The sequence below is a fragment of the Lactuca virosa genome, chromosome 1 (assembly GCF_052849685.1).
Source record: "Lactuca virosa cultivar CGN04683 chromosome 1, Lactuca_virosa_CGN04683_v6, whole genome shotgun sequence".
NCBI classification, from domain to species: Eukaryota; Viridiplantae; Streptophyta; class Magnoliopsida; order Asterales; family Asteraceae; genus Lactuca; species Lactuca virosa.
The window spans coordinates 292,243,762-292,315,850 of NC_136426.1; the positions used below are offsets into that span (position 1 = coordinate 292,243,762).

Genomic DNA, 72,089 nt, shown 5'->3' on the forward strand with positions numbered 1-72,089 from the left:
TTATAAAATTTAAGTTATTTTATAAAATATCTAAATTTTATATAAAATGTGCACTAAAATCAAGTTTTTATTCATGAAACCTTGATTTTTGACTTATAAATTAAGGATGAATGTTAATGACTTAAATTTTTATTTTCCTTGATTATATTTCCCTGAATTTAATTGTTTTAAGATAATATTATAAGTTTCATAACTATTTTTATAGAATTCTTGATGTCAAATATTATAAAATTTAGGTTTTAGGGCTTTTAGGGTTTTGAGATTTAATAAATCTGTAGATATCAAAATCAATAGAATCTTTGAGACTTCAATTTATCTTATGGTATTATAACTCTTTTATAGTTATAAATAATATTTGTAGCTTATTTTATCTGTTTATTGGCATTCTATGTAGTGGTTTCGAGATTCAAGCGAAATTGAGGAATCAAGTATACTAGTCCTAGTTTTCAACTTTGACTCAAGTTTCTATGAGATTATGACCTAATTTCTATTACTAGGTCAAGTGCAAGATGGGTGTATATGATTCATGAAATGGTGTTCAAGTCAAGGAATGACTCGAATGTGGATAGTCACTAAAGTTAAGTAGATGTAGAATTCACATGACCATGTGAAATCTAAGTACACTATCATTCGATTCTACTTGTTTCCAAGTTTCTAGTAGGTTATAACTTAGCTTCTAGTTACTAAATCTAGTATGTGTCGTGCCTATACGTGCAACTAAGTTTAGTCAAATCTAGAACCGACTCGAATTTTGGCGGTTGTCACAGTATCCCTTGTTTGTTCAGGATAGCCGAGGTCTCCTGACACAGTGTGGCCGGGTGTGGGTACCGATGACTGGAGGAGTGAGACAGAAGATATTGGAGGAGGCACACAAGTCCAAGTTCTCTATAAATCCGGGGGCTACGAAAATGTATAGAGATCTAAGACTGAGCTATTGGTGGCCCTGTATGAATCGGGAGATCACCTGGTTCATGGAGCGGTGCTTGACCTGTAGGAAGGTCAAGGCCGAATATCAGCGGCCGCATGGCAAGGTTCAGCCGCTACCCATTCCCATGTGGAAGTGGGAAGATATCACTATGGACTTCATCACGAACTTACCAAGGACAACGAGGGGTGTAGATGTCATATGGGTGATTGTGGACAGGTTGACGAAGAGTGTCCACTTTATTTCGATCTCTGAGAGTATATCCGCTGAGAAGTTGGCGGATATTTATGTGCAAGAGGTGGTGGATAGACACGGGGTGCCAGTTTCGGTAGTCTTTAACAGAGATGTTCGATTTATATCTAGATTCTGGAAGAAATTCCACAAGGAACTGGGCACTCAGTTGAATTTTAGCACGGCGTACCACCCCCAGAAAGATGGCCAGAGTGAGAGGACGATCCAGACACTTAAGGATATGCTTCGGGCATGCGTGTTGGATTTTGGAGGGAGCTGGGATACATACCTCCCACTAGCAGACAGTGGCGGAGAGAATAGGGGGGCTGCCGGATGCTTTGCCCCCCTTGATCTCTTTGAAAGTTCTGATATATTATATATAAAATGAGCCCATATCTATTACTTATTAATAATGAGCCCCTCCCAATTATTAAAAAGTAAATGATTATCATATATAAATAAAATTGACGGTGAGAATTGTACACGTCTGACTTAAAGATCATTGCCTCCACCCTTATTTCTTATATTTTAATTGGTCAGTGATTATATGCCTATTTATTCATTATATGCCTATTTATCTTATTTCGTCACTATCATTTGTTTGCAAATAGATATTATAATTGACGATTAACCAAGATTGTCCAACATTATGTTTTAAGAAACTGTTCTTAGATTCACAGCTACATCTACAAGATTTCAATACTTTAAATAAATTTTAATTCTTATTACATATATTATTTTTTGTAACTTGTAAATAATAATTTAATTATTATTGATAATTTGGTTTATTATAATTATAGGGTAAATAATGAATAAAAAACAAGCATCCCATCGATTCTTTTGTATTACACACAATTGTATCCGATTAGTGATACTAATAAAAATCGATACGTTCCTATATATATCTAGACGATTTTTTTCTTATTAATTTCTTTGTGAATTTTACAAGCTCTATTATGATATTTTGATATAAAAAATATTTTAAATTTTTATTAAGATATAAGCCCCCGTTATCCCAAAATCCTAGCTCCGCCCCTGCTAGCAGAGTTTTCATATAACAATAGTTATCATGCTAGTATCGATCGACCACCGTTCAAGATGTAGTATGGATGGAGGTGTAGGACCCCTGTTTGTTGGGGTGAGGTAGGGCACCGAGTCATGGGGAGCACCGAAGTGGTTATCAAGACTACCGAGTTGATTCAGCAGGTGCGCGACAGGCTGCGAGTCGCACAGAGCCGTCAGAAAAGCTATGTTGACCGGCGTCGATCGGATCTTGAGTTCCAAGTGGGAGACTTTGTCTTGCTGAAGGTATCACCATGGAAGGGTGTTATTCGGTTCTGGAAGAGGGGCAAGTTAGGGCCCCGGTATATTGGACCGTTCAGGATTTCAGCCCAGGTAGGCAAGGTGGCCTACCGATTAGATCTACCGAATGAGCTCAGCCAGATACATAACACCTTCGGTGTGTCTCAGCTTCGAAAGTGTGTCACAAACGAAGCCGCGATTATTTCCTTGGACGACATTCAGGTGGAAGAGAGCCTGAACTACATTGAGAGACCCATTGCGGTTTTGGATAGGAAGACTAAGGTTCTTCATAAAAAGGAGGTGAATCTGGTGAATGTGCAATGGCAGCACCGAAGAGGCTCCGAATGGACATGGGAGTCGGAGGACGAGATCACTACTAGAAAAACAGTCTTTTACGACGCGCAATGCGTGTCGTAAAACGCTCAGACGACGTGAAAATGCATGTCAAGGAAGGCCCTGTCATAACGAGAGACGACGCGCTTTTCCGCGTCGTCTATTTACGACGCGCATTTACGACGCGCATTTATGACACGCATTTACGACGCGCAGTTATGACACGCAATGCGTATCAAGGAAGGCCCTGTCATAAAGGAAGACAACACGCATTTGCGTGTCGTAACCTTACGACGCGCGTGTTTATGACACGCAATGCGTATCAAGGAAGCCCCTGTCATAAAGGAAGACGACACGCATTTTTGCGTGTCATAATTTTAAATGGTTTTAAAATTATATATTTTTGATAGATTTACTAATTTTCAAATTAAATAACACATTAAAAGTCTCATAATACAAAATAAAATACCATAAACAATAAAGATAATTCATTGCACTAATATGTCAAATACAAATAATCATTCCAATAGTAAGTAAATGTAACACATTGCTAATATTGCATAATATTTATTACAGAAAACAAAACATGTACAACATTAAAAGAAACCCATGACTAAATTCTCCTTTGACAATTTCCTTTCTAAGAGAATAACTTGAATGCAGGAACTTTGAGAGGCTGCAGGGCATGGAAGGAGGTTGCTAGAGCTGTCAGAACCTGCACAGGGCAAATCGGTAACTTAACATGCAATACAATACAAGATGATATGATAGAGAAAAGAGAAAAGTGATACCCACCTGAAAGTTTGCACCTTCAAAAACCGGATCAAGGGTACTAAGGTCAAGCAGCCAATCAATCAATAACTTGAAATACGGTTTGGGGTTGAATGATGTACATCACGAACCAACACAACACAACAGATATGATAGTTACCTTGAATTGCAAAGTGCTGTTAACGGCATCACTTATAAGCTCCAAGTTTGGACCCATATCATGAACCAACACAACAAGTGCCTGAGGAGACAACACAAATTTTATAAACAACACTTATTTCTCAACAAATATAATACATAAAAATTTAGTGAAAAAAAGTTTGACCTGGTCTTCAAATAACGACCATGGACTTCCTTACCCTGGCGGCCCAACAGGGGTCTGCAGAGTTGACTTATCAATTAATCCATACTGAAATACAATAGGAATTTAGAGTTGACTTTGTGATGCTTGTTCCGCCACCACCGTGTTCTGGTTGGGCTGTATAAAGAAATCAAAACATTGATAAAAGGGTATTTTAGTCTTTTCACAAAAATATATTTATATATATAAGGAATGAACTTCGTTCCCTCAGTTTGGCCAACCAAACCTGCAATGGAATGGAATCTCAAATTCCAATTCCGTTGGAACTCACCCGAATCATATGCATAGCCTCACGTGATCTCAACATGGAGTTTCCTTGAGCAGGTGTTGGTGTACTGGAAGTCAACAAACCAGTAGTGGAATTCATGATGGAGGAAGAGGGGGGTCTTGCCATCTTGATGCCTCTAGTCATCCCACACATAACACCCATACCGCTTCCAGCTGGCAACATGCGTACACCTATAAAATGTAATTTACAATATTTTAAGCTCAAGTCCAAAACAAATAAATAAACTTACTTACAAATAAGATTAGTTTCAATTCATCACATAACTAACATCACACCAGATGATTCATCATTAAACATAAATTTATAGAAAAGAAAACAATAAAAAAACACATAGCACAAATATAAATGACTTGATTTACCTTAGGTCCCTTTACAGCCATATCACTTTCACGCATCTCTCTGAAGTGGTGGGACATCCTACCTTGTGGATACATCTACATTTACACATCACAATATGATGATTTATATAAAAACACAAAATGCATATATAACATAAATGATAAGTGTAAACAAATTTGTATAATATATTATGTACCTTAATAACAAGCTCAAAATATCCAACATCAGAATCCAAAGTGGTTGGGGTGTATGGTTTAATAACCTCTTCACCTTGTCCATCTGTACCCCTAAAGGATCAAATACAAAACAAGCAAATTGATTAGTAAAAAAAACATTCCTTTATGTATATGCATTTTGAGATCAAAATTTATATGTTTACATGCAAAAAAGAGCAATGTACTATCATTGATTTGTTTATTATAGCATCATACTTTCGTTCTTTCCTATTTCAGCATTATACTATGAAAACTCTACCCAATTATAAGAATGCCAAATTTCACTAATAGATTTGGGTAGATTTTCAAAGCAAAATGCCTAGACAAGAAAAAAAACACTTCTGTAATAGAAAGAAATAAAAGTTATAAAACACAATTAAACAAAAGTACATTGTGTTTCTTGCATTCAGCCTTAATGTATATGTATTTGTTATCAATTAAAACCAAGACTTTTCCCATGTACCACAATTAATTTCTCGAGAGTTGTAGAATTTCATGTCAATTTTGGTGAAAATTTGAAATGGATAAACCAGTTTGCTATCAATACCTGCAACTAATATGCTATCCAATAGGAAGTCCCAAGACTGAAGTAGGTGTAGGAAGAGCAAATATGAACTTGGTCACATTATGGCTAAGTTGTGTGCGCTTAACAAGCTTGAATTGCTTAAAATTTTCAGGATCTATGGACCCTGTTTGTTCACAACAACACATAAACTTATGATTTAGTCTTTCAGATAAACCAGATGGAACCCATGAGCCAAAATGGAACTTGGAATAAAAATAATAAAATAAAGTGAGTTTATGGAGTATGATGAACCTTTGGTTTTCTTGGAGGAGAAAAGGATGAAAGCAACAAGGGTAACAATGACAACAGCAAAACCAATGCCAATTTGGATCTCAGGCGCTTGCAAGAACTCCATTGCTCAGCAAATAGGCAAACAGCCTAATTGAGGATCAGTTTTAAAAATTATATCACCAATAGATGCTATTTGTAATAGCTTCAGATTTTCAAATTTCTTTGATAAAACCAAAAGCATATTGTCTATCATTAGTTCTCCACAAATGCAATGTGCTTATCGTTATGCATTTTTTTACAAGTTTCTTTGTATGATAACATGACAATAAATCAATTTTATGTCATAAACACACCATCAAGTTGGAATGATGTTTATAGAAAAAGTTGTGTATGTAAAGAATGAAAGAGAACATCAAGATTTGATATAATATAGCAGTTAATGAAGGATTTAAACTTGGATATTAACTTGGTGCAAAAAGAAGGATTTAAAAGAGACTTTGATCTAATCATATGGTATGTTTTAGTTAGTGCATTACTCAGCCTGGAGAGGTTGAGATGGAAATTAAACTAAACTTTATTCAACACAACCCTGGCTAACAAAATCCCAAATACAACAAACAGAATCTCAAATCTCAAATTCTGAATAGGAGGTTTTGAATTTAAATTTGGAATAGCATATCTGATTCATATCCCAAAGCTTCAAGATGAGCAACCATCGCCTTGTTCATTGGTGGTGGTCCACATCGTAAAATATGTTCACACAACAAACACATAATATGTATTTTAGACTTTTTTTTACCACTGTTGAATAAATATTTGAAAACATGTTTGAATGAAAGGAGTAGAATTAGAATAAGATACCTTGATATCAAATGAAGGTGCAGGTAAATGGTCTTGGATCATTTCTTTTGATACAAACCCAACGCCACCTTTCCATCCCTCCGGTGGCTTCACAAATACAAAACCAGGCCCTTTATTTTAATTTATATTTTATAATAAACCCAAAAGTTATTAGGTTTAATTCAATGAAACAAACAACAACCTACTTTCATTGATTTGTTTATCATAGGTTTTTTGTTACTAAGAATAATACCTACCTGATTCAATACATAGTAAACTTTGAAGCGATCAGGGTAATTAGAAGTAAGTCCCTCCAGTTCTTCCTATAAGTGTAATTAATCCCTCATCAAATTATTTAAATTATCCTTAATTAAATACTTATAAGAAACTAAAAAAGTGTATATATAATTAATTAATTAATTACTTGCCTTAAGAAGGATGTCATCAGATGTGACATTAGCATAGATGAGATGCACCTTTGTCTTGTCTGAAGGGTTTTCAAGACCAGCTCTAGTAACCTAACACAGAATATAAATTACCATCTTATTTTATTTTATTTATAAAAAAAATAAGGTTTGAAATAAATAAATAAACACCTGAAACATCGGAGTGATGCCAGATCCACCAGCTATCATTCCAAAGGCTCTAACCTGACCTGGTTGATACCTAAAATGCCCCTGTAAATGTAATTTAAAATATTTAAAGCTCAAGTTCATTCACCTCCGAATAGAAGAATGTAATTAGTTGGATTACTAAAGGTAATGATGCAGAAAACTGCTTTGATTCTGAATTAATATCCTAAATGTGCACATAGATCATGAGGCTTTTTCGTAACAACTTCTGAATCAAAATCAACTTTCTTAAGCGTTAATACATCAAATCCAGCGTTGATACATCAAATCAAGAAATTGGATATCCAAAAAACATTTGGTAGACTCAATTGAATGTATGGAACATCAATTCCATCAATTGAGGAAGAATTACAAGATGCGATGCAAAACAGTGCGATTGGAAAAGAAAAAAGTCAAAATAAGTCAAAATTAGACTAAAAATCAAGGCGTATGTTTCTGAAATTGGATATCCAAACAACATCTGGTAGACTCAATCAAATGTATGGAACATCAATTTCATCAATTGAGGAAGAATTGCAAGATGCGATGCAGACCAGGTGTTGGAAAAGAAAAAAGTCAAAATAAGTCAAAATTAGACTAAAAAATCAAGGCGTACGTTTCTGAAGAACGCACCGCCTCTACCGATTCATCTACGCTTCACCTGGACGAAGCATACGTCTCAAATCCAACCACAGAGGCGGCGCCTCTAGTTCGGCCATGGTCCGCTTCGCCTTAAGGCGCGCCTCAAGGCCTACGCTTCTGACGAGTTTTAAAACGATGGCATTACCTCAAATTTCTCCACCATTTAGTGATCCACAACCTGAAAGTAAACAAAAACAATAATAAGTTTTGTAACAGATCTGCGAAGAATCAGAACATGTGGAAGAAGGACATAACATACCAGAAGATGTGAGAATGAAGTGGGGAAGAAAGAAGCCACAAATAGAGTAGATGATGAATCCAAAGGGTCAAAGATGGGGGGTTTTGGAGGCAAACTCGAATGATTTGCGTTTCTTGCAGACAACATTTGATTGTACCGATAACGACCCCGCTCTAGGGATCCCGTATCTTCCCTCCCTTTACATACATTAAAATAAATAAATCAGAATTTGAAACAAAAAACAAGTCATTGAAAGAAAGTTATTTACAGAATTACCTGACAGCTGGATTAAGAGGGGAAGAAGCAGAGGGAAGATTAGTTCCATGAACGGAATTGGAAGAACCAGGAGCTGAAGGAGCGGGACCGGGACCAGATCCAGGAAGCATAGGTGGTCCAGTACTGTGATTCAGAACTGGTAACCCACTCGGACCTTGAAAAATCTGGGTTCGATGAGATTGGTTCGGATAGTTCTAGAGGTCCTATTTCTCTTCCGAACATGAAGCCATACCTAAGAAGGGGATGATTATGAAGAAAAACAACGGGAAAGTCGGTGTGGGTTGGAGGTAGTTGAGGTGGGTATCAGGCGAGGTTTTAGGGTTTGTTTTGATCGATGAAGATTTTAGGAACTTCAAGTATGAAATTATCGATGTTTTACACACAATGCTTTTAGGGTTTCTTTTGATTGAAGAGGATTTTACATACGAAGAAGAAGAAGAAGGACGAGAGTATAGCGGTGGTATTTTTTATATTTTGGATTTCATTCCCCACTTGGCAATTAAAAAATTTGAGAAAGCGCGTTCATAATGAAAAATATAAAGCGACAGTTTTAGACGACACGCTTTTTTATGATAGGTGCCCTCCGTATTTTTAATTTTTTTGTTGGACACTATTTTTAGGACACGCACAAATGCGCGTCCTCTATCCTTCAAATTTTGCAAAACCGACATTATTTTTTAGGGCACGCACAAATGTGCGTCCTCTATCAGCGAGTGTCATTGTTTGCGCGTCGTTAAAGGGTTGTTTTCTAGTAGTGGATGTGGGAGCATTACCCCGATCTATTTGCGTCTACGGACTTCGAGGACGAATTCTAGTCCAAGTGCGGGAGAGTTGTAACACTCCAATTCAGGTATTACCCTTTAGACCCTTGAAAAGGAAAAGATGGCATAAAAGGTACCTTAGTACGTGAGGCGTACTCCAGGAATACGCTTAGCGTACTAAGGATGCATGATCGCGGAAGGTAGCTGCGTACGCAGGGCGTACGTATAGGTACGCGGGGCGTACGCGACAGAGGGCCAAAACCCTAATTCTTTGTGACAACTGTCAAAATTCGAGTCGGTTCTAGATTTGACTAAACTTAGTTGCACGTATAGGCACGACACATACTAGACTTAGTAACTAGAAGCTAAGTTATAACCTAGTAGAAACTTGGAAACAGGTAGAAACAATGGATAGTGTACTTAGATTTCACATTGATATGTGAATTCTATAACTACTTAACTGCAGTGACTATCCATATTCGGGTCACTCTTTGACTTGAACACCTTTTCATGAATCATATACACACACTATTCATTTGACCTAGTGGTATAAATTAGGACCGAGTCTCGTAGGAACTTAAGTCAAAGTTGAAAACTGGGACTAGTATACTTGATTCCTCAATTTCGCTTGAATCTCGGAATCACTACATAGAATGCCAATAAACCGATAAAATAAGTTACAAACATTATTTATAACTATAAAAGAGTTATAGTACCATAAGATAAATTGAAGTCTCAAAGATTCTATTGATTTTGATATCCAAAGATTTATTAAATCTCAAAACCCTAAAAGCCCTAAAACCTAAATTTTATAAACTTTAACATCAAGAATTCTATAAAAATAGTTATGAAACTTATAATATTATCTTAAAATAATTAAATTCAAGGAAATATAATCAAGGAAAATAAAAATTTTAAGTCATTAATATTTACCCTTAATTTATAAATCAAAAATCAATATTTTATGAGTAAAAACTATATTAAGGTGCATATTTTATAAAATAGGTGCTTTTATAAAATAATTGGAATTTTATAAAAATGAAAGAGTGAGGGAACCTCTCTCCTCTTCAAAATTCGTCCCCCCTCTTTCCTAGGCACCCTCTTCCCAAAAATTTCAATCATTCACTTCACCCTCACACTCCATCTTCTCCTCTTCACTCTCTCTCACACTCCAACACCTACTCTACTCATTTCTCTCAAATATCTCTCTAAACTCACGAAAATTATACAGCCAATAACACTTCTCAAGCACAAAATCTTCATCATTTGATGTTATTCTTAAAGGTAGACACGAAAATCCTTTACTTTCCTTCACTTTTCTTTCAAGATTTACAAAGTTTGCTACATTTTCTCCATCTTCTACTCCATTCTAATGAAAGATCATGAACACATAAAAAGACACACACAAACTCACGGTTTTGATGATGATGGTGGTAGGATTTCACCCAAAAACAACATGCATGTTGTAAATGGTGAAATCCAAGGACCAAAACCTAAGTCAAAATCAACATAATGCACTTTTCTACAAGTTTTGGGTGAAAATCACCACATGCACCCTATGTTTTCTATCAAAAACGATTTTTTTAACATTTCAAACTCATGATTGGTCTTCAAACCAACATGCATGTGATGATCTTCAAGCTTAGAAGCTTGATGATCAAAGTTTGTTGTTAAAAAGCTTTCAAATAGGTTTATAAAGGATTTATTCCCAAATAAATATATAAATCAACTTTTCTGATCAAATCCGATTGTTCCCTGTATTCCACCAACAATATGAGATGTTCTACAAATTTTCAGAAAATAATTCATTTTTCTCGAATTATTATAATTATTGCAATAAAATAGGGAAATAAATCATATAAAATATTTTCTGAGGTCTATAAATCCTAGGTAAATTCGTGGATGACTCCTATGCTAAGTAATGACTTCTCATTTAATTTCATCGATTTTTGTTACTGTTTAATGTGGTTTTGTATTTTCTTTTTGTTTAGCCCCAATAAATCATAAAACCACTTTAGAGAATAAGAAAAGGGTATCTAATAATTTTCATAGATCCTACCCTATCTGTAAGCCTCAGAAAAATATTTTCAGAATTGTTCATAATGCATTTCTATTTTTCCCCGATTTTTGTATTTATAATGGACTAAAAACAGGAAAAATAGTTCTACTTATCCAAAATTCATGAAAATTTACCAGAAGACCTTATAATGTATTAGAACTCTAAATAAAAATTGTGATAATTTTTCTATTCAGTATACTATTTTTCCCTTATTTTCTAAGATTAAATACACTTAAATCCACAAAATCGGATTACACTATATTAAAATCACCATTGGTATTTTTCCCAGATTATGTACACTGTAAATGGAGTTTACAAAAATTTTGGTAATTTACTTTAACTATGTACACTATCTTCTATTTATTTTCATTTTTGTTAGAATAAATGCATAAAAATCATAAAATCGGGATAAGGCGTGTTTGGCACGGAGCTTTTGGAAGCGTTTGAGAGCTTCTAGCTTTTAGTTTTTGACAAAACGCTCTAGTTTAAACAAAAAGCTTCGTTTGGCAGTACGAGCGTTTAGCTTTTAATTTAAACAAAACGCTCTCATTCTAAAAGCTACTTCATGTAGCGTTTAACAAAACGCTACTGAGCTTTTGAAATCAATTTCCATAATTACCCTAAAAATATATATTTATATATTTATTTACTTTTAATCAATTGTTCTTTTATGTAATTTTATATATTTCAAAAGCTTCCAGCTACTTTTGCCAAACATTCATATAACAAATAAAAGCTACAGCTTCCCGCTACCAGCTACCCGCTACACGCTACCAGCTAACCGCTACCCGCTTCCAGCTAACAGCTACTTTTTCCAAACATGCCCATAAACTGTTTAGAAACCTATTTTTACATTTTTCCTAGCTTAAGTATGTTTAGTGGCAGTAATATAAAAAGTTTTAGAATTTTTATTATCAGGATACTATTTTTCACGAATTTACATTGATATGAAGGCTTAAAATTTTGGAAAAATAGTTAATCACATCAAAAATTCAAGAGAAAATTTTTGGAAGACATCTACTGTATTTGGAACAAAAATGTAAAATTTGATGAATTTTGGAAACTGTTTGATAATATTTTTGGATTTTTAGGAGTTTAAAACACCTTTAAATGTATTGAAATACCCTCAATTAATATTACAAAATTATGGAAAATAATATCCAAAATTATCTTAATCACATGAGTTATAAAATTTCACAATTTCAGAAAAATGTTTGTAACTTACCAATATTAAATTTTGACATAATATTGGCATAATTCTATAGTAGTAGTAAGTATACTAGTGTTAGATTTCGATTAGAGACTCACTAGCGAATACCATTATTGTAGGAATCGATAGTGGTACGAGTGGAGCGTAGTCAAGGCACCATTTGCATCATCTCAATGCATTGTGACTATTCACGACTTCCCCTATTTTCGGTTTTAAATGTTTTGGGGTAGAAAAGCATGTCCAAAAACTATTTTTTGTTTGTTGTACTTAAATTGATTTGTATCAAACTTGATTGCTATATTTTGCTATTTATGTTTATGCAACTTGAAACATGAGGCCTTATCGTCTTAAGTCCCTTCCATTTACACTTTACTCCAACTATTAACTCTTTGAGCCAATGGTCATTATAGATAGCGCTATTAGGAATTCACAACTCCTCACTCGCCCGATTGCTTGAGTGCATGATACCATATTAATCTATGGAACGATAAGCATAGATCTTGATAGGGCATCAGTCATAGGCTTGGTTGTGAACTCATTGTTTGCTCATACACATACAAAAATTGTTATTAATTATGGCAATGAACTTGTTTATTAGTTATAGCAATGAACTTTGTTTCTCATTATAGCAATGAACTTTGTTTCGCATTACAACATCGAAATTTTATTATTGGAAACTTATATACATGTTTTAGCAATGAAATTGTTTGCTCCTTGCAGCAATGAACTTGATTACTCATTTTAACAATATATTTTCATTTATGGAAACTTTTATCAAAACTTGATTTCGATTCATGAAACCAATTTTTTTTTTATTTGTGAGTACTCACCAACTATTTTTATAGTTGACGCTCGTTTTATATGCTTTTTCAAGAATCATCGAGTAAGTGGCACTTAGGGACACATCACTTTTAGGAGCATTCGCATGTGTTGTATTTCAATTTTCATTGTAATTTCTTTTAAAAGTTGTTCAACCCCATTGTAAATTTGTAATGATTTTTAATACTATGGTTGGTGTTGTCTTTTAACTTTTGCTATGAAACCCTTTATACTGCCACGCCTCGTGTTTCCGCTTTAGCGGGGTGTGACATTCTTGGACTTGACACCTATTTAAACACTCTTAAGCCTCTTAGACCAAACCCTAGTCACCCTCCATAGTCTTATTTTGCCCTTCTACACCAGAGATACCTTGTGAGAGTGTTTTTGAGCTTAAGGAGTGTATTTATGGCCATTTTAGTGTCCATTCAAGAAGAAGGAGTTGCTAAGCAAGCTTGGAGTGGCATTGGGCTTCAAGAATCTGCATCTAGTTCACCTTGAAGAGCTTCTGGAGGTATAAAGCTTTGATCTTGCCATCTTATTCATTAGATCTAGCTAGGGTTTTCTATTTAGTCCCTTTAGTTGGTTTTGGACCACCTCTTGAAAGTTTGAGCAACTCCAGAGATTAGGGAGGATAGATCTGAAGTCCTTTGGTCCATTCATAGCATAAAAATGGAGTCTTGATGGGTGTTTTGACCTCATGCATGGATTAAGACTCTTGGAAAGGTCTTAATGGGTTGTTGGGAACATATGGGACATGCAAAGGCATAAAGTTGCCAACTTTATACCTTAGGACGTCTTAATGAAATCAAATCTAAAGTTTGGACGTTAGAACATCGAGTATTAAGCACTTAATGGAAAATGTGATTAATCTGTTTGTACGTTGGGCGTAACTTAGAGTACGCAGCGCGTACGGCTCAGGGACTCAGTACGGTACGTGTACCAGGGTGGTACGCAAGGTGTACGCACATCAGATGGACTCGGACTTGTTTTGGGCTTGTAAACTTTTGGGCCTTAATTAGTCATTGGGCCTGGTCACGTTTTGAGTTAGTGGGCCAGTTTATCTGTTTTGGGCCATGGATACTATGATTAGGCTCTATTGGGCCATGAGGCCCATTAGTGATTTTGGACATGGATTTTGGGCCCATTAGCAAAGGATGACTTGTTGGGCCATTGTGAAAGGAATTGGGATTTGGGTTCTTCAATTGGATTGTGTTCAGTCCTAATCTTGGGTAATGGTATTATTATTCAGCACGGGTGGTTACGGACTGTTAGGAGTGCAGCTTTCGGATTCAGCAGACAGAGGTGAGTCTCCTCACCATACCAATGGGTCTAAGGCACCAAGGCCGGCCCATTATTTGTTATATGATATGCTAGTTGGTTATGGAATATGTGATATGCTAGTTATTTGTGATACTTGCATGAAAGACCTCGAGGGGTTCCCGAGGCACCTATGTGTAAGACCTTGGAGGGTTTCCAAGGCATCCTTAGTAAAGACCTCGGGGGGTTCCCGAGGCATTTGGGCTAAGACCTCAGGGGGTTCCTGAAGCACCCAGAGTAAGAACCTGGAGGGTTTCCAGGGCATCCTTGGGCTAAGACCTCGGGAGGTTCCCGAGGCACCCGGAGTAAGACCCTGGAGGGTTTCCAGGGCATCCATATATGTTGTATGCATGGCTTATGTGATATATGTAGCTTTTATAGCTAATATGATATGTGTGATGTGGATTGTGTGTGGAGTATACTCTGGGGAACTTATTACGCATTAGCTTACAGTTTTTGGATATGTTTTAGGTACATCCGAGCCTAAGGGCAAGGGCGAGGCTTGATGGCGCGACATGCACTCTCTCTCAGGCGTTTTTATGGGACACTCTGATGTTTTGAAATAAAATTGTAATTGATATGAATTTTGAAAACAATTGTATTTGGATTTCATGGTTTATGGAAAATTGTTTTGGCTAATCAAATATGAAAATTTTCTTTTGAAAATTTGGGTCGTTACAAGTTTCAGGTGGGAGATTTCGTCTTGCTGAAGTTGTCACCATGGAAGGGTGTCATTAGGTTTCGGAAGAGGAGCAAGCTAGGGCCCCGATATATTGGACCATTCAGGATTACTGCCCGGGTAGGAAAGGTGGCTTATCGCTTGGATCTATCGGACAAGCTTAGTCAGATACACAACATCTTCCATGTGTCTCAGGTTCGGAAGTGTGTCACAGACGAGGCCGCGGTTATTTCTCTGGACGACATTCAGGTAGATGAGAGCCTGAACTACATTGAGAGGCCCGTTGCGGTTATGGATAGGAAGACCAAGGTCCTTCGTAACAAGGAAGTGAAGCTAGTGAAGGTGCAATGGCAGCACCGAAGAGGCTCTGAATGAACATGGGAGCCAGAAGATGAGATGCGAGACCACTACCCGGATTTGTTTGCATCAGCAGACTTCGAGGACGAAGTCTAGTTCAAGTGGGGGAGATTTGTAACGCTTGTTCCAGGTATCATTTATTTCTTTAAACATTTAGGGTTTTGCATTGGGACTCGACGAGTTGGGGAGCTCCAACTCGTCGAGTAGGGATCATTATTGACGCGGGATGAAGGGTCTACTCGACGAGTAGACGCTGGAAAGGAAAACCCTAATTTTTAGGGTTTGTATCCTATATAAAGAACTTATGGCTCATTTGTGGGCTCCCTCATCGTCCTTACAGCCCTGAGAAACCCTAGTTCGAGCCTTATACCTTCTTGAGTGTGTGTGAGAGCTTTGGAGAGTGATTTTGTTGTGGTTGTGAAGGAACTTGGAGCTTGAAGAGGTTGGAGTAAAGGGAGAAGCAGTAGATTCGACATCTACTCTGTTTTGGCAACCATCTTGAGGTATAAAGTTGCTACCTTGACCTTTATTTGCTTAGTTCTCCTCTTATGAAAGTATATGGTCACTTTTGGTGCATAATGGTGTCATTCTCGGATTTGAACTAGTCATGAGGATATGGTTTCAGATCTGGACACCTCTAGGCCTCCATGGACATAAATTTGTCCACTTTATCTAGTCTTGGCCCTCCTCCATACCCTAAACCTTTTATTAAACTTAGTTTTAGTGTTTTAGCCTCTTGAGGCCTTACATGCACGTAAAGTTAGCAACTTTAAGTGGTATTTCAGTCCTAAGGGAATGGATCTGTAGTTTGGGGCTTTAGACTCGACTGGAAGGGCTGAATATGTTAAGACAGGGGAAACTCGACGAGTTGCCCTGGCAACTCGAAGAGTTCGATCGGGTTTTCCGGTTTTCTGTATGTAGAGTGAACTCGACGAGTTGATAAGATAACTCGGCGAGTTGGTTAGGGTTTTTCCCCGGTTTTCTGAACACTGAAGGAACTTGACGAGTTGCTAGATGCACTCAACGAGTTGGGTCAACATAGACTGTTGACTTTGACTTGGACCATGGTTGACCAAGTTTGACTTTGAGGGTATTTTTGGTATTTCGGGATTTTGACAAAGTTAGTCAGATGATGGTTGTAGGCAGTTGAGTGGAGCTGCGCATTGGGACTTATCTTATCAGTTCAACATTTCTTGAGAGGTGAGTCTTCTCACCATACCAATGGGTCTAAGGCACCAAGGCCGACCCATTATATGATATGTGGATTGTTAGTGGATTATGTGATATGTTGGTATGACATTTGTATGGAAGACCCCGGGGGGTTCCCGTGGCAGTAGATTAAGACCGTGTGGGGATTCCCATGGCATTTGGTATAAGTCCTTGGAGGGTTTCCACGGCATCCTAATATGTTTGCATGATTAGCTTGTATGATATTTCTTGGTTAGTTAAGACCACGTGGGGGTTCCAGTGGCAGTTAGTAAAGACCATGTGGGGGTTCCCATGGCAGTTAGTTAAGACCATCTGGGGGTTCCCATGGCAGGTAGTTAAGACCACGTGGGGGTTCTAGTGGCACCCGGTATAAGACCTTGGAGGGTTTCCATGGCATCCTTATATGTTTGTATGCATGGCTTATGTGGTTTATGTAGCTTATATATCTAATATAGATTATGTGATTATGTGAATTGTATGGGGTATGCTCTGGGGAACTCGCTAAGCATTAGCTTACAGTTTGTTGATTGTTTCAGGTACTTCTGAGCAGGGCAAAGGCAAGGCTTGATGGTGCGGCGTGCACTCTCCTGCATTTTTGTCACACCCCCAAACCGAAACAGCGGAAACGTTCGGGGGTGGAGGACGTCATGTATAGTATCACAACAATTGAATAATAGTAATCAAAGCAACAACAACCATTGTATTAATAGTATAAGGTTTACATTACATTTGAATCATACACGATTGACTCCAAAAGTAAATAACAAGTAAAGACTCGAAGCTACTATGCTCCATCTTCTTGAACCCGGCGTGTGTACCTGTCTACTAATGTCCTGAGAATACAAGTAGGTTTTGAAAGAGTATCAGCATAAAGCTGGTGAGTTCATAAGCGTTTTGTTTTAGAAAAAACTGTTTTGTGTTCTTTCGAAAAGTACGTTATGATTCTCCTGAAAACCTTATATTTTCTGATGTAATGAATGTTAAGTAAAAATGATTCCTTCCTGCGAGTACTTAGTGTATACAAATCATATACAATTCAAATCGAACAAACAATCGATTGTGTGGTTCTGCCCCAAGCCCACAACCAAACAAGGAACAGGAAAAGAGGCGGAGACCACACATTCCACTGGTTGTCAGATCCTCATGTACACAATCCTGAAGTATTCACTAGATACTTACAAAGTTAACTGTATTGATCCTTTGATATCTGTTGAAAGTGTTCCTCAAGAAAATCCAATATTTTCTTATGAAAAGTATGATTAAACCCATTCTTTCTATAACTTCTTGGTTCATACTAGTTACGCATAAACCAATATCGAATAGACGGTTAATTGTGTGGATCTGCCCTAGACCCACAACCAAACAAGGAACAGGGAATGAGGCGGAAACCACACATTCCACAGTCTATCGGACATTCTTCATACGTAACCCGGATGCATAAACTAAGGAATTATAGAATTAATAATGAATATTCGTTAATTGAATAATTAACCAATTGTTGTAAGTATTGATGTCTACCCTGGAAAATCCTATATTTTCCCTAAGTGTACGTTATTGAATTATATGTTCTCATTCGTAGAATATAAGTATCTACCATACTTATGTTGTTTAAACATTGTTCTGTTTGGAAACCTTTGTATGAAAACCTTTGCATGAAAACCTTTGTATGAAAACCCTGGCTACCTCCAGTAATGTATAGTAGTCTTATTACATAAATAAAACTAGTTGAATATGTGTTGTTCTTTATACTGAAAATGTTATTAATACCCTCCTGTGATCACCTAGTACATACGAGTTATAGAAATCTAGATCAAACAGACAGTCGATTGGGTGATTCCGCCCTAAGCCCACAACCAAACAAGGAACATGAAATGAGGCGGAGATCACACATCCCACTGCATGTCGGATGTTAATGTCATATTACCCTAATGTACATACTAAGTCATCACATAGTTACTAACCCTGTTGACTGTTTGTTAGGTGTATTATTATGTGAACGAGTCGTTGTTTCACCTGTGGATTCTTATAACCATACTATGGACGCTCAACAATACGACGTACTCGGACGTACGTAGATAAAAATGACGTTTGTCACCCTCGGTTGACTGTAGCTAATAGTCAGGGTGCGGGGTTGTCACTCCCGTATAGATCTATACACAAACTCACGCTCTCCCTCCAGGATACTCTGGTTACAAGGCGTCTCACACTGCTGGCTCTCTCAACGAATTCACGAATAATACTATGAAAACCCTTTTTGTTATGAATCCTTATAAAATAATGTCTTTTAATTCATAATTCATAAGTTTGTTTCCTCTGTTCTGAAAACTGTATTTGTAATGTTTGTATTTTAACATGTTTTGTAAAACTGATTTCAGGTCTAGTAGTGACGATGTTTACCATGTATGCAAGTTCTATGTTCAATGTATACTAGTGATATGAAAATATAATAAACCAAATTATATTTTTAAACACAAGATTACTTGTGCTTTTACTTGTATTCCCCCCTGAAAACATTAAAAACTCGGAAAATATATAGGGTTATGAACTCACCTGAAGTGAGTGGTTTGAATGAAAGATCGATATGGGATGCTGAGTGTCAAGTGAAGCCTCGAACACAAACGGATCCTATTTAGCATGTAATAACACATATATGCATCAAATTAGGGTATATCACAACTAGTTATGATAGGAAACCACCCTAGGGACTTGGAAACACTTGAAACTAAGTGTTAGAATCATATGTGATTGAATGAGGGAGGTTTACGGCCATACAAAGGTGTGTACGTCCCGTGAGTGTACGGCCGTACACTCATGAAGAAGTGTGCATTTTGAGGTGTTTTTAAGGTCCTAACTAGCATCAAGGAAGTGTTCTAGGTCCCATGTTTAGTTTTAATGCAAGTTTAAGGCCAATAATGAGCATCAAAGAGGGTTTACGGCCCTATGAGCTGTGTACGGCCGTACACCTGGGTTTACGGCCGTACACCCTTCATGTTCATGCTAAGTTGGTCGATTTCAAGGTGAATATCAAGCATTTCTAGTATGTAACAAGCATAGGAAACAGTTACTCACGATTTGGAAGCTTGAAGAGGGTTTACAGCCACCAAGAACTAGTGTGTGTTCTTGGTGTTCTTGGTGAAAGATGAAGATCTAGCCAAAGATGAAATTAATGAGATGAAAACATGGATTCACCACTAGATAAAGCATTGTAGCAACAATTCAAGGTGGGAAACACTTACATCTTTGAAGATCTTGGTGAGAAATGTGATGATAGTTGATAGAGAAATCCGAAATCTAGGCTTGGAAGTGTAAAAAGTGTTGGAAAATGGCTAAGTATCACTTATATAGGGAGAGTGTACGGCCATGAGGGGGTGTACGGCCGTACACTCCTCCTTAACGAGTGTTTGGCCCGAAATGCAACTTTACGACTTTATTAACTCATCCCTAAACCCAACCTTGATTGTACTTAAGCTTAGAACACTTAAACGGACCCTAAACAATGCTAAAAGATAGCAGAAACGAGTCTGACTTCAATGATCGTGGTAACTTAGAGATAGAGATTTTCGGGTTGTCACAATTTTATATGGGGACACTCTGATACTTGAAATAAAATGTTGATGTTATGAATTTTGAAAACAATTGTCACTGAGATTTCATATTTTATGGAAATGTTTTGATTAATTAAAAATGAAAATTTTATTTGGAAATTTGGGTTGTTACAGAGAGGTTGGCAAAGCATTCTTCGTGCACTCGATCTAATAAACTTATTTTCAAATGTTGGAAAAAACAACTTTGAATTCTTAGTTGTAAGTGAAAGAATAGATGGAAAACATATGATGTGTAGTGCAAAGATTCTCGAATGTGTGTCCAAAATATCTAGAATATACGATAATAGTTTTGAATATTTGTAGTCCAAAATTCACGATGTCAGTCGGCAATATACATTTTCAGTTTATGGAATACCTTTACGTTAAATTTCACCAACTCCGAAATCAATGTAACAACCATGGAATGCGACATTTCAGAGAAAATTTCATGTTTCAGAAAACTAAAAGAAATAATGATATCGTTTATAAATAAGGACAATGATAAAAGTAGTCATTTTTCCTAATTACTTTTCACTAAATAGCATGGTTGCAGAAATCGCTAATCGGTGGACTAGCGATTAGGGATTAATCGGCTAGGCGGGGATTAATCGGGAGATTAATCAGGGACCATTAATTATTAAGAAAATTATTCAAAAATTTATAAATCTAATTTTAATCCTACAAAAAAAACGATTAATCGACGATTAGGTCCGATTAGGTCCGCTTAGGGCCGATTAGGTCCGATTAAGTCCGATTAGGACCGATTAGGCCCGATTAGGTTCGATTAATTCCGACTTTGACCTATATTGACCAAACCCGATTATATTGACCGATTAGCAATAAATCTCATTGGTGGATGTCCGATTGGCGATTAATCGCCAATTAGGCCGATTTCTGCAACACTGCTAAATAGTCAATGAAAGAGTAGATAATTAAGGAGAACTATGATTTCATCAAGAAACCTACGGTTTGGTCGTAAGGAGGTTAAATGAACTACGGTTTGGGAGGATTGGACTACTGTTTCAGAGTTCGTCTACTGTTTGATGGTCCATTAACCCATAATATATAAAGTTAAAATTTTTCATTTGGTTCATTTTCTATTATTTGAAGCTAGAGAAAATTTTCTCAATGGAGGCTTCGAACAACCATGTATTTTCTCGTATTATTATTATTATTATTATATATATATATATATATATATATATATATATATATTTTGCTTAATGTTGTTTAATATGACATCTATTAGATTTGACTTTTTTTTTTGGAAAAAAAGAAAAATAAATAATGGAAACCGTTGGTTTCGTAAGTCGCCTACGGTGTAAAACCTATTAACTCACAAATTGTGCATTATCAGGTTGTACACCGTAGGTGACTTACGAAACATACGGTTTCCGTTAACTTTTTTTTCTGGAGTTTTTTTTTGTGATATAGTTGTACGTAAAGGTAGGTATGTTGGGTTGATTCTGTAGTTTAATCAAAAAAATAATTGAAAGCTAAAAACAAAACAATAGTTATTCATAGGAAATAGTAGTTTTAGAAGGAAACAATAATTATTCGAAGGAAAGAGTAGTTTTTATCACCTACGGTTTGGGAAACCGTAGTTAATAGAGAGCATACCGTATGTGATTTTTTCACTTATGATTTCATATGTGCTTGAAATTTTTTTTTATAGTAAACCCTCAAACCGTAGACCATCTATGAAAGAGTATGTAATTTTAAAAACCTAGGATTTCCTTGGTTATTTTTGGCTATTTGCAAAAATTTGGTTATTAAGTAAACAGTAATTAAGGAATTTGGTTTTATAAATGTCAGTCTAGTTAATATCCGTATATTATTAGTATTTCTATTTTCTTGAGAATGACAATTAGAATATGTATGATTATAATTTAAAGAGAAATGAGAAACTGCACTTTCAAATTAATTTGATCATTATTATTAAAAATATAAGTATTATTAATAATTTGATTCCATAATAAACTTTGTCATAATTTATTTGTCGTATTGTAACAAGTTTGAATATGGATTCACGGCTGTTTTACCTTATTTTTATGAGATTTGATATTATTATTGTTACTGTTATATAATCAGTCGTAGCAATTCTTATAAATATATATTATTTTAATATATCAAATCGACGTGCTCTTAAGAAAAACATGATATATTTTTATCAATTAATTGTAACCACTCAATACAACAATTTATTATTTTACATAGATATAGATCTCGCTTAAAATAATAAAAATACGTTATATAAAATTGCTAAAAAAACTAAAAGTTGTTATATAAATAGAAAATTTTTATATAAAATATAAATTTAACAAATCGTTAAAAATTATTAATAGAAAAATTTCTTATTTACCCTTGGAGAAAAATAAATAGTTTGATGGAATCCTTCCAACATGAGCATATGTTTATCTCACTTATCCATTCTTTTGTTTTGGATAATATTGCCACGTCCCTTTCCCCACCAAATGCTATTGACTATAAATACCCATCACACACACGAACACTTAAAGATCTACAATTGACAATACAATCCCTTCATTTCGTAAGAAAATCTTCATCGTTTTTGTGTCTTCTTCTTTAAAATGTTGGCTATTTTCAAGAAACATTTGGTAAATGCACCAAAAGAACTCAATAGCCCATCACACGATCATCATCAAAATCATCATCCTTTGAACCAATTCTTGAATTCTAGTCCCAATGCTTTCTCATTTTCTTTTGGAAATGATGCTTCTTTCGCCTTTGACTCTTCCTCTCAACAAAGGTAATATTTTTTTTAATCTTTGGATAATATATATTTATGTAATTGGTCAAAAACTGAAACATTAACTCGTTATTTATTACATTATACCCTAAAATATTTTTTTTTTCCTTTAAGTTTTGGTTTGTAACTTTGGTGAAATGTATTTGCAGGTTGTTTAGTAGCATGGATGACATTTATTGCATATTCTTGGGAGGTCTAGACAACTTATGCACCCTTAACAAGCAATATGGGCTAACAAAGCTGGCCAATGAGCCCATGTTTGTGATCCAAGCTTACAAGACCCTTCGTGATCGTGGCCCATACCCGGCCCACTCAGTCCTCAAGGACCTTGAGGGTAGTTTCGGATTTATACTCTATGATCTCAAGGCTAAAACTGTCTTTATCTCACTTGTAAGTTTTCTCTCATACAATGCTACGACTACACCAAATCACCAATGTGTCATTTAGTAATATTACAAGAATCTGGTGGACATTCTCGACCTTTTAAGTTGATATGGTAAAATTTGTGGTGATGATATGATGTATAGGGTGCTGATGGAGGAGTGAAGCTTTTCTGGGGCATAGCGGCTGATGGCTCGGTTGTAATTTCTGACAACTTGATGGTCATAAAGTCTAGCTGCTCCAAGTCATTTGCTCCCTTCCCAACCGGTAAGGGTTCCAAAACTTTCGATTTACTTGAAGAAAGGGTAATTTTTGTCTTTTCATTATGATTTGATATGGTATGTATATTGATATTTGTGGATTTTTGTTTGTTGTATAGGGTGCATGTATCATACAAAAGGGGGATTAATGAGCTTTGAGCATCCAAAGAACAAAATGAAGGCAATATCAAGGGTTGATAGTGAAGGAGTGATGTGTGGTGCTACATTTAAAGTTGATGTGTATTCAAAGACCACACAAGCAATGCCTAGGGTTGGAAGTGAAGCTAATTGGGCTACTTGGGGATAAGGATCATGATAATTTCCTTTTGACTTTTTGATTTTTGTTGTATAGAACTTTCATCATAGATTTGTTTCTTATTTGAAAAAAAGAATGTCTACTTTACTTGTTTTATGTCTCTTAATGATATATTTGTTTGTTTTCTCTGTTTTTGTTACTTTACTTTACCCAATGGTTCACATATTTCTTAAATAACCACCAATTTAATGACCATTATGAAATACCACTATTCAGTATTCACTGGCGCATGTTAGCAAATGTACAAGTTTTAAAGTATAAGGTACAGTTGATCAAGGTTATGATCAATTTTTTTACGTTTCAGGTGTTAAATGATTCGAGCCTGATGAAATCGGGTGTGTACTTGTCATCATAATGCTTCTAAATGATCACAAGGGCAGTTTCGTCATTTTTTAAATAAACAGGGATAACATTGTAATTTAATTAATTTGGTAGTTAGAGAGAATTTGTTAGAAGTTAGTTAAGTTTGTTTGTGCTCTGTAATGACTTTCCCTCCTGTATATAGATTGTATCTCTTTCATTTGTGAGAATTAATTGAAAACATATTTAATGAAACCAAGCATGTTTTTTATTTTTATGTTAGTGTTGGTACTTATTTTTTTTTATGGATCTGCACAGAATGAGACATAAAAATCAGAGCATATGCAAGATTGTGCTTTGAGTGTGTAAAATTGAGAAAAATAGGTGACGTTTAGATCTAGAAAGTGGCTAGTTATTGTCTTTTGTCATTTGTTTTACTTAAGTTTCATAAGAAGTTATAGATTTTGATGTTTTTTTAAACAAAAACATCTTCATTCTTCCAAGATTTAAAGAGAGGACATAATAATGAATCTATATCGATAATGAATGTAAATTGGTTCTCCAGTTGACAATTCCTTTTGGATTTTTTTTTCTCTCTAAAATCTGCCGAGATATGTATGGGCTTAAACGTGTTACTTTTTGTTTTGTAGGTATGTTAAAAGGCTCATGACAAGTGAGCTTTCCATGAATGTAATCGATGTTTGCCCTCAAAACCATTTTCTTTTAAAGCTCAAATTTGGGTAAATGGTCTTTGGTTTTGGTTATTAATTCAGCCCAACCTTTTTCCTTGAATTGGGTTGAGATTTTCAATCCAACCCAACTCAGTCCAACCATTAGATAAATTGGTTGCTGATGAATAGAATCGTTTAAAAATTAAAAATGTAAATAAGTTAAATAAAGATTACATCTAACTAAATGAGTTCCAAACTTAAATTAAATTTGAAAGTACCACAAAAATAGAATCCCAATTCAAAAATACACATAAATCGTCCAAAACTCATATGTAAGGGTGCGTTTGGTTGCGGGAAACTGTTTTCATTTTCTAAGAAAATGTTTTCAGAAAATAGAGTTGAGTTTTTATCTTTCAGTTTTCAATGAAAATTTTAGAAAAAACGTTTGGTTGAAACCGGGGGTTTTCATTTTCCATCTTAGAAATTTGAAATACTATAAAAACCACTTTTCTAATTTACATACAATTTGGAAAACAGAAAATTTTCATTTTCTTGGAAAATTTTGGAAAACTGAACGAACCAAACGCGTTTTCAAAATTTCCGTTTTTCTTGGAAAATTTTCCTAAAAACTGGAAAATTTTCCACAACCAATGCGTTTAGATGTAGAAAACTGTTTTCATTTTCTAAGAAAATGTTTTCAGAAAATAGAGTTGAGTTTTCATTTTTAGTTTTCAATGAAAATGCGTTTGGTTGGAAAAGGTAAAGTTTTCATTTTTCATCTTAGAAATTTGGAAAACTTTAGAAAACTGTAAAAATCTTACATACAATTTGGAAAATTGAAAATTTTCATTTTCTTAGAAAACTTTGGAAAATTGAACGAACCAAACGCGTTTTCAAAATTTCCGTTTTTTTTGAAAAAATTTCCTAGAAAACTGAAAAATTTTCCTCAACCAAACGCACCCTAAGTTTTTCTATGACATTTCACTAAACAATATTTGGCTTTAGTTGGTTAACCTGTGAAATGCTCAAAAAAATTTGAAATTAGAATTTTTTTGGACCAATGTTCATTTATAACAATATTTTACAATAACTAGCAAACAAAACATATATTTATCAACTATCATACATGGTACAAATTACAAAAGTCCGAATTTGATATGATCCACAATCCATTAGACACATATATCATGATCTAATTCCTACCTAACTTGTGCAATATCATTATCATGAACTCGTTATAGTTTACAACAAAACTTATCAATATGCATCAACGAAGATCTGCAATATGTTCACAAAGAATCCATCAGAATAATTGTTACCAAAAAAAAAAGTTACATGGAACTTCATAGAGACATCAGTCATAAGTCATAACTATTTACAAATTTTCCCTCTTTAATATATTAAGTCGTTTTTTTTTATTTTGTATTAATTTATTGAAAATCTGACCTCGATATCTGGTAAAGGATCATATGTTTTGTTGTGATTGGTATTAAAGAGTGTAATGCCACTGATTTTCTGCATTCCATGTTCCATAGCAATCAGATTCTGCAAAAAAATAATGCAAAAGTCGTTACAAAAGTCTGTTGAAAAAAAAAAGAAAAAGAAAAAAAAAAGGTAACAACCATAAATCGTGACAAACGTTGATAAAAACTTATAGAAAAAATATAAAATTTCACCATTTTATGAATTTAGCCATTTTCCCTGGTTATCTGGTTTGGGTTTTGAAAGTGGCCAAAATACAGAAAAGCATAACGTATTTCCACATTTTTATTGATTTAAACAGTGAGCTATTATTTTTTTAATGATTATTATAATCAAATTCGATTAAAACAAAAAAAAAATTTCAACAACTAAATCGATAATAAATATTATAGTTTAGTGACTAACTCAATAAAAATGATAAAAGTATGTTTGTGTTTTGCATGACATCAAAACCCAAAAAATTGTCAAATGTGAGGGCTTTTTCAGAAAAAAGTAAAAATCTGAAGGTAAAAAAATGTCTAAAACCGGAAGATTACCGATAACCTGCTAAAAGAGCCAAATCAAAAAAAATGGAAAAAAGCAAGGTCTTTTTTAGGGAAAAAAATAAAGTTAGGGTTTAATCTGGAAAAAGCCCAAAATATAGGGTCTTTTAAGATGTTAACCCTATATAATAATAAATAAATAAATAAACGTAAATGCACATAACATACCAGTTGAAAATCCAAAGATTTGTATGCCTCCACCTGAGGTAAAGCCTGACAAATAAATATTGAATTCAAAATTAGCATATTTCTGAATAATCTAAAACAAAAATAAAATATAGGAGGTGAGGTCATTTACGTCTTTTACTTGATAAGGACCATAATTGTACATATATATATATATACATATATCATGGAAAGGAAAGGCATTAATTAAAGAAAAGATTTACCATTCTTTTAACTCCATTAACCATAACAGCATGATTATCAGTGAGAGATAACACAACTTCAAATGGCCCAACATTCTTCTCACTAAGATTTGTTACACTCAACCACACCTACACAAAACCACAAAAAATAAAAAATAAAAATTTTAAACTAATGTTCAAAAATAGTATAAATAACTAAAATAACTACTTATACGATGTGTTCTCAAGTTTAATTTTCTTCAAACCACTAAACACGAGGAAATAATAAAACATATTATATTACAAGTAAAAAAATTTGTACTTACTGTGAAGGGTTTTTCCAAAATGATGACAGGTGGCACCTTTACTGCTTTCAATTCAATCTCTTTGTGTGCAATGGGCTACACAATGATTAAAATAATAATAATAATAATAATAATCAAATGCTTAAACTTACAGATAAAATAATGTCATGTGTTGAAAAAAGTCAAGAAAGTCAACTTACATTTCCAAGAATTTGTTGTGTTTGTAAGCGCCCAGGTTCACCTAAATTTGTACGCCATGTTATTTGAAGTTTACCAAGGACGTTACTACCCTCAATCTTTGTTGGTGTAGATTCATCTAATGATTTTAATTGATAAAGATAATTGTGAATTCCTCCACCAGATTTAATTAGAACAGGTTCCTTGAATATCTCTCTGTTACATTTTAAAATCAATATCAAAAAAAAAAAAAAAAAAAAAACTAAGTTGAGAAGTTATGAAGCAGCTAAATAATTGGTTATATTGACATTTAATGTTTCGGATGATAAGGTGGAAGAGGGTATTCACGTCTTTTTGCACAGACAAAAAAAAAAGTTGCAATTTTTGTATCATTCATCAGTCCCAGTTAAACTCGCCGATAATTTTCAGGCTAAATTAATCTCAAAAAAGATCTTATATTTTGTGTTTTTTCTAGATTAAACCTGATTTTTTTTTTTTTTTTGCATGAAAAAAAAACCTTGTATTTTTTTCGAAAAAAGGCCTCGACTTTGTATTTTTTTTTCCAAAAACCCTCGATCTTCTAAATACTTCCAAATAAACCCTCAACTTTTTTAGTTTTTCTCGAAAAAACCCTCACCTTTTACAATTTTTTTTGGAAAAAAAAATGAATAAAAAGGGTCATATCGGAAAAAATAAAAAAATACACTAGGTCTTTTTCACGCAAAAAAAAATTGAGCTTTGATAAAAAAAAATAAAAATAAACACAAAATATAAGGTTTTTTTTAGATTAACTCTTCTTTCTATAACAGCATTTTATTTTCAATTTTTTTTTCTTACTTAGGCATTGTACTTTAAAAAATCTACAAAAATTTAACATTGTACTTTGAATTTTTTAGGGAAATCTATAGAAAAGTCCCAAACTTTTGGGAAAAGTTTCAAAAAAGTCCTAAAAAAAATTTTTGAACAGAAAAGTCCGATTATTTTGAAAAAATCATATAATCTATCATTTGCTGTTCAAATATAAAAAAGGATTTTTTTCGTTAATTTAGGCAAAATGTTAAATAATCGGGACTTTTCTGTTCAAAAAAAAAACTTTTAGGACTTTATTGAAATTTTTCCCAAAAGTTTGGGACTTTTCTGTAGATTTCCCAATTTTTTATTATTCAAGACATTATAGATTACAAAATCTATTCATACTTGGATAATAACATTGCTAAAATTGGATAGTTTTTTCAATGTGTAAAGTTTTAATAAGAAGAAATGAAAGTAATAAACAAATCAATAAAAATATGTTGCTATTTCTTGCATTGAAACCCTAATTTTATTTAGTCACAAGAAAAAACCTTGTTAAAACACCCTTTTCTGAATGATGATCATCAGCTTTTAATAATGTTGCACCCCATTGTAAAGTTGGCTCAAATTCCACTTGATCCATATAAAGATTTGATTTTGTATTATTTTCTAAACATGCCTCCAAATATGTCGTTTCCTGAGACAATAAAGGAGATGAATCATCACAAGAAAATGTCAAACAAGTAACATACAAATGACCATTTTACCCTTCTATCTAAAAGCAATACCCAATAGACACAGAATAAGGACTTACACACACGTATTTTTAACCAATGCCAACCTACCTTCACAACACGGACCTACATAAGAAAATACATAACAAATTAATATAACAAAAAGTGTTAAATGAAAGAAATTGCAATGTACTTTCATTGATTTGTTTATTATATTTAGAGTAAATTACACGAATGGTCCCTATGGTTTTGGGGTAATTTGCATGTTTGGTCCCTAACTTATTTTTTTAACTCGGAAGGTCCCTACAATTTGTTTTTGTTGCGCGTTTGGTCCATATCTTACCTAAAAAGACTATTTTGCCTTTGATTTTTTAACTTATTTAAATTAAGTGGGGTAGGTAAGGTAAGGTAAGGTGAGGTGGAAGTGAGGTTGGAGACTTGGAGGTGTGTTTATTTAAATAAATTAAAAAATCAATGACAAAATAGTCTTTTTAGGTAAGACATGGACCAAGCGTGCAATAGAAACAAATAGTAGGGACCTCCCGAGTTAAAAAAATAAGTTAGGGACCAAACATGCAAATTACCCCAAACCATAGGGACCATTCGTGTAATTTAGTTTTATATTTATAGCATCCTACTTTCATTTCTTCCTATAACAACATTCTACTTTCAAAAGCTACTCATTTATATCAATGTAACCCAAATACAAAACAATTTTTCAATGCTATAATTGAGTAGTTTTTTCAAAGTACAACATATTAATAAAAAAATAAGTTGAATGATGTAATAAAAATTTTATAAAAAAAAAAAAAAAAAAAATACCTTAGTTCTGACAGAAAGTGGATTTGAAACTATGAACTTGAAATACTGAGGGAGATATTTGCGCTCAGCATCACCATCACTATATTGAGCTGTACACACCAAGCTAAAGAAAAATATAAAGTTAGATTAGAATATAAAATAATTACCAAAATACATATAAAAGTTCACCATTTTATGTATTTTAACATTTATAACAGTGAAAAATAAGTATAACAGGAACTAGTTAAGTGGCTAAATCGATAAAATGGTAAAAGTATGTTAGTGTTTTGTTTTTGTATGTTACCCTAGAATAAAGGCAGAAGAAAATATTTGAAATATTAAATATGACATCATCATCATCATCATCATCATCATAAATCATAATAATAGATATATCTTACGTGTGTGCACCAAGTTCTTTAACATCATGTTCAACAATGAAATCATAACGCCCTCCTGCTCTTATTGTTTCTACAGGTGTTTTTGTTGTATCCAAAAGCAGTATCCTCTGCCTTTCTGTTTGTATTTCTGCCTGTGGTCACTCAAATCATTAATTTCAATATTTTTTTTTAAATCACATTCATTTGTTACACAAAAACAGTTTACAACTGGACATTTTTATTATTAGGATGAGAAGGGCATTCATGTCTTTTTCAGAAGATAGATTGAGTCTACCTTTTGGGTGGGAGAAAAGATTGTGAATGTGAATAGCTACATTTATACATTTCATTGGTTTTAAGCATATACAAATTTCAAGAATTGTGAATCAAATTCAAGATTTGCTTCTTCAACTTTTTGTACCAAAATATATAAAAGAGCAAAATAGTGAGTTTAAAGCAGAAACATCACCTTGATTATAATGTCCCTCACTTCAAAACTAGAGCTGTTGTTGATGCTTATATAACTACAAAACGTTTCTCCAAGATATATTGCCCTACAAAACAAAGCATACAAACACAAAAAGCCAAATGTCACTGAAATGTATCAAAAGTATACAAAATTATACTCCATCCATCCCAAAAAAAATGGTTGTTATAAAGTTTGATGTTCACTACACTAATTTTGCAACTCCAAAAGCAACACAAAACATATGATTCTTGAGTCAAACTATCAGTTTCATACTAGTTTCAGAAAAACTGATTATCGAATGACCAGAATCAAATTACTTCTTTAAATAATCACAATATGCCAAACACTCAACACCATCAAAAGTAATTATTAGAGCTGATGCACTGCCAAATACTATCCGATGCACCATGGTTTTGTTACAGTTTATTATCTTGTTCTAATTATTCATTAGCACATGATCACACTATCCAATCACCCGCCTAATTCAGACCTTTTTGGTCATAATTACGTACAAGGAATCAACATGTCTTCAAAGAGTGCAGCTTTCAGATGAAACTAAAACTTTTCATGAGCCAAATGCTAAGAAATAAGCTGATTTTTGTGCCGGGAAAGTATAACCGCATTAACTTTCTTATATCAACAATCAAAAAAGCGAACAACTGTTGTGATATTAGCATCACATCCATATCAATTTTGCATCCAGATGAAGAAAAGTTATGCAGATATATTTTAAATAAAAGAGCAGTAACGACTGTTTATTTAATATTGAGTTTAAAAAGTGACTCTTACCCGAATGCCTGAGGGAGAACAAGCATACCGGAGAGGCCCATGGCGTCGGAGGGATCATCACGGAGGAGGAACCGATTACTGTAGGTCAGATCGGTGGAGGAGTCGGTGGTTGTGGATTGAGATTGGAGGAGACGACGAATGTGAGGTGCGGCGGAAGGATCGTCCAAGAGATCCTCGCCGACGATGAGATCAGAGAGGTCGAATCGGAGTGGGGTTTCGATGTGGAACGTCGGCCGACATAACCGCATCACCCTGAAGGCTAGCGAGTGTAACGACTGTGTGCTGCTCATCTCTCTCTCTCTCTCTCTTTACTTTCTCTCTCTAGAAGAATTCAAGTTGAATGTTTTCAGAGATGAAGAAGAAAGAAAATGGAAATTTGAGGGGTCGTAAGTAAGAAAACAAACATTATGGGGTTTGTTGTAAAATATATAATCTAATTAGTCGGGTTTGAATGCATCTTATCGGATCGGATCTGATAATAAATCCAAATAGTAATCCACATTGATTTTGATTTTCAAAATCACTATCTAATAAACACACCATTTGTATCGTGTCCTTTCAAAAATTCAGATTTCAACCAATGTTAAATTTCAGTTTTACCCCTTCTTCATTTCACGTCGCAGTACATATGGAATATCAATATCAATATGGAAATATGGAAATTTTGAATTTTGAAATTGGAATATATGGAATATATGGATGGATATCGAATGCAATATGGAATCCATATAACGCTCTGTCTTTCTTTCAATTTTTACAGCTCATAACAGCTGTACACATTAACTCAATTTCGTTACATGCCCGATTAAGAGCATTTTATTATGGTATCCATATCAATCATCTTATTATGCTCATAACTGCTCTGTCTTTCTTTCAATTTTGATTGTATTATGCTCAATATATACTTGAAACATACGATATGAATCATTCTTTATAGCATCGTCTTTCCAACAATTAAGCATCATCGACACTTCAGTTATCGGATATTCAATCAGCAACTTCTATCCTTCGGTAAGTTTCTGCTTCTCAATGTGTATATGTAAGCTCCTGTTTCCCACAGAATGACAGAACATGGCTAGGTTAATCCCTTGGATAAACACTTCATTTATCGGATATTCAATCACCGTATATACCCCTACCCCTGCCTAGATTTTTATGAATTTAAGGTTTATTGTGTGTATTGGACTTTGACTGGAATGTTTGATTCTCAATGTGTATATGTAAGCCCCTACTTCTCAATGTATGTGTTAATCATAATTGAAAATTATTTCTTCTACTTAATGTGTATGCGTGTGTGTGACAATTTAACTGATGCTACTTAAATTACCAATGCGTATGCGTGTGTATGACTGCTTAACTGTTACTGTTCATGTCTATATGTATTTATCAATACGTGAATGCCAGTGTTGCTCCTTTGCTGTTGCTATTTATCTTTAAATACAAGATACGGTTTTTTAATTCCCTGTTTCCCAGTGTTGCTTCCTTGCTGTTGCCAGTGTTGCTCCCTTGTTGTTGTTGTTTCTATTTATCTTTGATTCAGAAGCTGTTTCTTAATTGTTTTCTATCTCAAAGTCTTGAACCAACCCACTAAGTTGATCATCACAGTTATAGTAGACTGAATAACAATCATTGCATTTAATGTTACAACCAACTTATGTCGTATTTTCCCCTCATCAACAATTAAGCTGTTAATTAATCATTCTCCAGTTACAAAGGGTAGAATGGTAATTAGAACAACAAGTTCGGGGACATAATGTTCATTTTCTGTACAGGGACATAATGGTAATTTTCACAACACGGGTATATAGTTTGTGTTTTTATGTGTCTTTCTGTTTTGTGTTTTTATAAGTATATTTGCTCTGTGAAAAAGATGTATCAAATATGAATAAATTCAATAAAATGGTATATTTTATGGGTATGCAATCGGTGCATGCATTCTTGGGAATATGTTTTTCTATAATTTGAGGTAATGTATGAAACGAAAATTGTAATGAAGCTGTGAGATGAGATATGTCTGTGTATTGAATGTGTAACAGTAGTAAACAATGCATCAGATGTCAATTTTGCCCTTTGTCAATCCTTTTGTTCAGCTTTACAATTTCCATTCTTTAAATTCCAGTAAAAGTGTTTATTGATTGTATCCTGTATTGAACTGAATAACACATCCGTTTTTACTTTAGATTCACAACTTATGGATCCGGATCATTGATATGGATCCGGATCATTCACAACTTAATCATATCTTCTCGTTTCTTAAGTACTACAAAGTACAAAACAAAAAAGGACAAAAAAATTATATATGCAAAGGACGAAAATGCCCTCGCCATCTGATTCCATGTGATGTAATAAATCCAGCCTAAAAGAATAAAAATGTTCTTACCATTAAATAACATACCAATAAGATGTAATGCCATGAATCTCTACAATCTCTTAGGCTTTTTGATACAGTTGTACCTGTTTAAAACACATATTACTACTCAGGCATTATGAGTCGAAATTACTTAAAATAAATCAGTATTCTGCAAATTCTGCAAATAATCAGTATTCTACAAATGTAAAATTCCGTTTTTACCCTTTATTTGTTTCACGTAAAAATCGAAATGGAATATGGAAATTTGAAATTGAATATTGAATCCAATATGTAATCCATATAACGCCCTGTTTTGTTTCAGTTTTTATCTCTGCTACCAGCTGTACACATTAACTAAAATTCATTAGATACCCGATTAAGAGCATCTTATTATGGTATCTATATCAATCATATCGATTACATTTAATTTTGATTATTATGTCGATTTGATCATATCAAACATATGATAATCAATCTTTCTTTACAGCATCGTCTTTCCAAGGTTCTGAATCATCGACACTTCAGTTATCGGATATTCAATCACAGACTTCAATCCCTACGTCAGTTTCTACTTCTCAATTCTGCTTCTTAATTCCGTATATGTAAGCCCCTACCCCTGCCTGGATTTTTACGAAATTATATATGAAAAATACTGCATTTTTACTTAGTACTACTTAAGATATCATTCACTACTATTTTTTGCGATTTTGTCATTATTTTACACCATGTTCTGTAGTAAATTGATGAGCTGTACATCCCAACCAAACCCCGTAATCGCCATCTTCTTAGTCTCCAGTTCTTCGGTAGTTAAATCCAACAATGACACCAGTGATCTTCCTACAAAGTACATGATCAGTATTCTACAAAAATAAAATACCGTTTTTACCCTTCATGTCGATTTGATCAGATTATTGTCAATATATATTTGAAACATATGATAATCAATCTTTCTTTACAGCATCGTGTTTCCAAGGTTCTGAATCATAGACACTTCAGTTATTGGATATTCAATCACAGACTTCAATCCTAAGGTCAGTTTCTGCTTCTTAATTCTACTTCTTAATTTTGTACATGTAAGCCCCTACCCCTGCCTGGATTTTTACGAATTTATATATGAAAAAGACTGCATTTTTACTTAGTTGATCACCTAAATTTTTCTGAAATAAACTCAACATCATAATTCTAAAATGTCAAAATTTGTCAAATTCTTGATCCGTGTTGGCCATCTTCTTAATCTTCAGTTCTTCATTATATTATTTAGTTTAGCATTCTACTGTGTATCCTTTATTCAGTAATATTTTGTCTAAGTCTTTTTAAACTGTTTTTAAATTACCAATTAATGCATTGTACTTTTGGTTTTTTGAAAACCTACGAAGTTGCATATTTCTTGTCAATTGTATATTTCACACATCTTCATTAAAAAGAAGACTATAAATTACTTATAATATACTTACTATCTTACGTATTACTTATACAATTTTAATGTGTGAGGGGTATATTGCTAAACTTATTTTTGGATGAAAATGATTGTTGAAGAGGCATGTGGAAAAATTGATTGTTCTAATTACCATTATACCCTCTGTAGCACTATTTTAAGGATTTTATTTTGAAATTACTTTTATCTCAAATAACCGAAGTAACACATTTTACACTACTGGCACATACGTAATGTTTGTATTTTATAAATTATTTTTATCTCAAATAACCGAAGTAACACATTTTACACTACTGGCACTATAAGTGAAATCTCTGGGCAAACGTGTTATTGAGGCAATTATCATATGTGGAACTAATATTGGAAAGCAAACATTTATTCCAAGAATGTCTTTAAGTCCATCTGAAAAAAAAATTCCATTCAAATTTCAAAGAAGACAATTTCCATTGGCTGTATGTTTTGCAATGACAATTAATAAAAGTCAAGGGCAGTCGTTATCAAAGGTTGGTCTGTATCTCAAGGATCCTGTTTTTTCACATGGACAGTTGTTTGTATGTTGCCTTATCTAGAGTTCAAAGTAGAGAAGTATTAAAATTGTTAATTTTAGATAAGGATGGTAGACTTACAAACAAAACTTCAAATGTTGTGTATAAGGAAGTTTTTAGGAATTTATAAATGCTTCGTACCCATTAACTTCAAACAATTGTGTTTTTTTCTTTTTTTTATTACATTTTTTTAATATTTTATTGTTTATATAGCATTGTAATCCATAATATTGAATTTGTTTCGATATTTGATTTTCAGACTTTAATAGATGCCACATCGTGTTTCTTGATTGCTCCCTCAAATAAAAAAATAATGATTTGCCCTCACACTTCATAAATCATTCACATATTGAAAGATGCATTTTAGTTATCTTCATATTTACCTTTAGATGGATTGATTGCGTTTCTCTTTAACATATATTCAAATTTATATACTTTTTTACAAATTTATATTAATATTAATTTTAAATAATCAATACAAATAATGCTAAACAAACTTAACTCTTATTAATAATATAAATTTGTTTTTAAACTTTTTACCCGTGGTTTCCACGGGTTGTAACCTAGTATAGATTATAATTGATTTTGATTTTCAAAATCTATCCATAATAAAAGACTCTTTAAATTGCCACATGTTATTTTTTAAGCCACCACTATGCCACATGTCACCACCACAAAAAATCTTTCAATAATTTTCCCGCCTATTGCTTTGATTGTCGATTAATCACCTCCTAAGATTAAGCAGATTAGTTTTAATATCCAAAATTAAAGTCGATTGAAAATACGTTTTATACATTTAAATTTAAACACATATATAAATGGTATCCAAGAAATCAACTTCATTCCAATAAAACAGCAATCTATCCATAATAAAAGACTCTCTAAATTGCCACATGTCATTTTTTTTAAGCCACCACTATGCCATATGTCACCACCACAAAAAATCTTTCAATAATTTTCCCGCCCATTGCTTTGATTGTCGATTAATCACCTCCTAAGATTAAGCAAATTAGTTTTAATATCCAAAATTAAAGTGGATTGAAAATACGTTTTATACATTTAAATTTAAACACATATATAAATGGTATCCAAGAAATCAACTTCATTCCGATAAAACAACAATTAATATTTAATTAGCGAGAATTTTTTACGATTGAATTGTTTATTAGCAAAGATCTGAACCAATTTCATCCAATCCGCTCATTTGCGTTTGAATTATTTATCAACGCTTAATATTTATCCAAGAAATCGGCGTTGTTGATCTCCTTGCTTCTTCAATAAGGGCTATATTGGACAAAAATCGATACAAATCCAAACGATAGGAAGATGGAAAAGAAAATATAGGGACGAGCCACGATTTTGTGTAATTTACACTTTCAAATATAAAAACTTGTCATCGTCTATCACTTTGTTGTTGTTTGATTGATCAAGTCTCCAATTCTTGTAGCTTCTGAAGCTTGAACCCATTCATCTCTATCCGTTTGTTGTTGTCATTAAAAAATTTAAGAATATAATGTTATAAATATTTATCTGAGAGAATTTTTATTTTGTATTCATGAATGGAATTGGAAAAGATCTGTTTCATACGGGAAATCATTCGCTAAAATTCTTCCTTTTTGAGTGACTCTGTTATTGATAATGTAATGTGATTGATTTCCTTAAATCATATGACTAACTAATTTAATTTGAAATGCAGAGCTTTTCTAGAGAAAATTGATTTTTTTTGTTTGTGTATGTATTTATATTTGTTGCACAGCAAGTGCTCGATGAAATGCCTACATGAAACCTGAGTGATTTTTATTGGAGAGTAAAGAATTTAACGTGATTGATTTGCATATAATTAATATTAACTTTTGAATTGTTTATTTTTGAAATATATATGGATTATTTTACTAAATTGCTTTTGTCTTTGAAAATTATGTAGTCAAATGTTTATGGAACTCCTATAGCATATGTTTATGCTATTGCTAACTACTCTAAATTCCAAACTACCATGATGTAGGATGTTGAAGAATGTACTTAACATGTCCGATGAAATGACTGACACAGATATCATTTCATATGTATGTATTTTTCTTACAGCACTTGGTAACCGGGGGATTCAATGCATTCAACAAGTTAAGGTTGCACTTGACTTTCCTGAAAAGTTCGCTTTTTGCATCTACTTGCTACTTATGTCAGCTTCGAAAAAATTATTCTTTGTTTATGAAGACAATATCTTCTAAATCTACTGGTTACCATGAAACTCACCAATAATATATTCTTATATCGTTTCTTATTATTCGAAGAGATGAGTGACATCACATATTGACACATTTCAAGTTTCAACTAAAGAAACATGGTCAAATTTAATCTTGCAAGGCACAAGAATTTTTTATCTTGACCAAATTAATGCAAAGAAAAACATTTCTTCAATATCATTTCTCTATAAATTCCATTCTTTACCTACTTTCTTTTGTTGTTCAGTTTTAGCTTTGTTTTCATCAGGATTTTTTTGGAAGAGCTTACATGTTGAGATATTGAAAGGTAAAAATGAATTCTATCCTCCATTTGCTTCGAATGAACTTTTTATTTACTATGATACAACTATGAGAAGAGCTACCAAATTTTGTTGGATGATATGACTATGGATAATTTAGTTCTTATTGGAAGTATCACTGGGGTGGAACTTTTGATATTCCCATCCAATCCATCTATAACGTTTTCTTATTGGCTTCCATTTTCTAGGTGTTTGATTAAAGTTCCCAATGAAAGTTCTCTCTAATTTACTAGATCTTTTGTTCCAAATTGGAAGCCACTTTGAGCAAAATAACTATTAAATGATTCTTTATTATCTCAAATATGTACCATGATCTAAGCAAATAAAAATGCATTACTCCATACAAGCCAGTTATCTTTGTTATAGATATTTTCATTAGTCTATAAATATTTTCAATAGTCTATTTGAGTTTAATATCTTAGTGTCATAAATTTCCCTGTTATGTGTACCATTTACATAGCAACATACTTATATTTATTAACCGGTATATCAACATACTTATATTTTTGACAGAAATTGCAACGTACTTATATTTATTGACAAAAATAGCAAACTACTTAACAGAATTTGAAGTACAATGCTATTAACTAAATTATTATTATTTATGATTGAGACTATTTTTTAGAGTGTATGTTATTTAAATTTATTCCTGTGTAGCACACGGGTTATAACCTAGTATAGATTATAATTGGGTTGGATCCTTTTTACAACTCAATTTTAAGATACAAGATATTTTGAAAAACTAAGTCATTATCTGCGCCAAGCGACGGGTGCGAATAGTTTTTTTCAACAATTAGTTTCTTCAGACGGTTGGTTCTTTTGCACAAAGAATTTACTACATCTAAATAATTTTCAATAAGAATTATGGTAGCAAATACGAAATTTGTAAGAATAAAAAAATAAAGAGTTCAGATTGTTTACGAATATGTATGAACACATGATTGAGTGTACATTATTAATTGTGTAACACTTTTTATACACCATATTTGATGTATACATTTCATTGACGTTAAATTGTTCATAAGATTACACTAATACTTTTGTATTGACACGTGATATCCTTCTGGATAATACCACATAAAGTTGATCATGCAAATAGTTGGTTTCGAAAATTATTTCCATTCAGGAATACAAGTTACTTTCCGACAAATCATTTCCTTTCGGTGTTTATTTGTCATTCTGAAATGTCCATTTTTATTTGTTGTTTTGGATTAAAAATAGAAGTATGTTGATATTTTTTCTTTAAAAAAGAAAATGTTGGTATGGATTAAAAATAAATGTACATTGTTGATTACAACCCCGATTAAATCTTCGTTTTTTCAGTATAATTCTGATTTATGTTTTTTTTTGTCACAACAGATGTGTAACGGATAAATCGACGCCTAGGTGGAGACTGTTAATTGGTCAAGGCATTGGACTGTGGTCAAGCAACTAATCGACGCCTAGACTGGTCCTTAATTGTATTTATTAAAAAATTTATTATAATATTTATATATTCTAAGAAAATAAATATATGAAATATTTAGACCGTGAAATAAGGGGTTGATAGTTACTCTTTAGGTTAAAAAAGGTTTGTTTTTCTTGGTTAAAAATAAGAATAAGTTACTATTTAAGTTAAAATAAAAGTTTGTTACCGCTTAATTTGAACTAAAAATAAAGTACGTTGGAATTTTAGGTTAAAAATAAAAGTATGTCGCTATTTTGTGTTAAAATATAAGTACATTGTTGTTTTGGGTTAACGATAAAAGTATGTTGTCGTGCGGAGAATAATGTTTTTCGACAGATAGTTTTAATGCGGCGGGCAATTAATTTCATTTAGACGTGAGGTAGTTCCTTGCGGCCTTTTCACAATTAATCTCAACATAAACATACTGATTTAATAATTTTGACTATTTAAAAAAAATGAATTTTCAAAGAATCAATTTTCCTTCTTAATGTTTTATGTTATGTTTAAAACCAATATACATTTTTTTAATTGTTTAAAGAACAAACCTTCTTGGATACCTGATTTCTAAAAGGTGAAAATATAAAAAGAACAAACAAATTATTTAAAAAAAAAAAACTTTCATGTTTCATCAAAGTCAAAAGGATTACAGTATAAGACTTTCATTCCAATTTAATTGGTTCATAGTATTACCAACAAAATTATCCACCACCAAATGCTTGCCATGTACCTCACCACTTTCTAAATGGTTCAAAACTAACCAAAATGGTTGCCATGTGTGTTAGATGGATTTTAACAACTACACACCATACAACTTACTTTTGTTTAGCTAATTGCTTTATGGAACTGATGTGATTTAAGAGCATTTGATTTGGCATACGGATTTAAAGATCACAAAGAACAAGGTGATTTGGGTGCTAAAAGATGTATTCAATCATAGTAAATGAGTACAAAAAAGGGACTAGACTATAACTTTATAAATATCTCACTCACTAGTCACTATGAACTACATCTCTCAAGCTCACATCTACAAGTGGTATGAAACCCACTATATATAGAGGTGCTTACATCTCTGTGTGTGTGTGTGTATGTGTGTGTGTCTATATTTTATCTCTCTCTCTCTCTATCTATTTATCTCTCAAGTCACAAGGCATCACTACCACATGCAAGTGAGTCTACAATAGTCAAACCATTACAAAGTCATTCATGAATAACTTTGCACCCTAACATGAACCACCAGTTAGTAGCGACAATCCTGCTTTTTATGGCATTGGCATATTACCTTCTTTCCATTTTAGGTTTCAATCAAACTTGGGCTTGATGAATACAAATTGAAAAACTGACTTTGGAACTCTAATGTGTTTGTACATCAATGAGAGTTAACACTTTCCATTAGTAATTCTACAACATACACACAAGTTGAAGATAACAACCTCCTAAGTATAATGTTATAATCAAAAGAAAATCAATTATATGACCCTAAAAATTATCCAAGAAAATATTACTTCCAAGTATTTATTATTGATTCTATATCTGTTTATATTTATCGTTTTTGACCAAAATGCCCTTTTCATCCAAAAAGTTCTTGAACAACATCAAAGCATTACCCTTTTAACTTCGAACCATATGTTATTATATGGTAGTGGTAGGGGTGAAATAGTCCCCGTAGCCGGTTGAGATAAACCGAAGGGTAGGTCGGGCACCCCAGAATTGCCTGACAGGGTAGGTCGGGCACCCCAGAATTGCCCGGCAGTATGTTTGTTATGTGGTATGTGGTATGATGGGGGAACTCACTAAGCTTCGTGCTTACAGTTTCAGTTTTGTTTTCAGGTACCTCTTCATCGAAGGGAAAGAGCCGGTACGGTAGCAGCGCATCGCACACACATGATTTCCGCATCATGAGATTCTTGGGATTTGTACTCTGACATAGTTACTATTTTATGACGTGGTTTTGAGACACATGATTTATGGTTTTATGAAATGAAGTAATTTAATGATTTTTTCTATAAATTGTTTTATGAATCGTTACATCAAAAATGAAATTTTTGGTCTTGAAAATTGGGACGTTACAGACAAAAAGACCATGGGAGGACCATGACAACCGTACATAAGACTATAGGAGGACCATATCAACTAAGTGCATGGTGAATGTAACGAGTGATTATAAGACTGTGGGAGGACCACAACATTCAAACTTTTTGTAACAACGTAGATTTTCAAAACAATTTTTCATTTTTAAATCATACTTTCAATCACACGATTATCATAAAACATAATGTATTCACTGTGTCATAACAAAACATGTCCCAGAATCTCAATAACATAATCTCCATAAGTGTGCACGGATCATGTCGGCGCCTTCCCTCGATCCTCGCTAGTACCTGAAACACATAACATAACAACTATAAGCATAAATGCTTAGTGAGTTCCCCAAGATACCACATACAACACATACGCCTTTCCAGGCCATAACTCTGTGGGATCTTCCGATCCAAATGTCTCAGGGGACTTCCGTCCCGAATCCCGATAGACCTTTCGGTCCTACCCGTATCGACCTTCCGGTCTGTAACCTCCTGACCTTCCGGTCCGTGTCATCTTGACCTTCCGGTCCATATCACTCTGACCTTCCGGTCCATATACTCCTGACCTTCCGGTCCACCTCATGACCTTCCGGTCCATATCATCTTGAGCTTCCGGTCCTTACCATACATAACATACATAACACTTACATATCACATAACCGCATATAGCACATACATCTCATAGGATACAAGACCTTCCGGTCACACATAGGTACCCTTCCAGGTACAGTATAGTGAGAAGACTCACCTCAATGAAGTCGGATAAGCTCTCGTGCTCAACGTCCCGACCTAGCCTCCTCCTATCATTCAAATAACATCCCCGATCAATACTTCTCTCATAGTCTCATCTCTAAAGATTGGGTAGAAGGCCACTCTACCTCTCCCTGAACTCTCTTGAATCAGTCTTTACCAGAACCCTAAGGTCAACGAAAGTCAACGGTCAAACTTTGACCCGACTCGTCGAGTGCACATGGGCGACTCGGCGAGTCCATGCGGGTCCTCTGAATCCTTCTAGCCTCTCTTGGCTCGTCGAGTCATCCTTCCACTCGACGGGTTCCTCCTGTCACGAATCGCGGGGCAACCCCGACTCGACTCGTCGAGTCCACTTATGAACTCGGCGAGTTGCTTCCATGATCATAATCAAATGACCTTCTGAGGTCAGATCTGCTTCTCTAATCTATAGATCTGACCTTCCCAAGCATAATAATCACGTAAAGGTCGAATATTGATACACATGCAACACACCCAAAGCTTCTTTTGGTGAAATAACCTCTAAAATGGCCTCCTAGGCTCATAACTCAAAAGGTATGGCATAAAGCAGAGTGGTAAGGACTCTCTGGACCTCTTAAGGTCCAGATCTATGAACCAACTCACCGTGGGACCTCACATACTCAAGATTCAACTAAAAGAGGCATAGAGAAAACCCTAGATTTCACTAGAATCATAATAAACACAAGAATGGCATAGATTGTTACCTCCAACAGCTTCCTCTGGTCAAATAGAAGTGGATCCAAGCTCCTCAACCCGCTTAGCTTGTTCTACCTCCTTCCTTCTTGCTAAAACACACAAGAAATGGTGAATTAGCCTTCCTCTTGCACCACAAACGATCTCTCTGCTCTCTAGGGTTTCTCAGGGGTGAAGTGGCCGCAAATGGAGGCCATAAAGGCCTTTAAATAGGGCACAGACCCCGAGAATTAGGGTTTCAATCCACAGCGCGGACATTTCGAGTCCACCCTTTCCGACTCGTCGAGTTCGTTCATTAATCCAGTCAGCACACGCGATCCTACTCGACGAGTCTACGCCTCAACTCGTCGAGTCCCTCCCTTTTACTCAAAAGAATAAATGATCAAAGATAATACCTGGAAATTCGGATGTTACAATTCTCCCCCACTAGAATCAGACTTCGCCCTCGAAGTCTTGCTCCGCAAACAACTCTGGATGCTGCTCCCGCATCTCTAACTCCGACTCCCAAGTCAGCTCGGACCCTCTCCGATGTTGCCACTGGACCTGCACCAGGGACACCTCCTTGTTCCTCAGAACCTTGATCTTCCGATCCCGGATCGCGATTGACCTCTCAGCATAATTCAGGCTCGTATCCACCTGAATATCCTCCAGCGGTACCACCGCCGACTCGTCGGCTATACACTTTCTCAACTGGGACACGTGGAAGGTATCATGTATCTGACTCAACTCCGCAGGTAGCTCCAACCGGTATGCTACCCTGCCCACCCTCGCGGTCACCCTGAACGACCCAATATACCGGGGCCCTAGCTTGCCCCTCTTTCTGAATCGAATCACTCCTTTCCAAGGAGACACTTTCAGGAGTACGAAGTCTCCCACCTGGAACTCAAGCTCAGATCGTCGCCTATCCGCATAACTCTTCTGGCGACTCTGAGCTGTCAACAACCTCTGCCTGACCTACTGTATCTGCTCGGTCGTCTGAAGCACTATCTCAGTGCTGCCCATCACGCGCTGCCCTACCTCTCCCCAGTAAATAGGAGTTCGACACCTCCTCCCATATAATAACTCGAAGGGAGGCATACCAATACTCGAATGGTGGCTGTTGTTGTAGGAAAACTCAGCCAACGGCAAGTACGTGTCCCAACTTCCTCCGAAGTCCAACACACATGCTCGAAGCATGTCCTCGAGCGTCTGAATCGTCCGCTCACTCTGTCCGTCCGTCTGGGGGTGGTAAGCGGTACTGAAATGCAACCTCGTACCCAACTCCTCGTGGAACTTCTTCCAGAACCCGGAAGTGAATCGTACATCTCGATCTGATACAATCGAGATCGGTACTCCATGCCGCGATACCACCTCCCTCACATACAACTCTGCCAACCTCTCAGCAGAAGAGCTCTCACTGATAGCAAGAAAATGCGCGCTCTTCGTCAGCCGGTCGACGATCACCCAAATTGCATCGACACCCCTCGCGGTCCTCGGCAATTTGGTGATGAAATCCATAGAAATCTGTTCCCACTTCCATTGGGGAACCTCAAGTGGCTGCAACTTGCCATGCGGACGCTGGTGCTCGGCCTTAACCCTGCGACAGGTCAAGCACCTCTCAACAAACCATGCTACATCCCTCTTCATACAGGGCCACCAATAGTCCTTCTTCAGGTCCAAATACATCTTAGTGGCCCCGGGATGGATCGAGAACCTCGATCGGTGCGCCTCCTCCATCAAAGTGGTGCGCGTCCTGCCTGCATACGACACCCAAATCCGACCCTGAAAGGTCATAAGCCCACGACTATCGGTAACAAACTCAGGTACCTGCCCAATCACCCGCTCTCTCTTGCGGTTCTCCGGTCTCACGGCCTCTGCCTGGGCCTCCCGAATGGTGTCCAACACCGGAGTCATCACTGTCAATCGCATACAAGTGCCTCGAATCGGGGCACTCTCCGCCCTACGACTCAGCGCATCAGCTACAACATTAGCTTTGCCCGGGTGGTACAGGATCTCACAATCGTAATCCTTTACCACATCCAACCATCTCCTCTGGCGCATATTCAGGTTGGGCTGATCCATCAGATACTTCAAACTCTTGTGGTCCGTGTATATGGTACACCGAACCCCATACAGGTAATGGCGCCAGATCTTGAGGGCGAACACCACTGCCCCCAACTCCAGATCGTGGGTGGGATACCTCGTCTCATGAGGCTTCAGCTGTCTCGATGCATACGCTATCACATGCCCCCTCTGCATAAGCACCGCACCCAACCCCGATATCGATGCGTCACAATACACCACAAACTCCTCCATCCCTTCCGGGAGGGCTAACACCGGGGCTTCGCATAATATCTGGCGAAGTGTCTCAAACGAGGTCTGCTGCTCCGGACCCCACGAAAAAGTAACGCCCTTCCGGGTCAACCTGGTGAGAGGCACGGCGATCTTGGAGAAATCCTTGATAAATCTCTGATAGTAGCCGGCCAACCCCAAAAAACTCCTGATCTCGGTGGGAGATCTCGGCACCTCCCAACTCATCACTGCCTCAATCTTGGCCGGGTCGACCAATATCCCCTTCTGATTGACGAGATGCCCCAAGAACTGGACCTCTCGCAACCAGAAATCACACTTGGAGAATTTGGCGTACAGCCTCTCCGATATCAAAACCCCAAGGATCTCCCTCAAATGCTCCTCATGCTGCTCTCGAGACCTCGAATACACCAGAATATCATCAATGAACACGATCACCGATCGGTACAACATCGGTCTGCACACCCTGTTCATAAGATCCATGAACGCTGCCGGTGCATTGGTGAGCCCGAAAGGCATCACCACGAACTCGTAATGCCCATAACGAGTCCTGAACGCCGTCTTCTGGATATCTTCATCACGCACTCTCATCTGATGATATCCAGACCTCAGATCAATCTTGGAGAACCAAGACGCTCCCTGCAACTGATCGAACAAATCGTCGATCCTCGGTAATGGGTAACGGTTCTTGACCGTCAACTTGTTCAACTCCCGGTAATCAATACACATCCGGTGTGAACCATCCTTTTTCTTGACAAAAAGGATCGGCGCTCCCCATGGCGAGCTATTCGGCCGAATAAACCCTTTTCCCAACAGCTCCTGAAGCTGCGAGGATAGCTCCTGCATCTGTGGCGGCGCAAGGCGATAGGCGCTGTTACCGGAACCAAATCGATGCGGAACTCTACCTGCCTCTCGGGAGGCACACCCGGCAACTCCTCGGGAAAAACATCCGGGAACTCGCGCACTATCGGAACATCACCAATCGATCTTGGCCTCCCAGCGGCCACTCGTGTGTCCATCACATAGGCTACAAACCCGCTGCAGCCCTGCTGTAAACTCTGTCTCGCTCTGGCAGCCGAACAAAACGCTGACCCACATCGGGTACCCTCGCCGTACACCGTAAGTACTCCCCCACTAGGGTCTCGTATCGTCACCAACTGTCGCTCGCAGTCTATAACAGCCCCAAATCGGCTCAACCAATCCATGCCCACTATGACACACACGTCCCCCATCGCTATCGGGACCAGATCTATCGGGAACTCAACACCGAAGATCTCGAGTACACATCCTCGAATCACATCCGTAGCATACACCACTCGCTCGTCAGCTATGGAAACTCGTAAAGGTCGACTCAACGCCTCTTGCCGAATACTGATGTGCCGACTAAACGCTATCGACACAAATGATCGACTCGCACCCGAGTCAAATAACACTAAGGCAGGTACAGACTTCACAAGAAAAGTACCTACGCATATCATAATATAAGCACAATGTCTCAACTCAGCATAAATAATAAAGAATACATACCAGCCACAACATCGGGCGCTGCGCGGACCTCCTCCGCTGTCAACTGGAAGGCTCTCCCACGAGCCTTCGGTGCCTCGGCCTTCGCTGGCCGAACCTCGGTAGCCCTAGCAGCAGGTACAGATCCCTGTGCTGATCCCTGATGTAGCTGCGGGCACTTGGCCTTCCGATGGCCAGTCTGGTTGCAATGAAAGCAAACCATAAATCCCTTGGGGGCAATCCTTGGCGATATGCCCCTCCTTGCCATATTTGTAGCAAGCACCCGATCGACAGACCCCATCATGTCCCTTGCCGCACTTCCCACAAGTGCGGCCCTTCTGGCCTCCAGATCTCGTATCAGCGGACTTGGCCCGCTTGGCTGCCGACTGAGACTGTGCCGGCCGTCGATCCATCCTTTGAGACTCGGCCTCCTCCCTGGCCTGAGTCTCCAACTCAATCTCCCTCTTCCGAGCATTTTCCTGGAGCTCAGCAAACGTCCGGTAAGTCGAATTCGACACGAACTCCCGAATATCCCTCCTCAAAACGCCCAAATACCGGCTCATACGTGCCTGCTCGGTAGACACCTGCTCAGGGCAGAACATCGCCCTCTCATGAAACTTCCTGGTAACCACAGTAACAGAATCAGTACCCTGCTTGAGGGTCAAGAACTCCTGAGCCAGCCGCTCCCTCTCCACCAGGGGAACATACTCGTCTCTGAACATGGCGGTGAACCTTTCCCAGGTCACCTCTGAAATCTCTGCAAGAGTGAAGCTCGCCGTCACGAACTTCCACCAATCCTTCGCCCCCAAGCGAAGCTGGTTCAGCGCGAACCGTACTGTAACACCCAAAAATTTAAGCCAAATTTAAACTTTCAAAACATGTCGAATTTATCAAAACATTACAACTTTGTTTTCAAAATACATTTATATCAGAGTTTTCCCAGAAACATAACATAATAGGAGGAGCTGTACGATCATGCCTTCGCCTTGCCGCGATCCCCTGATGTACCTGAAACAATAAATTGAAACTGTAAGCCCGAAAGCTTAGTGAGTTACCCCCAAAATACCGATACACATACAGTCCACATAACCATGTCACACCATGACATATCATAACAAACTGAGCAGAACATCACATAACGGGTCCACAGCTTTACAGACTGGAATACCCCTAGGCCCACAGTGTGAGTCTGGAATGCCTACCGGGCCCTCAGCTCACATCTGGATTGCCACCGAGCCCTCAGTACGAGTCTGGAATGCCTACCGGGCCCTCAGCTCGTATCTGGAATGCCACCGAGCCCTCAGTACGAGTTTGGAATGCCTACCGGGCCCTCAGCTCGTATCTGGAATGCTCCCAAGTCCTCAGTATGAGTCTGGAATGCCTATCGGGCCCTCAGCTCATATCTGGAATACTCTAGGGTTTGTTGGCTACCGCACGGAGCAGTACAACCTCAACCCATACCACATAACATATCAACATGTAACAGATAATGCACATGCAGACAATCAATCAGTATCACAGGTAGTCCTACAGACCTACCCTCTAGCGTATCAAACTAGCATGCATAACTAACTCATACTCAACATAATACAACTACTAGGATATCATATCCGATGGGCCGGCCTTGGTGCCTTAGACCCCTTAGTATAGTGAGGATAACTCACCTCGCAACTGTCGTCGGAAATAAGAAGGCTCAACTCCTGGGTCCAACACGAACTCCACCACCTATAGGTACCATACAAACCTTTTCATAAATCTCCCAATTACCAGAAACCATCAGAAATCAACTGGTCAACCCTTGGTCCAAGTCAAAGTCCACAGTCAAAGTCAACAGTCTATGTTGACTCGACTCGTCGAGTGCAGATCACCGACTCGTCGAGTCCTTCCTGAACTCGAGAAGTCGTGAAATCCTTGATTGGCTCGTCGAGTTCCCTTTTTAACTCGTCGAGTTCATACGTGGCCAAGATTTGGAAGAAACCCTAGCCAACTCGCTGAGTCTTCTAACAACTCGCCGAGTTCAAGGCAATCTTCAACGAACTCGCCGAGTTGCTCAACCAACTCGCTGAGTTCACGGCTATGTTCATAGGACTCGCCGAGTCCAGCGTTCTACTCGCCGAGTTCATTCAGTCCTTTTTCCATAAAGACCTGGTTTGAGCCATGCAACGGCTCCAAACCACAAATCTAGGCTTCTAGGGCATGCTTATCACGTAAAGTTGCAAAATTTACATGCATGCATAGCTTTAAGGGCTCCAAATGTCAAAACTAAGCTCTTAATGGGGTTCTAAGCTCAAGAGGGACCTCAATCACGAACATAACTGAGACTTTACAACTTTAGAAGGTAATGAGGGTCCAGATCTGAAGTATAGCCCAACCATAAGGTTTCTCTACCAAGTATTTGGGGTTTTAGGGCTTAAAAGCAACAATTTAGGGACAAACAAGATCTAATAGATCAATAATCAAGATGGAAACTTTATTACCAGAATGGGTGACCACAAATGAATGTGTTCTGGATCTAAGTCCCCTTCCTTGAGCTCTTCAACCCCTTCCTTCTTCCATTTGCTCCAATGTGCACCAAAAGTCCCTTCACAAGGCAACAATCACTCAAACTCACCAATGGAGACTAGGGTTTCGATAAGGAATGCTCTGAGGGTGATGGAGGCTGAGATGGGGCTATAAGGACGTTTAAATAGGGTGCAAACCCTAAGGATTAGGGTTTCCTCCTGACTGGCCTACTCGCCGAGTCCAGGCGTGGACTCGCCAAGTAGATCACTTAAAGCCCGCGTCCAATTCGACATCTACTCGGCGAGTTAGGGCTACAACTCGCCGAGTAGCTCTTACAAAAAGAAACATTTAATAAAATTAAATACGTACCAGGAACGGGGCGTTACAATTCTCCCCCACTTGTCTCAGACTTCGTCCTCGAAGTCTGCTGCTGCTGCATCTGAAAACAACTCCGGGTAATGCCCCCGCATCTCCTCTTCGGACTCCCACGTCCACTCTGAACCCTTCCGGTGCTGCCACTGCACCTTCACTAACTGAACCACCTTGTTCCTCAAGGTCTTCGCCTTTCGATCTAAGATCGCAACTGGTCTCTCGATATAATTCAGGCTGCTATCAACCTGAATATCCTCCATGGGTACTACTGCTGACTCGTCCACCAAACACTTCCTCAACTGAGAAACATGGAAAGTGTTGTGGATCTGGCTAAGCTCTGCCGGGAGATCCAATCGATAGGCGACCCGACCCACCCGGGCCAAAACCCTAAAAGGACCAATGAACCTGGGGCCCAGCTTGCCCCTCTTCCGGAATCTGACGACACCCTTCCAGGGTGATACCTTCAGGAGGACCATGTCACCCACCTGAAACTCCAGCTCGGATCGACGTTTGTCGGCATAACTCTTCTGCCGACTCTGAGCGGTCTGCAAACGCTGTCTAACCTGCTGGATCTTTTCGGTAGTCTGCAAGACTACCTCCGTACTACCCATCACCCTGTGCCCAACTTCGCCCCAACAAACCGGGGTGCGACATCTCCGCCCGTACAACATCTCGAATGGCGGGGCGCCAAGGCTAGAATGATAGCTGTTGTTGTAGGCGAACTCCGCAAGCGGTAGGTGAGAATCCCAGCTCCCACCGAAATCAATGACACATGCCCGCAACATGTCCTCGAGGGTCTGAATAGTCCGCTCGCTCTGGCCGTCTGTCTGCGGGTGGAATGCTGTGCTGAAGTGCAATCGCGTGCCCAGCTCCTCGTGAAACTTTTGCCAGAAGCGGGAGGTAAACCTGACATCCCGATCAGAGACAATGGAGACAGGAACCCCATGGCGAGACACGATCTCCCGAACGTACAATTCGGCCAATTTCGCGGCCGATGAGCCCTCTCGTATAGCCAAGAAATGGGCGCTCTTGGTCAATCGATCCACGATGACCCATATAGCATCAAACCCCTTTGTCGTCTTCGGCAATTTGGTAATAAAATCCATCGTGATCTGTTCCCATTTCCACATGGGAATCTCTAGGGGCTGCAACTTTCCATGCGGCCACTGATGCTCGGCCTTGACCATCCTACAGGTCAAGCACCTCTCAACGTACCAAGCGATTTCCCGCTTCATGCACGGCCACCAATAGCTCAAACTCAAATCCCGCTACATCTTGGTAGCCCCCGGGTGAATAGAGAAATGAGACTTATGAGCCTCCTCCATAACCGTCTGCCTAACCCCACCCGTCATTGGAACCCAAACCCGACCGCATCGGGTTAATAGTCCCCGACTATCCTGCACAAACCGGGTGTTCTCGCCCTTGATCCTCTCCAGCTTCCAATTTTCCGGGCGGATGCCCTCAACCTGGGCATCTCTGATCAAACTCACCAGCGGAGAATCCACCGCTATCCTCATACATACCGCTGGGGTGGAAAACCCCGCTGACTTGCGGCTCAAAGCGTCCGCCACTACATTCGCTTTACCAGGATGGTAAAGGATCTCGCAATCGTAGTCCTTGACTACGTCCAGCCACCTGCGTTGCCTCATGTTCAGGTTCGGCTGATCCATGATATGTCTCAAGCTCTTGTGATCCGTGTAAATGGTACAACGGACCCCATAGAGGTAGTCTCCATATCTTGAGGGCGAACACCATCGCCCCCAGTTCCAAGTCATGCGTAGGGTATCTCGTCTCATGCGGCTTCAGCTGCCGCGATGCGTAGGCTATCACTCGTCCTCTCTGCATGAGGACCGCCCCTAAACCTGTGATGGATGCATCACAGAACACCACAAAATCCTCGACTCCCTCCGGGAGTGTCAATACTGGAGCCTCACACAAATGCTGACGGAGGGTCTCAAACGCCCTCTGCTGCTTGGGACCCCATCGGAAATCCACTCCCTTCCTTGTCAGACGAGTGAGGGGAACTGCAATCTTGGAGAAGTCCCGTATGAACCTCCGGTAGTACCCTGCCAACCCCAGAAAGCTCCTAATATCTGAGGGAGATTTCGGAACCTCCCACTGCATAACCGCCTCGATTTTGGCCGGATCGACCAAAATCCCCTCCTGGTTAACGAGATGTCCGAGGAACTGGACCTCCCGTAACCAAAACTCACACTTCGAGAACTTGGCGTACAGCCGTTCCCGTCTTAGAACTCCCAACAGCTCTCGCAGATGTTCCTCATGCTGCTCTCGGGTCTTGGAATACACCAAGATATCATCTATAAACACTATGACCGAGCGATCAAGCATCGGTCTACAGACCCGATTCATCATGTCCATGAACACCGCTGGCGCGTTGGTGAGCCCAAACGGCATCACCACGAACTCGTAATGTCCATAACGAGTTCGGAACGCGGTCTTCTCCACGTCCTCCTCTATGACCCTGACCTGATGATACCCAGACCTCAAGTCTATCTTGGAAAACCAAGATGCACCCTGTAACTAGTCGAAGAGATCGTCTATCCTCGGGAGTGGATAACGGTTCTTCACCGTCAACTTATTCAACTCCCGGTAATCGATACACATCCGGTGCGAACCGTCCTTCTTCCGGACGAAAAGTATCGGTGCTCCCTATGGAGAACTGCTAGGTCGAATGAACTGCTTGCCCAGCAGTTCCTGCAGCTGCGATGACAGCTCCTGCATCTCTGGCGGTGCCAATCGGTACGACGCCTTAGCAATAGGGGCCGCACCTGGTACCAGGTCGATCCTGAACTCGACGTGCCTCTTTGGAGGTATCCCTGGTAACTCCTCCGGGAATACGTCTGCGAACTCCCTGACCACCGGTACGTCGGAAACCGAAATCTGATCCCTGACTCACGTATCTACCACATACGCTAGATAACCTGCACACCCGTGCTGAATGTACTGTTGTGCCCTGGCAGCTGAACAAAACCCTGATCCCACTCTTGTGCCCTCACCATATACAATCAGTTCTCCCCCACTTGGGGTTCGAACTACTACTCGCTTCCCCTCACAGTCGATCATGGCACCGAATCGACTGAGCCAATCCATGCCTACAATCACGCATACCTCCCCCATGGGAATCGGAATCAAATCTATCGGAAATGACGCCCCGAAAATCTCCAAGTCACACCCTCGATAAACTGAAGAAGCAGAAACCCCATGTTCGTTGGCGATAGACACTCGCAACGGACACTCTAACTCGCCCACTGGCGCACTGAACTCCCTACTAAATGTCTGAGATACGACGGACCGACTCGCCCCCGAGTCAAATAAGACCAAAGCAGGCAAGGAGTTCACTAAAAACGTACCAGCAACCACATCTGGTGCTGCTCTGGCCTCCTCCGCTGTAAGCTGGAAGACACGATCCTGAGCCTTTGGAGGCTCTGCCCTGACTGGTCTCCCATCCGTGATCCTCAAAGTAGCCGGCGCTGGAGCCTGCGCCGGTTTGGCGGCGAGTAACGGGCAGTTGGCCTTCAAATGGCCAACCTGATCACAATGGTAACATAACCTCATACTCTGAACTGGAGCGGCCTGGCGACAGTCTTTTGCGTAATGCCCTTCCTTGCCACACTTGTGGCATCCACTACCAGCTCGACACACACCAGAATGACCCTTGCCACACTTCCCACATGTGCGGCTCTGCTGACCCCCGGTCCTAGTATCAGCGGTCTTAGACCGCTTCGGCGCTGGCTGAGAATGTGCCGGGGCCTGCCGCTGTTCTCTCAACTGCTGCTCAATCTCCAACTCACGCCGTCTGGCGGCCTCCTGCAACTCTAGAAGAGTATCACATCGCTGGGTAGACACAAGCTGACGGATATCCGTCTTGAGCATGCTCAGATAACGGGTCATCTGGGCCTGCTCTGAAGCAAACTCCGGGCAAAACATCGCCCTCTCAGTGAACATCCGGGTGATCTCCGTCACCGACTCCCCATCCTGTCTCAAACTCAAAAACTCCTGTGCCAATCGCTCCCGCTCAACCCGTGGAATGTAACGGGCGCGGAACATATCCCTGAACTGCTCCCAAGTAACAGCAGCTCTCTGATCATCAGAGTATGACCCAGTCGCAAGTCTCCACCAGTCCTTGGCCCCAGACCTAAGCAGGTTTAGAGCACACCTGAACTTCTGGTCAGCAGGACACGAGCAGGTGAAGAAACACCCCTCCACATTTGAAATCCACCTCATAGCCTTGATGGGATCCTGCGTCCCATCAAAAGTAGGGGGCTTCGTGTTATCGAAGTCCCTGTACTGAAAACCTCTACCAACTCCTCCTCCCGTCGCTGATACAGCTGATGCAGCTGCTGCGGCGGCTGTCTCTGCAAGGGCTGCATAACGCTCATCAAAATACTCCACCATGGCGGTCTTGATCGACCCGAACATCTCCGGTAACTGAGCCCGGAATGCAGCAGCAACCTCATCATGCAGGATCTCTCGAATCCTGGCATCCAATTCCTCTGTACCCATCTGCACCACTGGCTCAGGTGCTGTCGGCCCCTCCTGGCCTCTGTCCCCTGATCCTGATCCCGAACCGGATCCAGCCACGAAGCGCCTCGTCATCACCATTCTGAAACATATCACCAGTTATCAGATAATTCATATAAATCACTGGGAGCCAACTCCCTACTAACCCTAGGGATTGCGACTTACTTGACACGCGTATAGGTCCTGTGCTTTCAGTAGCATGGGCCCCTACTACCTTCCACACCTACCCATATTTGCCCCAAGTATCACCACAACACCCTAACAATATGCACAACATGGCGAGCGCTCAATCCTCACTCCTAGAGGAATGCTAAATATCTTATAACTGACCTCCCGGTCTCACTCAATCCCTCCTATCCATGAAACTTCCACCAACCCTGCAACACTAATGTATGCTAGCCATGCATAATGCTGGACCCTATAGACTTTAGAATATCCAATCCTACCCCAAGCCCCCAATCAAACAAGAACAGAACATAAGGCCAAATCAAACATTCTCAGGCTATAAGATCTTAATTATGTACAACTGGGATGCATACATTAGACAACTACAGTAATGATGTCAATCTCACATAAAGGAAACCCTAGGCTAGCAGGCATCATGTATTCAGGCAATTCTATCATGCAATTCCTGAAGATCCCTAGCCTAGCACTAACATGCTGTTCTATCATATCGTATAATCAAATAACTTGTATGGTATTTTGGGGTCTACATACTGGCTCCGGCTGATCGTACGCCCTGCATCCTCCTTTATTTATTTTGAAAACCTTTTTGAAAAATCATTTTGAAAATCCTTTCCTTGATTTGAGACTGGAGTCACACGAGTGTTCCTCCAATTCACTCAAACCAAGGCTCTGATACCAACTTGTAACACCCAAAAATTCAAGCCAAATTTAAACTTTCAAAACATGTCGAATTTATCAAAACATTACAACTTTGTTTTCAAAATACATTTATATCAGAGTTTTCCCAGAAACATAACATAATAGGAGGAGCTGTACGATCATGCCTTCACCTTGCCACGATCCCCTGATGTACATGAAACAATAAACTGAAACTGTAAGCCCGAAAGCTTAGTGAGTTACCCCCAAAATACCGATACACATACAGTCCACATAACCATGTCACACCATGACATATCATAACAAACTGAGCAGAACAGCACATAACGGGTCCACAGCTTTACAGAATGGAATACCCCTGGGCCCACAGTGTGAGTCTGGAATGCCTACCAGGCCCTCAGCTCACATCTGGATTGCCACCGAGCCCTCAGTACGAGTCTGGAATGCCTACCGGGCCCTCAGCTCGTATCTGGAATGCCACCGAGCCCTCAGTACGAGTCTGGAATGCCTACCGGGCCCTCAGCTCGTATCTGGAATGCTCCCAAGTCCTCAGTATGAGTCTGGAATGCCTATCGGGCCCTCAGCTCATATCTGGAATACTCTAGGGTTTGTTGGCTACCGCACGGAGCAGTACAACCTCAACCCATCCCACATAACATATCAACATGTAACAGATAATGCACATGCAGACAATCAATCAGTATCACAGGTAGTCCTACAGACCTACCCTCTAGCGTATCAAACTAGCATGCATAACTAACTCATACTCAACATAATACAACTACTAGGATATCATATCCGATGGGCCGGCCTTGGTGCCTTAGACCCCTTAGTATAGTGAGGATAACTCACCTCGCAACTGTCGTCGGAAATAAGAAGGCTCAACTCCTGGGTCCAACATGAACTCCACCACCTATAGGTACCATACAAACCTTTTTCATAAATCTCCCAATTACCAGAAACCATCAGAAGTCAACTGGTCAACCCTTGGTCCAAGTCAAAGTCCACAGTCAAAGTCAACAGTCTATGTTGACTCGACTCGTCGAGTGCAGATCACCGACTCGTCGAGTCCTTCCTGAACTCGAGAAGTCGTGAAATCCTTGATTGGCACGTCGAGTTCCCTTTTTAACTCGTCGAGTTCATACGTGGCCAAGATTTGGAAGAAACCCTAGCCAACTCGCTGAGTCTTCTAACAACTCGCCGAGTTCAAGGAAATCTTCAACGAACTCGCCGAGTTGCTCAACCAACTCGCCGAGTTCACGGCTATGTTCATAGGACTCGCCGAGTCCAGCGTTCTACTCGCCGAGTTCATTCAGTCCTTTTTCCATACAGACCTGGTTTGAGCCATGCAGCGGCTCCAAACCACAGATCTAGGCTTCTAGGGCATGCTTATCACGTAAAGTTGCAAACTTTACATGCATGCATAGCTTTAAGGGCTCCAAATGTCAAAACTAAGCTCTTAATGGGGTTCTAAGCTCAAGAGGGACCTCAATCACGAACATAACTGAGACTTTACAACTCTAGAAGGTAATGAGGGTCCAGATCTGAAGTATAGCCCAACCATAAGGTTTCTCTACCAAGGATTTGGGGTTTTAGGGCTTAAAAGCAACAATTTAGGGACAAACAAGATCAAATAGATCAATAATCAAGATGAAAACTTTATTACCAGAATGGGTGACCACAAATGAATGTGTTCTGGATCTAAGTCCCCTTCATTGAGCTCTTCAACCCCTTCCTTCTTCCACTTGCTCCAATGTGCACCAAAAGTCCCTTCACAAGGCAACAATCACTCAAACTCACCAATGGAGACTAGGGTTTCGATAAGGAATGCTCTGAGGGTGATGGAGGCTGAGATGGGGCTATAAGGACGTTTAAATAGGGTGCAAACCCTAAGGATTAGGGTTTCCTCCTGACTGGCCTACTCGCCGAGTCCAGGCGTGGACTCGCCGAGTAGATCACTTAAAGCCCGCGTCCAATTCGACATCTACTCGGCGAGTTAGGGCTACAACTCGCCGAGTAGCTCTTACAAAAAGAAACATTTAATCAAATTAAATACGTACCAGGAACGGGGCGTTACACGTACCCTCAGATGCTCCGGACATGAATACGTGTAGAAGCATCCCTCAATATCAGAAATCCATCTCATCGCAACGATCGGATCCTGCGTCCTGTCAAACTCTGGTGGCTTCGTGTTGTTGAACTCTCGAAGCAACAACGAGTCACCTCCCTGAGGCCTGGCAGCAGCTACTGCTGCAGTAGCTGCAACAGCTGCAGCCTCAGTCACCGCCGCGTACCGCTCATCAAAAGTCTCAATCAGTGTGGTCTTGATAGACCCAAACATCTCCGGAATCTCGGCTCGAATCGCCGCTGCCACCTCATCGTGGATCATCTGACGAAGCTCCTCGTCACTCACGTCGCTCGTCTCAGGTCTGTGGCGTGTCCCAACCATGATATCTCTGAAATACAACATAATAATATCAGAGATTTGCTCGAGCATACTCGCACTCGATAACTCAACCCTACTTGTTCCCTAGTACCCTAAGGATTCTTACTTGGACTGTGCACTGATCCGGTGTCTTCAGTAGTACGGCCCCTATACTGCCGTCCACACCGCATCAATGTTCACCCCAAGTCCTCCTCCTAGGATCCCAGATCACAAGTACTCTATATCTCCCTGGCATTGGCTACCCATCGGTAGACCTCTCATCAACTCCTCACTGCTACCTACTCGCTCCCAAGCATCACATAGCAGCAAAATCCTTCCTAGGCTAAGGCATCACAAATCAGGCCACTCTAATCCTAATATGAATACCTAGCCTACTCTAGCATGCATAACATATCATATCATATCTCATAACACATAATGTAAGGGTATTTTGGGAAATCACCGTTCGGGCGCTGGCTGATCGTACACACTGTTCCGTTCTGCCTTTCTCAAAATCTTTTACTCTTTTAGAAAAATTGTTCCTTTTCTGAAAATTTTCCTCAAATCCTCAGTTTGAGTTCAGATACGCCCGAAGGTGCATCCGAATCCCTCAAACCAAGGCTCTGATACCAACTTGTAACAACGTAAATTTTCAAAACAATTTTTCATTTTTAAATCATACTTTCAATCACACGATTATCATAAAACATAATGTATTCACTGTGTCATAACAAAACATGTCCAAGAATCTCAATAACATAATCTCCATAAGTGTGTACGGATCATGCCGGCGCCTTCCCGCGATCCTCGCTAGTACCTGAAACACATAACATAACAACTGTAAGCATAAATTCTTAGTGAGTTCCCCAAAATACCACATACAACACATACGCCTTTTCCAGGCCATAACTCTGTGGGATCTTCCGATCCAAATGTCTCAGGGGACTTCGATCCCGAATCCCGGTAGACCTTTCGGTCCTACCCGTATCGACCTTCCGGTCCGTAACCTCCTGACCTTCCGGTCCATGTCATCTTGACCTTCCGGTCCATATCACTCTGACCTTCCGGTCCATATACTCCTGACCTTCCGGTCCATATACTCCTGACCTTCCGGTCCACCTCATGACCTTCCGGTCCATATCATCTTGAGCTTTTGGTCCTTACCATACATAACATACATAACACATACATATCACATAACCGCATATAGCACATACATCTCATAGCATACAAGACCTTCCGGTCACACATTGGTACCCTTCCAGGTATAGTATAGTGAGAAGACTCACCTCAATGAAGTCGGGTAAGCTCTCGTGCTCAACGTCCCGACCTAGCCTCCTTCTATCATTCAAATACCATCCCCGATCAATACTTCTCTCATAGTCTCATCTCTAAAGATTGGGTAGAAGGCCATTCTACCCCTCCCTGAACTCTCTTGAATCAGTCTTTACCAGAACCCTAAGGTCAACGAAAGTCAACGGTCAAACTTTGACCCGACTCGTCGAGTGCACATGGGTGACTCGGCGAGTCAATGCGGGTCCTCTGAATCCTTCTAGCCTCTCTTGGCTCGTCGAGTCATCCTTCCACTCGACGGGTTCCTCCTGTCACGAATCGCGGGGCAACCCCGACTCGACTCGTCGAGTCCACTTATGAACTCGGCGAGTTGCTTCCATGATCATACTCAAATGACCTTCTGAGGTTAGATCTGCTTCTCTAATCTATAGATCTGACCTTCCCAAGCATAATAATCACGTAAAGGTCGAATCTTGGTACACATGCAACACACCCAAAGCTTCTTTTGGTGAAATAACCTCTAAAATGGCCTCCTAGGCTCATAACTCAAAAGGTATGGCATAAAGCAGAGTGGTAAGGACTCTCTGGACCTCTTAAGGTCCAGATCTATGAACCAACTCGCCTTGGGACCTCACATACTCAAGATTCAACTAAAAGAGGCATAGAGAAAACACTAGATTTCACTAGAATCATAATAAACACAAGAATGGCATAGATTGTTACCTCCAACAGCTTCTTCTAGTCAAATAGAAGTGGATCCAAGCTCCTCAACCCGCTTAGCTTGTTCTACCTCCTTCCTTCTTACTGAAACACACAAGAAATGGTGAATTAGCCTTCCTCTTGCACCACAAACGATCTCTCTGCTCTCTAGGGTTTCTCAGGGGTGAAGTGGTCGTAAATGGAGGCCATAAAGGCCTTTAAATAGGGCACAGACCCCGAGAATTAGGGTTTCAATCCACAGCGCGGACTCGTCGAGTCCACCCTTTCCGACTCATCGAGTCCGTTCATTAATCCAGTCAGCACACGCGATCCTACTCGACGAGTCTACGCCTCAACTCGTCGAGTCCCTCCCTTTTACTCAAAAGAATAAATGATCAAACATAATACCTGGAAATCCGGATGTTACACTTTTTATACCGATATGTATGTTGCATTTATGTTGATAGGTCAGAGTTAGAGTCGAGGACTTTATGTGGATGCATTGTGGAATATGTGGTATACTGAGGAACTCACTAAGCTTTATGCTTACAGTTGTGGATTAAGCGTTTTGCAGGTTATTTGTGGGAAGACCTCGGTGGGACTGTACACACGCATCGAAGATATTCGTTTCCGGGGTTTTAAAATTTTGACTATGATAACGTATGGTTTTAATCAAACAAATGTCTTTAAATGGTTTTTGAAACAAGGGTTTTAATAGGTTAATCTATTTTATGAATCAAAATCTCTTTGTAATTTTTGGGATGTTACAAGTTGGTATCAGAGCCTTGGTTTGAGGGATTCAGGAACGCCTTGTGGTGTGTCTGAACTCAAACTGAGGACCGAGAGATTTTCTTAATAATTTTTGAAAAAAGAATGCTTCTATTCAAAAAATGATTTTCTAAAAAGGGTTTTATAATAATTAGAGGATGCGATGAGTACAGTTGGTCGGAGCTCAGATAGTAAGTAATTCCCAATATACCCATATGAGTTTTGTATTTGTGCTATGAATTGTTATGCATGCTAGAATATAGGTTGTAGATCTGCTCAGGATTACATGCTAGAGTTTCCTTATTTGTATAAATGCCCCGTATTCCTTTTATGTGTATTGTTATGAGATCTTTGGTTGATTTTAGTATAAAGGCATGTTCGACGTGTGGGTTATAGGGAAGGGAAGAATCCTTAAAGGGGAGTCTAGGAAGTGTAGTATTATGCATATGGATAGACATATGAATGCGTGTGAGGAGTTTAGTGGATCAATGCCAAGTGAATTGGGAGTCTTGGAGCAGTCCTTGGAACGGGTATATAGATAGGTGTGGAAAGTAGTGTGATACTACACCGAAAGCACAAGATCCACACTCGGGTCAAGGAAGTGTTTCAGGAATACCAAGGTACTTGTAGGTGGGTATACATAGCTTGGGTTCAGACTGTGCATTGATTTTGATGTGTTCCCGTTATACTTCAGATTCAGGATGGTGACATGTAACGCCCGCAGATTCGGACTAGTCAATTTAGAGACAATAAGCGTCAAAAATAACTTTTTTTGATATAATATTATTTTAAATAAATAATCTTCACCAACTTATAGTATATATCACAAGGGTTCTGTACATATAAAGAACGCTGAAATCCGAGTTATAACGAAGAAGTTATGACACGTCGAAGTTTTACGGCAAAACCGGCACGACACCAGGATTCGTAAAAAGTGACTTCACGATAAAATACTTTCTAGCCTTAGCGATCTAAACGAAAGTCATAGTATATGTTAAACCGAGAGTGTGCATAAAAAGAACGTCCAAATCTGACTTCGTATAAGGAAGTTATGATTTTTCTAAGATTTAGCATAACAGTGCACAGCCCGAAATTCGAATTTTTAGATCGATCGATTTTTAACCAAAACAGTATGAACGAGAATTGAAGATATCGCTAATAGGAGCTCAATGATAAAAAGACAGTCGAAAATGGAGCTCGTATGCGAAAGATATGAATGAAACTTAGTCCCTACTCTTCAAGCGCGATGAATTCGATACAGTTTTGTAAATCTGAGATAGAGTGAGAATTAGCCGACGGTATCTAAATGAAAGCTATAGTACTCATAAATACCAATGCATGGATATAAAGAACATCGATATGGACGAAACTTAGTCCCTACTCTTCGAGCGTGATAAATTCGATACAGTTTTGCAAATCGGAGATAGAATGAGAATTAGCCGATGAGGTCTAAATGAAAGTTATAGTACTCGTAGATACCAACGTGTGGATATAAAGAACGTAGAAAACGGATCTTGTACGCGGAAGATACGGACAAAACTTAGGGCCTACTCTACGATAAAACCCCTATAAATAAAGGGTGAATCCTTCATATTTTCTTCACACCATAAGCCTTTCTTTCTCTCTCTAAATTCTCTCTAGACTCCCAAAACCCCTCTAAATCCCTAGTAACCTCAAGTTGCTAGAGGAAAGACCCAGAGTGGCCGAAGGCTCCGAGAAAAAAAGAGCTTTTCAGCTCAGAAGCTCTGCTCCAGCGGAACCCGGTTTTTAGCAAAACCCGTTGTAAGTGAGATACGCCTACCCTACTTTAAATATAGCTTATATTTAAATATAATATCGTTATTATGAACCTATAAATAAGATTTATCAGTGATTCAAAGTCGTTATACTGATTGATCTACTTACGGGGATGATGTTTAGGCTGTGATTTAGTGAGGTATTTAAAGTGGGATTTCCAAACAGTATACTTCGTATACCAAATGGACCCTACCTCCGATATGATCCTACCTGGTTGTTCCTTACTTGATAGATCATGAAGTAGACTGAGTTAATGACGAATCTAGACTAATAATTAGTCGCAATAAATATTAGACTAAAATCTAGTGGTAATAATATTAGGTTTCGTCGAAGGAAATTATATTGTTAAGAAGTGAAGCGTTGTCCGAGTTTGGAATCATCACTTTAACAAGTGAGTGCATAGTTACTTTCATCTTACACATAGATATGAAGTAGTTTATATAAATTACGTGCTATGTGTGCATATTATCTGTATACTTGTTATCTATGGTGGATGAATGATTTTATACATGTTTTAAATGATTTAAACTGTATATATGTATTTTATATCTACAAAATATGTTGGGTAAAACATGGGTAGATGAATGATGAGGGATGAAAGCTGATATAGATGAACATTGGCAGTATGGACATAGTGCCTATAGGTGAACATTGGCAGCAATGGACCTAGTACCTTATAGATGAGCATTGGCAGCTGCGCCACAATCTGTAGATGTTTTTGATATACTCTAAACATCCTAGCAGCTGCGCTCTAAGGATAGTATCGGCAGCTACGCCTAATAGAGGACATCATAACCTTGACAGCCGCGCCCAAAGGACAATATCGGCAGCTGCGCCTAATAGAGAATGTCATAATTATGGCAGTTGTGCCTAAATGATAAAATTGGCAGATGTGCTTAATAGATAATATTGACAGCTGTGTCATTAGCAACGATGGACTTCATGCCTACTCCTTAGGACAATCCTTAAGACTGAATGAGTGAATGATAAATGATTCTTAGGGGAGATCCTTAAGAAATAAAGAAGATAATGGGGATGGGTAATTGGGTTGATTGTTTAATGATTAAACATAATTATATTATTATGGGTTGAAAACCCTATGTATTCACCAGGTTTCCCAACCTGACCCACTCAGTTTAATTGTATCACAGTTGTCGATATAAAGCTACACTACACCGAGAGATTAAAGAGATGTAGATCACTAGTGTAAACGAAAGTAAGTTCTGTTTATGCTTATGTTTCTATATTAGCGATGACATCCCAAAGTTTTAAAAAAATACATTTCTTCGGAAATGCTTTGATAACATATTTATCGTGTTTTTCTAGGAACAAATTCCGCAACACTTTTATTTAAAATGTTACTCTGATTTTCAAACAAAGCATAAACAAAATTGGTCTTTTCTGGCCGTGAAAATGTGGATGTCACAGTTGGTATCAGAACATTAGTTTAAGCGAACTAGGAATTTTAGGAAATTTCTAGACTTAAACTTAGAATGCTAAGCGATGATTGTGAGATGAGTGTCTGCTATATTTAGGATGTATGTCTGAATAGACATGAGCACTAGCTTATTTTAGGAAAGATGCCTAAAATGCTATTATATGCTAATTGATTTATGTTATAGCTATAAAGATGTCTTATATGATATTATTTGATCGGATCTATGGTCTATTGCTGACCGGATTTGGAAATTTTATGTGTTCAGATTTCTAAACGTTTAATTACGGTATTAGAACTGACATGTAACTTTTCGGAGTAATAAGGAGGATTACACGTCTAAATCTTCTCTATCTTAAATTTATCGTCTTGAACAACTATTATGGTGTATGGAACGACATGATAAGGACTCATAGCGGATTGAGAAAATGGAGGAAATGAGAAGGATTACGATAGGAAATGATACCTATCAGAAGATATCGAAACATTGGTATCTTACCTTCAGAATATGTCTGATAAAATAACAGTACGTCTAGAGGAGTACGGTATGTCCAAAGTACACCTTCGATTAGCGTAATTCCTGAAGTTGTCCCATCGTCTGGCGTTTCCATCACCAACCGAGTTGAAGCAGAATTGATGATTGAAGATACACATGGAAGAAGTCCTAGTAGAGTCTAGGGAAAATTATATGATTGTTTGGACACATTTGTATGTGTTAAAATTGTTTTTGTGATAATGACTTGGAGAACTGCGAGACAATACTTGGGACGAGTATGAGTAGGTGTGAATGGTAGTAGAGGCCTATACTACCGGAAGCACAGGACTCGCACTTGGATCAAGGAAAGTCACAAGGTTACCAAGGCACTAGTAATTGATTCCGTTTTGTTCATGTCTGTCGTTATCATCGTTTCGGTAATGACAAAGAAGATGATTGTTAATCTGACCCTAGTGGTCATATCAAATCGAGTCCGGCTAAGATGAATATGTTACGTGGTTCAAAATACCAAGATCGATGTAACATCTGACTTAATTCAGAAGATTGAAGTGAAAGATAATCGAAGCGATCAATAGAAGTATCACAACCGTTGTTAAGGTAAGAAGCTTGTAGCTAGATGTGCTACATGCTAGAATGTGATTATATCACGTTAGAACATGAAGGAATGTATATTCCGTTATGGAATTTGACTCTAAAAGACCTGAGTCTAAGCGTTGCATCATCAATGAGAGGTCATTAGAACATAACCCATCGTTATGTTACGATAATCAAAGGAAAGAACCTATCTTAAGTTAAGTTTGTCAAAAAGGATGTAACATCCGGATTCCCAGGTATGTTATTTTAATTATTTATTTTTGAGGTTCATTGATCTACTCGACGAGTTGGTGCCATAACTCGCCGAGTAGAAGCGGGTGTGGCCACGTGAGTTGAATGATCTACTCGACGAGTCCGAGAGTAGACTCGTCGAGTAGGCGCTGTGAGTGGAAACCCTAGATCCCCGGGTTTGGGGCCTATTTAAGGGCACTTATAGCCTCATTTGCGTCCACACCTCACTGAGAAGAAATGAAACATTCCAAAATACGACCCAAAAATTTTTGTTTTAATGTTACTAAAAATCACATCATCGAATGTCATTCATACTAAGAACCATAGAATGAGTAACTCAAAAGTCAAGTAACAGTGTCAAAACAAATATTGTATCAATCATATCAAAATATCTGAATAAAACTCCCAGGATAAAACTGAAGCTGTGGTGTGTGCCATGCCATCATCCCGAGCTCTTCCCCTAACCTGCGGAAGTACCTGAAACCAAAAACTGAAACTGTAAGCACAAAGCTTAGTGAGTTTCCCCCAAACTACCACATACCATACAATGACATATAAGCAAATACTGGGCCCCACCCACTGCATCGGGCCCCGCCCGGCATCGGACCGAAGTCCGGAACTAGCTTGGGCCCCGCCCACTACATCGGGCCCCGCCCGGCATCGGACCGAGGTCCGGAACTAGCTTGGGCCCCGCCCACTACATCGGGCCCCGCCCGACATCTGTAACAACGTAAATTTTCAAAACAATTTTTCATTTTTAAATCATACTTTCAATCACACGATAATCACAAAACATAATGTATCCACTGTGTCATAACAAAACATGTCCCAGAATCTCAATAACATAAACACCATAAGTGTGTACGGATCATGCCGGCGCCTTCCCGCGATCCTCGCTAATACCTGAAACACATAACATAACAACTGTAAGCATAAATGCTTAGTGAGTTCCCCAAAATACCATATACAACACATACGCCTTTCCAGGCCATCACTCTGTAGGATCTTCCGATCCATGTGTCTCAGGGGACTTCCGTCCCGAATCCCGGTAGACCTTCCGGTCCTACCCGTATCGACCTTCCGGTCTGTAACCTCTTGACCTTCCGGTCCATATCATCTTGACCTTCCGGTCCATATCATCTTGACCTTCCGGTCCTCATCGTACATAACATACATAACACATACATATCACATAACAACATACAACCCATACATCTCATAGCATATAAGACCTTCCGGTCACACATATGTACCCTTACATGTACAGTATAGTGAGAAGACTCACTTCGATGAAGTCGAATAAACTCTCATGCTCAACGTCCCGACTTAGCCTCCTCCTATTATTCAAATAACATCCCCGATCAATATTCTCTCATAGTCTCATCTCTAAAGATTGGGTAGAAGGCCATTCTACCCCTCTCTGAACTCTCTTGAATCAGTCTTGACCAGAACCCTAAAGTCAACGAAAGCCAACGGTCAAACTTTGACCCGAATCGTCGAGTGCACAAGGGCGACTCGGCGAGTCCATGCGGGTCCTCTAAATCCTTTCAGCCTCTCTTGGCTCGTAGAGTCATCCTTCCACTCGACGGGTTCCTCCGGTCACGAATCGCGGGGCAACCCCGACTCGACTCGTCGAGTCCACTTATGGACTCGGCGAGTTGCTCCCATAACAACTCTCAAATGACCTTCTAAGGTCAGATCTGCTTCTCTAAACTATAGATCTGGCCTTCCCAACCACTATAATCACGTAAAGGTCCGACCTTTACACTCATGCAATGTCCATAAAGCTTCTTTGGGTGAAATAACCTCTAGAATGGCAACCTAGGGTCATATCTCTAATGGAATAGCAAAAAGCAAGGTAGATAGGACTCTCTGGACCTCTTAAGGTCCAGATCTAAGAAGAACTCCACCTTGGGACCTCACATACTTTGAATCCAAGCCAAAGAAGGCATAAGAAAACCCTAGATTCAAGTAGATCACCAAATACACGAGATTGAGCACAGATTAGTACCTCTAGCAGCCTCTTCTGATCAAATGGGTGATAGATATGAGCTCCTCAATCTTCCTTATTTGTCCTCCTTCCTTCTTTCTTGCAAAATTACACTTAGAATGATGAATTAACCCTCCTCTTGCACTACAAGCTTTCTCTATGCTCTCTAGGGTTCCTCAGGGGTGCATTGGCCGCAAATGGAGGCCATAAAGGCCTTTAAATAGGGCACAGACCCGAGGATTTAGGGTTTCACTTTACAGCGCGGACTCGTCGAGTCCACCCTTTGCGACTCGTCGAGTCCGTTCATTAATCCAGTCAGCATTCGCGGTCCTACTCGACGAGTCCACGACCCAACTCGTCGAGTCCCTCTCTTTTACTCAAAATAAATGATCAAACATAATACCTGGAAATCCGGATGTTACAGCATCGGACAGAAGTCCGGAACTGACTGAACATAGCATAGCATAATCATAACTACTAGCATAAACACATATACTGCATACTACATCGGACTGAAGTCCGGAACACATAACACAAAGACATGCTTGAATCACAAAGACCTCAAGCACACTAAACTACTGCATCAGACCGAAGTCCGGAACTACTGCTAACTAAACGGGCCGGCATTGTGGCCGTAGACCCATTCCTACTGGAAGGAAACTCACCTCGTAACGCTGACTGCTGAGGTGCTAAATCTGAGACGGTCTGACTGCTGCTCCGGAACTCCCCGTCTACAAATCCCATAAACACTAGATCAAATACTGATAACTAATCTCAAGGTAGAATGACTATTTCACCCTCGGTCAAAGTCAACTCCCGGGTCAAAGTCAACTTCTTGGTCAAAGTAAACTTCAAGTTAACCGGACTCGCCGAGTTGGGCCGCCAACTCACCGAGTCCCTTTCATCCGTTCTAGTCCTCTACTCGCTTTTACTCGTCGAGTTTGGCGAATACTCGACGAGTTCTTCTTCGATACGTACATCGAGTCTAACTTCATCCGACTCGCCGAGTTGTATGAACAACTCGTCGAGTTCTCCTTCATCATATGAACACGTCCAGACTGCGACTCGCCAAGTCGTAAGAACAACTCGTTGACCCTGAAGAACAACTCGCCGAGTTGAAGAACAACTCGCCGAGTCCCAAGCATGCTATTACTATACAGTCGGTTCTAATCGATTTCAGTGCTTCCAAATCATAGATCTGAGCTTCTAGGACAAGTTTTACACGTAAAGTTTCCAACTTTACGTGCATGCACAAGGGTATGAGGCTAAAATACCCAAAATCATCAAGTACTAAGCACCTAGGGTTTGGAACAAGGCCATGATTGCATAAAGGTGGCTATAATGAGCTCCTGGAGTTCAATAAAGTCCAGATCTAAGGTTTCCATCCAAAGGAAAGTCCATATCTCAAGTTTTGAATCATATAAGGCTCCATGGAAGACATAACAAGCATAAAAGAGGGTTTAATGGAGGAATACACAAGGTAATAACTTTATTACCTGAATGAGAAACGGATGGAGGCTAACTCTTGGATCTCCTTTCTCTTCTAAGGACCTTCTTCTCTTCCTTCTCTTCCAAAGCCTCCAATCTAGCATAAACACACTCAAGCTCAACAATGGGGGCTAGGGTTTACAGGGGAAATGCTATAAAGGTGCTGGAGGCTGGGGTTGGAGGCTATAATGACGTTTAAATAGGGTACAAACCCTTGAAATTAGGGCTTCATCCGGACAGGCAGACTCGCCGAGTCCCAACATATGGACTCGCCGAGTAGCCAACTTAAATCGTGTGATCATCCCGTCTCTACTCGACGAGTCGGGCTACAGACTCGTCGAGTACCCCCTTAAGAAAATGAAAATTACTTTATTAATTCACATACCAGAAATGAGGCGTTATAAGAAACCCCAATCGCCCCCTTGAGCTTTTGAGAGAGTTTTGAGCCTTACTTGAGATTTGTGAGTGCATTTTGGTAGAGAAAAGGAGGATTCCAAGCAAGGTTTGTGAAGAGGCTGTTAGATCTGCTGCTTATACATCCAAGAGCTTCTGTTAGAGGTATCAAGTTTGAACCTTTCTCTTTTGTTTGAGTAGATCTCTCATTTTGAAGATTAGGGCTTCTTTCCTTTATATTTTGGGACTTTGAGGATTTGGGGTTCATGAGGAGGCTTGAACTCCAGATCTGGACCTTAGGAGGTCCCTAACATCTAAAGGTTCCTGCTTTATTCAACCTTGATGGAAGTTATGAGTAAAGAACCCATTTAGATCGTGTTCTTGGCATTTCATGCCCAAAATGCCATGCATGGACGTAAAGTCTATGACTTTACGTGATAAAAGAGCCCTGAGAGTATGGATCTGGAGTTTGGGAAAGTATCTTGTCTTAAAGTTTTCTGAATGTAAGTTGAGTCTGAATGGACTCGCTGAGTTGATGAACCGACTCGGCGAGTAGATTAGGTTTGTCCCGATTAGCTAGATCAGGCGAAAGCTCGGCGAGTTAGGGGTTAACTCGACGGGCTGGACCTTCATGAGATTGTCGTGAATCGATGGGACTCGACGAGTCGCACGAGTGCACTCGGCGAGTCTGGTCAATTTGGGTTGTTGACTGGAATTGACTTCTGTTGACTTTAGGGTTGGTCAAAGGAGTGATGGAGGTCGGGAAGGGGTAAAATGGTCTTTTACCCATTTCTAAGGCTAGAGTGTAAGAGATATCAACATTTGGTGCATTTGAGTGTGAGGAGAGTATTAATTAGAGATATTATCCTTGTGATAGGCAGAGACTAGATCGAGGATTTCCGAGCACGAGAATTTTACTTGCTAGCTTACGAGGTGAGTCTTCTCACTATACTTTACCTAGAGTGGTATTTATGTGTGACCAGAGGGTCTTATGTGTTTATTGAGTATTGTTATATTACTGCATTATGAATGTGTGATTGATGCTATGTGTTATTCAGAGTTTACAGAGTTAGGACCGGAGGGTCCATCAGAGTTGTGGGACTGGAGGGTCCCACTGAGACACATTGACCGGAGGTTCTTACAGAGTTATAGCCTGAGTGGCTAATATGTTGTATGTGGTATTTTGGGGAAATCACTAAGCTTCGTGCTTACCGTGTTATGTGTTATGTGTTTCAGGTACTTACGATGATCGCGGGAAGGCCCCGACTTGATTGTATACGGACTCGATTGGAGATATATTTTGGAGGATCCTGGTTTATGTGATAAACAACTTTTGATAAATAAATTGTATTAATGTTAACACTTGAGATTTTTGGGAAAACATGTCATCTGGTTTTATGTTGAAATGAAAATTTTGGTTGAAAAATTTACGTCGTTACTTGCATCTGACTTAAGTCAGAAGATTGAAGTGAAAGATAATCGAAGCGATCAATAGAAGTATCGCAACCGTTGTTAAGGTAAGAAGCTTGTAGCTAGATGTGCTACATGATAGAATGTGATTATATCACGTTAAAACATGAAGGAAGGTATATTCCGTTATAGAATTTGACTCTAAAAGACCTGAGTCTAAGCGTTGCATCATCAATGAGAGGTCATTAGAACATAACCCATCGTTATGTTACGATAATCAAAGGAAAGAACCTATCTTAAGTTAAGTCTATCAAGAAGGAGTAGGAGTCTCCAATAAGGATCAAATTTGTAACTCGAAGGTTACAATTGAAAGTCCAACATAGTATGAAGACCAGGTGCAAGATTGAGCACCGTCAGCGGTCAAGCTGTCCAATAGTTAGATACTCATTCAAAGGAACATAGAAGTTACAGTTATTACCTAGTTAGAAGAGATAACATATGGAGTCATTATACAAGCCCTGTTTCGTTGATGATTCCGGGACGAAATCATCCTAAGGGGGAGATAATTGTAACGCCCGCAGATTCGGGCTAGTCAATTTAGAGACAATAAGCGTCAAAAATAACTTTTTTGATATAATATTATTTTGAATAAATAATCATCACCAAGTTATAGTATATGTCACAATGGTTCCGTACATATAAAGAACGCTGAAATCCGAGTTATAACGAAGAAGTTATGACCCGTCGAAGTTTTACGGCAAAACCGGCACGACACCGGTAATCGTAAAAAGTGAATTTATGATAAAATACTTTCTAGCCTTAGTGATCTAAATGAAAGTCGTAGTATATGTTAAAACGAGAGTGTGCATAAAAAGAACGTCCAAATCTGACCTCGTATAAGGAAGTTATGATTTTTCTAACATTTAGCATAGCAATGCACATCCCGAAATTCGAATTTTAGATCGGTTGATTTTTAACCAAAACAGTCTAAATGAGAATTGAAGATATCGCTAATAGGAGCTCAATGATAAAAAGACATTCGAAAACGGAGCTCGTATGCGAAAGATATGGATGAAACTTAGTCCCTACTCTTCAAGCGCGACGAATTCGATACAGTTTTGTAAATCTGAGATAGAGTGAGAATTAGCCGACGGCATCTAAATGAAAGTTGCAGTACTCGTAAATACCAACGCATGGATATAAAGAACGTCGATAATAGAGCTCGTATACGAAAGATATGGACGAAACTTAGTCCCTACTCTTCGAGCGCGATAAATTCGATACAGTTTTGCAAATCGGAGATAGAATGAGAATTAGCCGACGAGGTCTAAATGAAAGTTATAGTACTCGTAAATACCAATGTGTGGATATAAAGAACGTAGAAAACGGAGCTCGTACGCGGAAGATACAGACGAAACTTAGGGCCTACTCTACGATAAAATCCCTATAAATAAAGGGCGAATCATTCATATTTTCTTAAC

At 38.7% G+C, this 72,089-nt stretch overlaps 2 protein-coding genes and 2 long non-coding RNA genes across 5 annotated transcripts; 1 reads left to right on the forward strand and 3 right to left on the reverse strand.

Annotated features, from left to right (window-relative positions):
• Positions 1-3,257: 3,257 nt before the first annotated feature.
• LOC145109662 (uncharacterized) lies at positions 3,258-6,727 on the reverse strand. Of its 2 annotated transcripts, none has more exons than XR_013709126.1 (10): positions 6,660-6,727; positions 6,424-6,510; positions 5,584-5,709; positions 5,314-5,455; positions 4,748-4,838; positions 4,572-4,646; positions 4,195-4,382; positions 3,922-4,040; positions 3,587-3,803; positions 3,258-3,506 (listed from the first exon to the last, which is right to left on the reverse strand). It is a non-coding gene; the product is annotated as an uncharacterized LOC145109662 (long non-coding RNA). The 2 variants fall into 2 exon arrangements; XR_013709124.1 differs by having other exon boundaries at positions 3,888-4,040.
• An 871-nt stretch (positions 6,728-7,598) lies between these two features.
• On the reverse strand, positions 7,599-8,585 carry LOC145109672 (uncharacterized). Its single transcript, XR_013709133.1, has 3 exons — positions 8,170-8,585; positions 7,915-8,090; positions 7,599-7,833 (listed from the first exon to the last, which is right to left on the reverse strand). It is a non-coding gene; the product is annotated as an uncharacterized LOC145109672 (long non-coding RNA).
• Positions 8,586-22,682: 14,097 nt separating this feature from the next.
• LOC145167119 (uncharacterized) lies at positions 22,683-24,017 on the forward strand. Its single transcript, XM_079086216.1, has 4 exons — positions 22,683-22,934; positions 23,084-23,324; positions 23,462-23,582; positions 23,695-24,017. The coding sequence occupies exons 1-4, from the start codon at positions 22,756-22,758 to the stop codon at positions 23,880-23,882; spliced, it is 729 nt and encodes a 242-aa protein (XP_078942342.1). The 5' UTR covers positions 22,683-22,755; the 3' UTR covers positions 23,883-24,017.
• A 1,924-nt stretch (positions 24,018-25,941) lies between these two features.
• On the reverse strand, positions 25,942-32,074 carry LOC145167128 (uncharacterized). Its single transcript, XM_079086226.1, has 12 exons — positions 31,681-32,074; positions 30,892-30,976; positions 30,444-30,574; positions 30,064-30,166; positions 29,353-29,367; positions 29,059-29,204; positions 27,739-27,931; positions 27,560-27,634; positions 27,276-27,383; positions 27,055-27,099; positions 26,309-26,407; positions 25,942-26,140 (listed from the first exon to the last, which is right to left on the reverse strand). Exons 1-12 carry the CDS (start codon positions 31,968-31,970, stop codon positions 26,120-26,122), a joined length of 1,311 nt encoding a protein of 436 aa, XP_078942352.1. The 5' UTR covers positions 31,971-32,074; the 3' UTR covers positions 25,942-26,119.
• Between the last annotated feature and the right edge of the window lie 40,015 nt (positions 32,075-72,089).

Coding starts and splice junctions, on each gene's coding strand:
- LOC145167119 (XM_079086216.1), top strand. CDS start 22,756: ATGTTGGCTATTTTCAAGAAACATTTGGTAAATGCACCAAAAGAACTC. Junction 22,935..23,083: donor GACTCTTCCTCTCAACAAAG/GTAATATTTTTT, acceptor ATGTATTTGCAG/GTTGTTTAGTAGCATGGATG. Junction 23,325..23,461: donor AAACTGTCTTTATCTCACTT/GTAAGTTTTCTC, acceptor TATGATGTATAG/GGTGCTGATGGAGGAGTGAA.
- LOC145167128 (XM_079086226.1), bottom strand. CDS start 31,970: ATGAGCAGCACACAGTCGTTACACTCGCTAGCCTTCAGGGTGATGCGG. Junction 30,167..30,443: donor AAAGAACTTGGTGCACACAC/GTAAGATATATC, acceptor ATTTTTCTTTAG/CTTGGTGTGTACAGCTCAAT. Junction 27,384..27,559: donor TTTTGGAAAAACCCTTCACA/GTAAGTACAAAT, acceptor GGTTTTGTGTAG/GTGTGGTTGAGTGTAACAAA.